The sequence below is a fragment of the Chenopodium album genome, chromosome 18 (assembly GCF_948465745.1).
Source record: "Chenopodium album chromosome 18, dcCheAlbu1.1, whole genome shotgun sequence".
In the NCBI taxonomy this organism is placed as follows: domain Eukaryota; kingdom Viridiplantae; phylum Streptophyta; class Magnoliopsida; order Caryophyllales; family Amaranthaceae; genus Chenopodium; species Chenopodium album.
In genome coordinates, this window is record NC_137851.1 from 7441190 (window position 1) to 7500823 (window position 59634).

A 59634-nucleotide genomic window follows, 5' to 3' on the forward strand; every position below is an offset into this window, starting at 1 on the left:
AACTCAACACAAACTTGACCTGTCTAGATTGTTTGTCACTTTTGATCGATTGAAGTAATTATTCTACACCTTTGAATAGTATGGGCAATTGTTTATTTAGTGTGAAGTGGGGAATTGAAATGTTTTTTATTTCTATAATATAATTAATAAAAATGAGGATCTTAATCATGGGATCAAGATACCCATAATACATGACAATGGCCTACTATATACCCTGGCCTTATTCTTAATTTAGTATGTATTATCAATAAATAGCTATCACTTGCTTAATAATATTATAAAGATATAGTTCTAGAATCCAATTCTTATTGCTTTTTTTTTTTTCATTTATAGGATGGAGAGAAAGAAAAAATGGTAAGTGCTGCACTATAAATGCTTGATAATAACATTCATTAAGGTGGTGATAGAAGCCTTAATCAATTTAACTAGCAAAAAAGACAGCTGATTATTCCACCCAAGATCATTATTAGGGTCATGTGGGCTAATTTTATCATAACCCAATGAAGATAAGGGATGAGAAAAATATAAGTGTAAGTTAATTAATTAATTAATTAATTAATTAATTAATTGCAATGCACCATCCTAGTGGTGTGCCCCAAACTTTATAGTATTAAGATAAATTTTGTAGTTAGTTATATATAGTACTAGTATTACTATAAAAGGTGTAATTTATTCCTATGGATTATTAAAATGTAACTTAGTACATTAATTAAGTATAAATTAAGATTCTATGGGTTAGGAAGAAAAAAAGAATATCATGCGTGCTCATTTTTGCTCAATGTACAAAAGAAAGCACCAACACAACCAAAAGAGCGTGGCAACACGCTCTCCATTGGACTGATTTTTTTTTATTTATCAATGGTTAGAAAACACATAACTAATGAATGTCGGTATAATAATAATAATATTGTAATAGGTTTCAAGATAACATTTCCTTACAAAAAAAAGTTTTCAAGATAACATAATAACTTTAAATAAAAAAAACAACATATGTTAACTTGAAAGTACTCTATATTCAATCTTTTGAGCAGAGCGAAAAGATTTCAACATAGCAAAGTAGGAGTATGTTCTCATTTACTGAACTGAATTGTTTATGAGAGAAGGAAATTAGGAAGTGAGCTGAATTGAACTGAACTTAACTGAAATTAAGATGAAGAGAACAAGACCTAGGTGTTAGTAACGGCAGAATAGATAACAACAAAACAGATCAGAATCATTAGATCACATCAACTCAAAAGAACAAGGTCTTACTCTATTTAGAAAAAATAACAAAGACCATAAATGATGAAATTGAAATATTAATTTGAATAATAAGTATTTTTGTAAATTATACTTTGTAAAAAAATTATTATTAATTAAAGAATATGCTACTCAATTTTCTCATTTATCATTATCATGTAATTCAATTCATTGTTTATCTTTGTGCTTCTTTTATTTTATTTTATTTTATTTATTTTTATATATATATATATATATTTTTTTTAATTGGAATCTATAGGCTATAAGAGCAGGGTGTTCCTGAGAGTATAACCTACAATAACAAATGAGAGGGATCACCCAAGTTTAGGATACATTCAATCACCAATTTAATTGATTAAAATTGATTAGAGCTTATTAAAGTGACTTTTATTTACATGATCACCTATTTATAATTATCTACTCGTATGTCGATAAGTGTAAAAAAAAAATTTAATTATTTATGTTTTTGATAAAAAAGTGATTATTTTTAATTGTTAGATTAGATTTAAGTATTTGAAAAAACACCCAAATTTATTTAGTAATGATTCATTAAAAAATATGTCATAAGTTTTTACATTTAACATCACATATATACGTAGTTGATTACAAATTTACAACAAAAACCTCAATTATCTGTATCATCAGTTTAAAATTACATTTAATCTAATATATATATATATATATATATATATATATATATATATATATATATATATATATATATATATATATATATATATATATATATGTATATATATATGTATATGTATATATATGGGAGCTTTTTTCCCGAGTTTTTAGAGAGCCACGTAAGATTTAATTTTTTTAGCGCGCGGATTATAAATTTAAATTGTAGCCAATTAAATAATAGATTATTAATTTCTTTTACAATTGAATAATTCAAATTCCACGTAAGCAAAATTGACGAATGAGATTTTAAAGTTTAAATTAATTAAATTCAAAATATTATCTTTTGAGATTAGGAATTTCATCTTAAAACTAATATAATAACAATTTTAATCACATAAATATGAAAAATATTTTTTACAAAAATACTTACAAACCGTGCATCGCACGGTCTTCATCTAGTACGTAATATTACATACTTCAACTAAAACAAAATATGGACTTTTATGATAACAATCCCTTTTGCATGCCCCCGATTTACAATAATTTTATTGTACATCGAACATTTTGCGAGAAGTGACCCTTTTTTCGTATAAAAGTGACCCTTTTTCTTCTACAAAAGTGACCCTTTTTCACAAAAGTGACCATTTTGTTTCACAAAAGTGATCCCTTTTATTCACAAAAGTGACCCTTTTTTATTCACAAAAGTGACCCCTTTTTTTACAAAAGTGACATTTTTTTCAACAAAAGTAACCTTTTTTTTCACAAAAGTGACCCTTTTTTTTAACAAAAGTGACCTTTTTTCACAAAAGTAATTAAACTACATATGCAAAACAGAGTATCAAAATCATCAAAAATAAACACAAAATTAACAATAGTCATGAAAAAATAGTAAGATCACTCAAATAAATCAAAAGTCGCCGCCGAAACCACCGCTAGCGACGCTGAAAGTATTGAAACCATTGCCGATTTTACCATTTCCGACTATCTCACCGAGCAAAGCGACGATGATGACTCTTTCTTCGAGTTAGAGCTCACTTCACCTTAAGAGAAGGAATCTGAGCCGAAAATCTAATTAAATCGCAAAAATTAAGGGAAAATATGATGAAAATGAAAGAGAGATAAAGTAAAGTATGAAGAAGAGAGAGAAAGTACCATATGAAGAAGAGAGAGAAAGTAGAGTATGAGGAAGAGAGAAAAAATAATGTGTCTCAAGTTTTGTCAGGAAGCACGTGAAAAAATTTGGTAGAATTTGGTAACAAAATTCTTTCTTATTTGTTACCGCCAATCCCGCCATTCACTATATTAATATACATCGGGTTTTTTTAAAAGTTTGTGTTATGATAATTCTTTTTCAAAAAAAAGGAATTTTTATCAATTAAAAAAAATCATCCAAACCATAACACAAATAATCACATATTCACTCATAGAAGGAAATTAAAAGAGTGGAAAGTGTAGTAGACGCGTAAGAAATTGGCGGTGGAATTAGTTGGCTAAACAAAGAAGCAGCTGTAAAATAAATAAACTTGAAATTGTAATGACCTACTAAAGCCGATGTAGGCTTTTCAAAGGCTACATAAGAGTTTAGCCACATAGGCTTATAGGGTGACAAAAGATAGGTAGTTCCCAAATTAAAGGAACACATTTTTAATTTCTATAACATTACTAGATTTCGTATTTGCCTTTTCATTAAGATTTACAGTAGTCTTATAGTCTACTTACTTTAAGTGTTTACTCGTACATGTTATATCCCTGTCTTCGATTAATTGTACCACTTGTTTGTTTTTTTTCTTCGTTTATTTCTACTTCATTTGCAATATAATGAGTTATGTTACTCCGTATTTCTTCTCAATGAACAAATAAGAAACATTATTGTATAACTCTTAACGAACTCATGGTGAGACAGATATAAGTTGTTACCAAAAAGTTACTAAAAAGAAAATTCACAAAAAATAATAGCGCAGGAGGGTTGAAGAAACCAGTGACGGATCCAGAAATTCTAAATAGGGATAGCATAGAAGAATAAGGGGAAAAAAATTAGAAAAAAGTTCTATATTATATATTAGTATTATCGTTTAATAATTAGCCTTTAAATTTTAAAAATTCATTTTGGTAGATAGATTCTATTACTTTATAATTTTTATAAATGAGAGTCCTTCAAAAACGAAAACTTATGTACAAATATAAGTAAAAGTAATCAATAATAATAAAAAAAAAAATAAGTAAGAAAATAAAATTAAGATAAGAGACCTGTTTTATGTATAACTGGTCTCTTTTCTTTTAACATGGAAAGTATGCTCAATAAAAAGGCAGAATCTAAGAGACCTGTTTATATATAACAGATCTCTTTTGTTTTAGTATGGAATACAAGCGGGTTTGTTGCTACTTTTTATAGCAGCCTCAAAGAGACCAGTTATTTAAGATAACAGGTCTCTTTGAACTCTATTTTTTTTTTTTCCAAAATTTTTAGGGGTAGCATGTGCTACCTCTTGTGCCTTAGTGGATCCGCCACTGGAAGAAACTGTAAAAAGAATTATTGGGGCATGGGATATTGGGAGGTCTGTGGAGACTCTAAGTGGGAGTAGATATTCTCGAGAAAGCTAGAAATAAGGGTTCGTTGTTATTTTAGTATCACAAGTTTTTAGATACAAGCTTTATACATTTACATAAGTTTTTGAAATTTTCATACAAACTATAAGACATACATATATGTATATTCGTTTTTGTGTGGATGGACTCACAGTGAAACTAAACAAACTCACCAATACTTTGTGAACAAGTAAAGATATTCTCAATTTCTCACAAACAACATTAGTTGTACTACGTATATCAAATCCCCACTCTAATCCCTATCTGACTATCTGTACCAACTCTATAACTTTCCGTTGAACATGGTGCATAACTGCATATCATGCTATTTAATTAAATAGAAATGAAGGAAGTATGTGTATAGTAGTCTATCCAATTTCAAATATTTTAAACATTTTGTTTTAGCTTATTTTCATTTATATCAAATAATTTGAGGAAAGAAAAATGATGCTGATGTTCTAGAAATCTATTGGAGCAAAAGAAATGATGTAATGATGTATGTAACCACTAGCACTGTCAAAACAGTTTGACAGTTCGGTTTCGGTTCAGTTTGAAATCGGTTCGGTATTCAATCGGGTCGGTTTGGAATCGGTTTGATTATCTCACGGGTCGGTTTTGGTTCGGTTGAAATAGTTATCGGTTCGATTCGGTTTCGGTTTATTCTTAATCGGTTTTAATTCGGTTCGGGTTGTAAACAGTCCGGGTAGTAAACGGTTCGGTGCAGACGGGTTGCGGTTTGTTAACGGTGCGGTGTAAACGGTTTTTATCCCGGTTCAAACAGTTTCGGGTTGGAAACGGTTTCGGGTTAGAAACAGTTCGGTTCTTTTTTGGTTCAGTTTATAACTGGTTCGGTTCTTTCTTGGTTCAGTTTTTAACTGGTTCAGTTCCTTTTCGGTTCAATTTATAACTGGTTCGGTTCTTTGATGGTTTAACCACTTTAACGTTATTCGTATCGGTTCCATTTCAAGTTTACTAAATTACGGTTCGGGTTGGTTTTCGGTTTCAAAAAATAAATTGTTTATCGAGTTGTTTGGATTTGGGCAGTTAAATGGTTTTGGTTTGAAATTTGATAGTACTTGCTAATCTTTAGCGTTCACAAGTTTTATATAAAGTCGCGAATCATTTCATATTTACTATTTAGGCATCATATTATAAACAAATTCTCATTGATTTTATAAATACATATTATGTTCTGTTTCAAGTTTAGTCATACTGATCTTACTAGTTTATTACGAAGTAGATTATAAGAGTTAGTGTATTAATGTATTATTGTGTTTACAATTAGGTTATTATATGCTTCTTATTTAATCATTTATATACATGACTAGAGGCAGTAGTGTTGCTAATAGTTTGAGGCAGGGCCTGAGCCTGCTTGTTTTGCTCTTGTTTGCGAACACTGATTATCCTTAATGAATGATTTGCCTTGCTATTTTAAAAAAAATATTCTAAGATTTCTAATATTTAATCTATTTAATTATATTCCTGTCAAAAAAAAAAATCCATTTAATTATATAAAAAAGTTTGTAAACGGTTCGATTTAGAAGCGGTTAGGTTCATAAACGGTTCGGTTTATAACCAGTTCGGTTTACAAACAGTTCAGTTTTTAAATGGTTCGGTGCAAACGGGTAGCAGTTTGCTAACGGTTCGGTGTAAGCGGTTTTTTTGCCAGTTTAAACGGTATCGGGTTGGAACCGGTTTCGGGTTAGATACGGTTCAGTTCTTTTTCGGTTCGGTTTTCTTTCAGTTCGGTTTATATTTGGTTTGTTTTGTTAACGGGTTCGGTTCTTATACGGTTTATCATTATTCGGGTCGATTCGGTTTCGGGTTTACTGAAATACGGTTCGGGTCGGTTTTCGGTTTCAAAAAAATCGGTTTTTAATCGGTTCGGTTCTCATTTAGGTCGGTCGGTTTCGGGCAGTTAAACGGTTTCGGTTTGAAATTTGACAGCACTAGTAACCACTAATAAGGGCACTAACTGTAGCAAACAATGTGGATCATTTGTACGCATAGCCAATGAATTGGCGATGCAATTGTACGTACGGACTGCTTACAACATGTAAGTACTGATGTAGGCAAAGATATATCATAAATTAAAGCATTTTAGAGGTCAACACCTGGCATTTCTTACCAATAATTAGGCTGAATTATAAGGATGTCCCTTTATTAAAATTGTATACTACCCTCTTATCATCTTTTGCTAAGGGCCTGTTTTGTTCAGCTTAATTTCAGTTCAATTCAACTTCAATCAGTTTAGTTCAGCTTATTATTTTCTTCTATCATAAACAATTCATTTCAGCTTTATTTAGTTCAATTCAACTTCAATAAATTCAGTTTAGTTTAGTTCAGTCTCAATCAGTTCAGTTCAGTTTAGTTCCAATCAATTCATTTCAAATCAATTCAGTTGTTTTCAATAAATCGGAACATACCTTAAATCTTTTTTCTATTTTGACTATATAAGTTTTTCAATATGTACTTTTAAAGTTTTAATCATAAATACTCATTTATAGTTGCATGTAGATAAAATAAATTAGTTCGTATAATAGTTGAGTTAATAAACTACTCATTGAGATGAAAAAAAAAAAAAGAAGACTCAAAATAACTATGTTATGGTTTGTATATTGATAATATTATAAAAATTTTCTCAAGTTTTGAAAACTGCTAAAATTTCAAATAAAAAGAACAAAACGAATTGGAAGAAGGATAAATTAAATGTAACCTTAATTAATAATCCACTTTTACAAAAACAATTTAATAATGATAATAATAAAGGGGGGAAAAAAAAAATCCTCTTTCAAAATTCTAGTGGCCTTAGAAATTTCAAAGGCACCTTTCTCTTTATAAATGCCAGATTAGGTTATTAGCTAGGACGTTCATAAGTTAACAAACTCTACGACACATTGACACAGACAAGAACTAAATCCTCTTAAATCTTTATATCCACCTATATTTATTAAGTACACATGATAAGAGAATATATGTACTCCAAAGTTAACGTATTGTTCCCTCCATTTCCATATTTGTCTATATATGTACTCTCTATTTTGGCCTATGATATTTTGTCCATATTTGTTTTGATCAATGAAACAAATCGATATTTCTTCAAAAATAAAAATAAAAATGAAACATTCGTCATTCAAAGTCGATTACGAAACTAATCTAGGAATTAATTGAACCGACTGATGAATCTTTGATCACCTCGATATTTTAATCTCCATAGCTAATCATACGTCCAACTTTCTTATTAGGGTTAATGATGAGTATATTTTAAGAGAATTACAATTAATCATTTAGAGAGAATATTGTAAAATTGAAAGTGGTTAGAGTTGTACTAGGAACTAATTTTAAGATTCTAGGGGATAGATTATATTATGATAACTAGAATAGGTAGCCGGCGCCAAGATAATTAAACAAATAACTTCTTTTTCATAGTTCTCTAAAGTTAATTAACACTATAAAAAGGGGAATGTTATAACTTTTTTCAAAGAAAGCATAGATACTATTAAGCAATAATGACTAAATCAAAGGAGCTATCATCTAATGTCACGTTTGGTACCGGCGCACCGCTAATGTGCGAGTATCGTCGTTTAATTGGGAGTTAGTCATCTTTTAAATGTCAAATGATGCTTCTTCTCCTTTTACACTAGCTACATTCATAAGGCCTTAATTTGAAAAGCAAAACTAAACTATTTTTTTCCCCAAAAGTCTCCATTATAGATATGAAAAAGAAATAGTGTCATAAAGGATTAAAAGATACTTTGGAAATAATGTTCGGAGTGTAATAATTATCCTATGACTGAAAGGTTAAGATTCGATTCAGTATTACTTGTATGAAAAGTTTAGATAGCAAAAGTTTAGATAGTAAAAGTTTTGCTAGTAAGTTGTAGGGAAATATTTAGTTGGATCGAATCTATCAGACATGACGAATATGTCAATTCTTATCAATGGTGGCATATTTGGCTTTTTTTCTCTTGCTTCCAAACCTAATTAAGCAATTTAGCCGATGAAATAACATTCCTTCTGATCCTTTAATTTCCAAAAAATATCACATGTTCTATCAATAATATTACAATCGAAAGTTTATTCTTTATTATCAACAAAACTTCAAATATAACATCTCATATCAATACAAAGGGACGAAAAATAAAATCTAAAACAATTTAACTTATTCCCATATGATCAATACATGCTGTTTTCCATATAACAAAAGATCGTTGTAGGTATAATGTACATCGGTATAAAGAATGTATAGAAAACATATCAATCATATAAGCTCGTCAAATCATCTTAAAGTCTAAAAAAAGATAGATATAGCTCACAATTTCTTATACATTAATTATAATGTCCAATGTACTTTCATCCTTTTTTTTTTTTTTTTTTTTTTTTTTTGGTGCGTATGATCATAAATTATTAACCATGTAAAATAAAAGGCAGTAAAGCCTTAACTTTTTGTACGTGCGTCTCTACATTGAAACTTGTCCGATGGAAGTTTTTGGCTTTGTCATGCCTCATGCTAGCTTTTGTTTTAACCAACACTATGGAACTTTTCTTTAAACCCATCATTGATTTCCTTTTTTCTATTTTAATATCTATCTTTTTGGTTATAAAATTATTTATATTGAGTTTTTCCTCATTTTGAAAATTGAAAAACTCGTAATCGAAAATGGTAGGCTATCAAATTCGGGCATTTCCATGGTGAATTGGTAATTGGTATCCAAAAGGTACACTAGTACCAAGCCAATACCATTACATCTTTTTGTATGTTACGTTAAGGCCATGCTCTTTTCATCATTATAAAATGTTTTTTAAACTTCATAAAGCAAACAGCAATGTTTATGAGGTCATAAACATTTCTTTAAAAAAAAATGTCATAAACAAATTTGGAAAACTATGTACTCTCTGTTTTAATCTAGTTTGCCTGCTTAATTTTTCATGCGCGATAGAATAAATAAATCAATGTTGTATTCAACTATCAGTTTAAACTTTTGATTGAGTTAATCTTCTAACATGGTACCAGTGCCAACCTCGTGTTAAAGTGTAATACATTATACGCTAGGAGTGGTGAGACTCATATTGCATACACATTTCTAACTCAATGTGCTCTCATGTAAGAGTGAGCGAATCCTTTTTCAACTATATGCTTAGGTTTTAGCTGAGTTGGTCCTTAATAGTTTAACAAATTTGTTTGTCCTTTTTTTTTGTTTTGTTTTTTGACACAAATTCAGTTACCCACTATTTATTTTTATTCATTAAATTTATTTCTTCCCACTTTTAATAATTATGGCCCCACACAGCCACACTCTTTATCATTCTATTGACACCAAAAAAAAAAAAAAAACCTTACTATATTTCAAATATAATTTTTTTCATTAAATAACAATTATAAACTACACTATTAGACTCTGCCTAAAGATGGCCATGGGCTGTGCCGGCAGGGACCCAACATGATTTCGGCACGGCCCATGGTCCACAAGTGGGCCGTGCCGTGAGCAAAATTCTAGAAATTTGGCACAGACACCGCGGGTGGCACAGTCGTCGACTCGTCGGCCCATGGGTCGGCATGTCGGCACGGTCCGCCAGCCCGGCGTATATTTATTTTTTTTTAAAAATCGGGTTGGCCCGTAGCCCGGTTCGGCACGGCCCGCCAGGTATGTGGGTCGGGGTGTGCCAAAACTTGGCACGGCCCGCTGGGAATCCGGTACGGCCCAACACGAGCCCACCCAGGCACGGCCCGTAACGGCCTGACACGGCACGATGCACATCTTTAACTCTGCCTGAAACTATGTGCCTTAATAACTAATCAAAAGGAGTACATATATTAGTATATAGGCTACATTCGATTGGTGTAGCTTAGGCTAACACCTGACTAAGCCGAGTTGGGCATGAGATTGGCCTGCGATGTTCAAAGGTTGGTTATGGGTTGACACTATCTTGTTTTGTGTGTCGTCGGATTGTGTGCATGGTGTATTGATCACAAATTAGAAAAATCAACTTTGTGAAACGAGTTAATAATCAGCCTCAACGGTGTGTTTGGATAAAGAAAGAGGAAGAAAAGAAGGGGAGGGAGGAGAAGATGGAGGAAGGGAAGAATGGTGAGTTTTCCTTCCAAATCTCTTCATTGTTGGAGAGATTATTTTCCTCCAATTTAATCTATTTAATTTTCTTCCTTCCTTATCTGTCATCCAATTGAAAGATATCATTTCTCTCTATTTCTCTTCCATTCCTTTCCCTCCATTTCCTTCAATCCAAACACGCCATAAAAGTTGTTCGAATAGCATCTTACCCACCTTAAAACTTAACATCAATTAATCGGGTCAGCCTAGGTCATAGGTCATAGTTAAACTAACATCCCGACCCAATACACTTATACACATCCCCAATATGTAGTAGTATAAAATGCTAGCCATTGAATTATTGAATCAATATAAAGCAAAAGATTGGAGCGATAATGTTACTTTAAGAAGAATATGAACTAAATTTAATTTGCACATAAGAAACTTAATCAAGAGGCAAAACGTCAAACATAATTACGCGGCTCATTTTTGCGGCTAATTTTGGATGTCTCCCTTAGAAGAGTTTTAAATTGATTCACACATCTTTAAAGAAGGTTGGGGGACTGGTATGTAACCGAATTCTTAACTGTCATAATTGCTGCCAAAAATCTAAAGGTAATAGGCATGCAATTAAGACTAAACAACCTTTTAATTAGCTACTAATGATTGCTTAATGCTGTATGCATCCACATCCTCACATCTTAATATCTTATCTTACCAAAATGTGTAGTACGTACCACTAAAAGCTGTGTTGTTAGAAGCAACTCTACTTTCCACCCCAATGCCAGGGGTAGTCCAAACCTTACTATAGACATTTGATTTAGGGAGGGTTAACGTAACGGGTCGGGTTAGTTACCTCGTTAATTAGATAATTGCGCCAACTTATCACTTGTACTCGTACTTGCCAAAAAAAAAAAAAAACAACGTTAGACAACTTGAGTTACTAGTTAATCGATTAATTGTCTACTTTATATGCAATTTAGATTGCATTAGTTGATTAATGTTTTTAGTTCGGGATACTCAAAACTTAATATCAAATTTCTTCTTCATTAGTTTATCTTTGTGAGTGTTGTAGACATCACAAAACCGCTAATAGAAGAAGTACATTTTGACACAATAAGAATATTGTCTTGGATGGGGTCTATTATATCATAATTCCTTAGGTGGCACCATCGTAACACCCCAACAAAGGTAATAGATTCTCACCCGTGTTCTTGTGATTTTGTGGGCGTTGTGACTATAAACCAAGCCAGATTTAGTTACAAAGGGGGATTGGGAGTGGTTGTACATCTTGTAATGACTAGTAACTGAGCATCAAATTAACGACTCTATAAGAGGCCAATGATACACAAAATTTTACAGTTACAAACACACAAATTGTAATTTTTTCTGTGGAGGCGGATGCACCATGCTTGGTACATTCAGTGTTCTTTAAAAAAAAGGCGGAATGAACATTTAACTATTCAGCAGTAAAGAACATTTAGCTATTCAGTAAAGAACATATAGTTGTTTTGTAAAGAACATATAGCTATTTTTATAAAGAACATCCAGTTTTATATGTTTTTTTGTAAATCTAAAGAACATTTGTAATATTAGTAAAGAACATGATAATATTAAAGAACATTATTCATTTAGTAAATGTACATTTAGTATAAAGGATCATGTATGTATATGAAAATGTACATTTTACTGTATTATAATGTACATTGTATTATATTCTAATGAACATATATGTTATAATATTGGTTACATGTTTTATGTACATTGTATTATTTGCATCATATAAGTATATGAAAAAAGAACATTTTACTGTATTTTAATGTACTTTGTATTATTTGGATCTACAACTTTTTCTAAATTTGTCTATTTGCTTGCTTTGTTCTTCCAAAATATATTAATCGGTTGATCTTCTTCAAGAATTTCATTTTATTTCTCATTGAAACAACAAAATTATATCAAAATCGCAATTAATTTTCAATAAAATCAAATATTACAATTTTCAATCAAATTTATAAAAAACAAACACTCAAACTCAAAATAAACAAGTATGAATGTTAAATAAACAAGTATAAATGTCGAATTTGGTCTTACCTTTCGTTTTTATTTGTCATCTTGAACAATTTTGGGCTCAAAATTTCGAATTTCTTGAAATTTTGTTTGAGGTTTGAGGAATTTAAATGGGTTTGAAGTTTTGTTTGGAGAGAGAAAGTGAACTTTTGGTAAAAAAAATTTGAAATGATTTGTAATTAATGTATGGTAAAAAAAAATAATTATAGTACTATTTATCTATTTCATTATACAAAATTTCTTTTAAAAAAAATATATATATACAAAATTGTTGCATAAAAAATGATGTACATTATAAATGAACACTATGTTCTTTTATGTATATGTCCATGTACATTATAAATAACTACTATATTCTTTTATATGACCATGTTCATTAGTATATATCTGAATGTTCATTCCGCCTTTTTGTATTTTGGAGCGGATGTACCATGTGGATCGTGCATCCGCCTCCACGAACCAACTATTAAACACAAATTACTACTCCATAATACTACATATATTGCAACTTTATTACAAATTGACATTCCTATTGGATTTCAATTGGATGATCAAGGAAATACGATTTATGTAACTGTGAAATAAAGTTCGAGGAATTGAGTCTGGAGGAACTCACGGCTGATATAATTTGACCGGTAAAATTTGTCTCAATCTTGATCCCAAGAAAAAATTAACACAAAATTGACTTGAATCAATCGGGTTTTGAACTTAATAGTAGAACCAAACCTCAAATATAACCAAAATTTAATAATAGGAAAATTTCACATTTGCTACCAGCCAAAGCAGTGTATTTCATATTTGCTACCCCTTAAAAATTTTATTTTATGTTACTACCACTGAAACTGACTAACTTCGAAAATAACTACCACCTGTCTTAGGCCGTTACTGTTTCTGTCAATTGGGGTCCACTCCAACGGATACTTGTTAATTGCCCCCAATTCAAATACGATTGCTCAAGCTTTGGCTTCATCAATTCTTTGTGATATCAATTGGAGGAAATTAAATCAGCAATTGAAACAATTGAAACCAAAAATCAACCAAACACAGAAGGGCGAATTCATTGGCTTTGCACAATTGGTGTATCTGGGTGGCATTTTCTGGGAATTGCGCAGCACGAAAAGGTTAGTTGTTGGTTTAATCGAGCAATTTAGGTGACTTTTGTTCAATGATTTGATTAATTAGTAGATTTAGTAGTAAATAGTAATGTTTAATTTGGTGTAATTGATTTGAGGAGGCTGTAATTTGAAGTAATTTATGTGGAAAAAAAAATTAGGGTTCTTGAGTGTAATAATTTGGGGGTTTTTTCCGTTTGGTTTGAAAACCATGAAATTGAAATTGTTGCTGGGCAATTAAAGTGTGTAATGTGGTAATGATTCATTAATTATGTGTTATTGCAGTGAATCATGTCTTTGGTTAGGTGTTCACCCTCAAAATACAAGAAATGTGATTGTGGTGTACCCATGGCAAAGCTAACCTCATGGACTAGAGAGAATCCAGGCAGGAAGTTTCTGAGTTGCAAATTCTATGATCCCAATACTGAAACAAGGGGCTGCAAGAGTTTTTGTTGGTTGGATGAAGAGGATGGGACTGATTGGCAAAGGGATGTGATCAACCAATTGATCCTTGACAAAAAACTGATGAAGGGTGAGATTAGCTCACTGAAAGCAGAAGTGGATGATCTTACTGGACAGAGGAGGTGCCTCCTAAGTGAGATTGACAACCTCAAGGTGAAGTGCAGAGCTCTGAAGGGTGACAGGAAGAGGTACTCTGAAGAAGGGCAGCAGAACAGGAACTGCTCTGGATTTGTAGCTGTAGGTGTTGTATTTTGCATTGTTTTCTTCATGCTAGGGTTGTTAGTTGTGGTGAAGAAAGCTTAGGTTAGTGTAGGGTCTATGTTAGTATGGGAAAAGTGTGTCCTTGTTGTTTTTTTATCAAGTAATCAAGTGTAATTGTAGTAGTGTTGTCTGCTGTAAAATAGTGGACATTTTGAATGTGTAAACTCTCCACTTCTAAAATAGTGGACATTATCAATGGAAAAGAAAAAAGTTGAAATTTTAAAGTTTATGAATAAACAAGTTTTTAACCATTGCAAAGTTAACTGCTGAAATAACAGTTCCAAAAGGATTACATGCTTAAATTTGTAGCATAACCATAAGTCACAAACATTGTTCATTCATAATTCAAGATCTAAAAAAAAAAATCCCAGAGTTTACAGAAGCCACATAAATTGTAAATTCAAAGGGCTATGTTCTTTCCCTTAGCCTTTGACCTTGTTGTGGTAGTTGAAGCTTGAGTGTTTTGGCTGCAACTGAATGGCTGTGAGGTTTGATCTTGCTGTGATTGCAGAACCTCCTTCTGCTGCTTGTTCTGCTTCTGCTGCATCTGCTGCTTCTTCTGCTTCTGCTGCATCTGCTGCTTCTGCTTCTGCTGCATCTGCTGCTGTTTCTGTTGCTCTTGTGGAAATGTCTTGTTTCCAATACTGTTTGGCCCAGCAGTAGCTCCACTCTGAAAAAAGTGACAGCACACCACAAACTGAGTCAGTTGAAAGAATTTAACTCCAACATTGGTATTTGTTAAAAAAAAAAAATTACAAAAATAATAAAAGGTGACACTGTTATTACATTTGAAGCTGCTCTCTCAGCTTTCTTTCTCCTTTGTTCATTCAGCCAAGGTGTGTTGAGGACAAGGCAGGCTGAGATGACAAGACAGAGTCAGTGACTGTTGGGGCTTAAGTTTTAGGTGCAGATTTACAACTCTTGGCATAATGACCAAGTGTTCCACAGTTTCTGCACCTTTTTTGGAATTTAGGGCCCTTCTGTTGTGGCTTGTTGCTACCTGATGTCCCTTCTCCCTTCTCTAGCTTTCTCTTGTTGGATTTAGGCCTCCCAGGCATCACTCTCACAGCTGGTGGAAGTGGTTGTCTCAAGTCAATCTTCTCCCAGTGCTTGGGGCCTGGCATAGGCTGGATGGCATCTTGATATGCAAGAATGTAGGTTTCCCTACTGTAGTAAGCATCCACATAGTCATCTGGGTCCACCCTTTTGTCAAGTATGCAAGCATAAGCATGCACACAAGGTATGCCAGTCAACTGCCAGTAATAACAGGAGCATGCCTTCATCTTTAAGTCCACAACCACCTTATCACCATTCAATTCAACTTCATAGCTGTCCCCTCTGGATAACTGCACATTGCAATACCTAGCAGCCCTTTCTATTCTCCCAAACACCTTGCTCACATATGGCATGTTTTTCCCTTCCAATTTTTGAACTGCCTCCCACTTTTCACAGTTTCTCTTCATCATATAACATCTCAACCACTCCATTTGAGTGAGGATGGGCTTGTCTCTTGCATCCTTGATGACAGCATTGAAAGTTTCACATAAATTGTTGAGCAGCATGTTAGACTTGCACCAATCAGAAAAGGCATGTCTTGACCAGTGTGATGGAGAGATGCTTGCTAAATACTCATATGCTTCTTCAGATAAGAACTTGATTGACTCCATTGCAACCTCAAAGTCAAACTAAATCCAAAAAAAAAAAAGGGAAATATGAGTAGACACCTATGCATACACTTGGATTTTGAAGAGAAAGGAATTTCAACACATTGACTTACCAAATACAACTATATCATAGTCAAACAATACAATACACCACATGCACTATTTTTTTGGACACTCACAGAACATACACATTAAAAAGAAGCAAAAACATATTGACTTACCAAAGTGGTTGCCCTTGCTGCATTCCAAAATAACTCCTTGAAAGTGGAGCCAGTGAATTGGAGCTTGAAATTAGCCCAAATATGCCTGACACAGAATCTTTTTTCAGCATTTGGGACTAATTGTTCAAAGGCTTCCAGAAGACCCTAAAAAAAATTTTTTTTTTAGTAATACTAGTTAACTACTACACAGCTATGCAAAGTTAAAAAAAAAAAGTGCAGTTATAGGAGGGTATACCTTTTGTCTGTCACTCATAAAGGTGAACCCCAATCCTTCATTGCAATCACCTATGTCAGTTTGCAGGCACTGAATGAACCAGCACCAGGTGTCCTTGTTCTCCACCTCAACTGTAGCCCATGCAAATGGGAAAATCTGGTTGTTCCCATCTTTCCCAACAGCCACTAGTATTTGACCAGGGTAGGCACCTTTCAAGTGACACCCATCTAACCCAATGAGAGGCCTACATCCCTTGTTGAAACCTTTTTTCAATGCAGCCAAATAGACATACATCCTCATGAAAAGAGGAGGTTCTGGTCTGTCTACTCTCTCAACCACAACATATACAGCACTCTCAGGATTATACTTGAGCACAGCTTTCCCATAATCCCAAACCCTTGCATATTGCTCTGCTGCAGAGCCATATATCATGAACTTTGCTTTGGCTCTTGCTAGCCAAGCCAGTGAATACCCAATATGTATTCCTAAATCACTAAGAACCCTAGCTCTGAATGTCTTGATTTTCCAACTTGGATTGCTCCTCCACTCCTCAACATACTTCTCTGCTAAGTATTCAGCAGAAATACATGCATTCATCCTTGATCTCATGCACCTATGGTTTAACCTCAGCTCCTTGATTTGCCAAGCACTACTCTTGTACATTCTCCTTGAAGACACCTTAAAATCACACTTTTTCACTCCCTCACCACATGTACATTGAGGCAAGTTGCTCCTCTTAGAGTTCCACACACAGTTACATCTCTTTCTGCAGAAAATAGTGATTCTCTGACCACCATTGTGCAAGTAATAGAATTCATACCTATTCTCTATAGCATGAGTTCTCAGTGCTCTCCTTAACACCCCACTATTGCTAAACTTCTGCCTATCTAACAGCACAACTGGCTTCTTGAAGTCAGTGTCTTCTCTGAACCATGGACTTGTGTCCTCTTCTTCATCTGACCCATGAAGACTCCTAAGTTCATCTGAGTCACTTCCCTCAGCCTGTACCTGAAGATCAGAACACCCAATGTCCTTTCCCAGTTGATGTACCTGCTTTTCTGTGTACTCAGCAAGCTTGCTGTGAGTATGGCTGCCTGTGACAAGCTGTAGACTATTCTCCACCTCACCTAATAAACCCCTTTTTGTTTTAACATGCCACCGCTCCTCCTCTTCATCAGTCACTTCCAAATCTTCCTCACCAGCTTTCCAGTCAACATCCAAATCACTCAGATCTGTTGAAGATGATCCAGATTCTGATCCAGAATCATCATCTTTGAACAACCTCTTGGTACACTTTCTCACAGACTTCCTCTTCCCTTTCGCTTCACCCTGTTCATTCACCTCACAAAGTACTCCCTTGCCCTTATCTTGCACACCACTAACTTTCTCTTCCAATACCCTGGTAGAACTCTCACCCTCCCCCTTTCCAGAATCTTTGTGAAACCTGGGGCTTCTCCTACAGACAGATTCAATGGCTTTCCTAGGCTGTAACTTTGTTCTAGGTTGTGAAGCAGGAAGTTGCTTTATGTAATCTGTACTTGGACTAATGACAGCTGTGGGGGGCTCACTCTCAATAGGTTTTGCTTTCCTTGGGCTTCTCCTAGTAACAAGGGGTTTTTTTTGTATTTGGGGCCTTAGTTACAGCAGGGTTAGATTCAACATTAGACAGCTGGTATGTTTGGGATGGTATGGACTGAGAAGGGTTTGAATTGGGTTGCTGTGATCCAGATCCATTACCATTTACACTTGGGTCAGTTGGATTAGAATGGGATGGGTGTGAATTGGGTCCAGATGGGTTGGATGTGGATGGGTTGTCAAGAATTACAGCAGGTGGGTGATACTTGTCCCACTCTTCCACCCCCACACATTGAAACAGCTCCACATGCCCCTCATTATGTTTGGACTCTAAGAAGCCCCTAACATCATCATCATTCTCAATCCTCCTCTTCCCATTTACCCAAGTCTTCCCTGCCTCCTTATACCACAAACTGTAGATCTGAGGAACCTCCCAACCTATGTCTCTAAAGCCCTCACTACACAGGTACCTCAAGTAGCTCACACTCCTTACAAAACTAACTGGCACACTATTCTTCCAGTAAACAAACCCACCTTCATATACCAAATATGGCCTCCCCCTTCTGTGCTTTTCAACAAACCCTCCAAATAACCTAAGCTTAATGTCAACTGTCTCCTCACCATCCATATTTATCTACAGACACAACAAGTAAACAATGCATATATATTCAATTAATAAATCAACCATGACAGAGCACAAACTGAGCAATTATAAACAATGACAGCATAAAACACACATGCAAAGCAAAATATGTTTAATTAATTGCACAATTAGTGAATAATTTAAGTGAAGCGCAAGTATTTAGGGTTTACTAATCCAGCAATGTTGTCAAAATTGCCCACATTAACAGTAAGTAATTGCAAATTAACCACCATTGCAGCTGAGTTGGACCACTACATACAAGTATGAAAAGAAGCTCTTACCTGTCAATTGCTGTCAGAAGATTCTTCGACCTTCCACTTCAGCAAAGAAGATGGCGCTTTTCCAGGTTGGAACTCCTCCTTCAATCAGATTCTTCCACGCACACAAGCCCTAGATCTGAGGATAACTTAGAGAGAGAATGAAATTGACCAAGTGAAAGAGAGAGAAAGAAAGAATCGAAAAAAAAAATCAACCAAAAAAATTTAATTTTGGTCAATTATGGAGGTTGGGAAAAAATTAATGGAGGAAGAGAGAGAGAGAAAGAACAGAGTGACGGGGAGAGGGAGGGAGTAAGAGGGAGGTAGTTAGAGGGGTGGGACCCACTAACGGTTCTTTCACAGAATCCGTTAAGTGGTAGTTATTTTCGAAGTTAGTCAGTTTCAGTGGTAGTAACATAAAATAAAATTTTTAAGGGGTAGCAAATATGAAATACACTGCTTTGACTGGTAGCAAATGTGAAATTTTCCTTAATAATATAACAATAAATTGTTTAAATCCGACCCAACTAGATATAACCAATTGGCTTGTGAAATAGATATAATAACACGATTTTGAAAATACGTAAAATTTTTATAATAATAAATAAAGATAATTCTTGGATTGTTGGTACAATTGTTTACTTGTAATTTGATATGATGGTAATTTGAATAATTTAGTAGTTATGAGTGTTTTTTTTTTTTTTTGAGTTCAATTTACAAAAGTTTACTCAAATAATTATTTGACTTAATTTACTACTATGTAGTATCGTAAACGCATTTTTATTATGTCATACTTTTTATTTAAATTAACCAATGTAGAAAATGAGGGATAACTCAAGTGGTTAGAGCTTCTCTCCCAATTTAAGGAGATCAGATTTTCACCCCTACATACCCTTGTAGCTCTCTAAAATGACAAAAGAAAAAAATGTAAAGAACAAAATTTTGTCGAGAATGATTTGGCCCACATTTGAAAATTTTGGGTCATGGTTAATTGGTCAACGGGTTGACCCAAAACCAAAAATGATCCAATCATAAGTTGATACAAACACGAAATAACCTGACTCGAAATTGAACCAATTGATTAAGTGTCTACAAATTTTTTAAGAATAAATCGATTTGATTGAAAATATGATAAAAATTAAGACTATAGAAATTATCAAAAAAGTAAAAGTATCTACAGAATATGATTTCACTTGTTTGATTTGTTATACAACATAGAGCCACAAGGGCGGATGATGAGAATCGATCCCAAAATCTCTTGGAATTGGGAGGAGACAGAATATGATTTCACTTGTTTGATTTGTTATACAACATAGAGCCACAAGGGCGGATGATGAGAATCGATCCCAAGATCTCTTGCTTGGAATCGGGAGGGAGTTCTAACCGCTTGAACTATCCCTCACTTTGTAATAAATAAAAATGTTAAATAAGATGATGTAGTATATATTTCAACTTATATATTGATAATTACTCGTATTAAATCAGCAAAATTATTCTCTTCAATTTTAAATTGAGGATCAAGGAAAACTAAAGACTAATTTAAGTACTTATCTATATTTGTCCATTTCATAACCAAACATTGTTAAAATTAATAATTTTAAGAGTGTCAACCAGAATAATATGTTTTTAAGAAACTATCATATATAGAAAGTTTGAATGCATAAATCAATCAATCAATCAATTACATACTATTAAAAGTGAATCTTAAGACACACTTGTCAATGTATTATTAAAAAATTTCCCGCCATAATTTTTTTTATATAAAATAATATAAATCTTTTCCTAAAAGATTAAACTATCCATTATAAGTTTATAATATTACATGTTTTTAAAATATTTTCTCTTGCATGCTTTTATTTTTAATATACTCTATATTTTTTAATACTCAAGTCATTATATTAAAAAAATTATAATAAAATTGTCAAAAATATTTAACAACGGTGCATTGCATGGGATTTAACCTATTTACCCAATTAAACACATTTTTATGGCAAAGAGGGCCATTCGGTGAGTATAATTTTTTCTTCTCCATATATCGGCTTTAATACCCCATATATTGCGCAAATCATTTTCTCCCCCCTTTTTTTTCCTAGGATATTTACTTAATTAACTTTTCTCTTTACCATTGTTTTCTACCAAGTATAATTTAATATGATCCTTAATTATGAACTATATATGCATTGTTTCTTTTAAAAATAAATAAAATTTACTCCGTATTAATTCAAACTTGAAAATGTTAAAATAAAGTAAAAGGTATTAACTTAAGGAAAAGTTAGGAAAAATCCCTCAAATGTTGCGCCTCAGATCCCTAATCAAAGGGATCTAAGGTGAAGAATGATTGGAGAGCATTATCACTACTCTACCACCTCAACGCACGTTAGATCAAATTAAAATAGTTTCCTACAAAATTGGAATGGTCGTTATAGATGATATGCGACACAACATATCGACATACCCTTTTTCATATACTTGTATATTGTTGTTTTATTGTATTTTGCATCTTGGATTTCCATTCTAGGAGAGGGCATTCTTTTGTAGTTTGATGTTGATTTTGATCAAATTCTACTCATTGTAAACAAAAACTTGACATACCATACATGCTACAAAAGCGCTTTAGTTATACTAATTAACGAATAACAAATTACCACAGATATGCAAGAGCAACCAACTATTTATCTATAAACATACTTAATTTTTTTTTTTTAAAAAAAAAATTATTGAAGGAATGAAGGGAAAATCAATAATGAAAGTACAATGAATGTAGTAATTTTATAGATCTCAAAATTTTGTTGTAGCCAATAAGCCTTAGTCATTAGTCCAAGAATCCAACACTATCCAACAAGTTAAAGTATATATATCCCTCTAAATTAAACCAACATGGATCATACATATATATATATTTTTTGAATATATATCTCAAAGATTGATCTTTAACCTTGAGTAACCGACTAACAGTCCTTTTCTATCCCTTTGTTTTACCATTATTTTTATTCCATCACTTATCCTAAATCAAATTTCATAAGTATCTATATATATCTCGAGTAACTTTTATATACATTCGATGTACAGTAATTTACTATATATGGGGTCATATTTATCAAACTTAGGATCACTTTTACAACTTTTTGATTAATTTTTATCAATAAAGCATAATACTTCGTAACTTTTATTTATGTCAAGGTAACTTTTATTCATATTAGGATATATTTTACTCATTTTAGAGTAATTTTATAACTGATGTACAATATTTTATTAACATCCGATTTATTTAAAGTTTGTCATATGTATCTTAACAAAACTCTTAAAAACCCTTTCAATAAGAATTTTGCTTCCATATTAAATTGACATTCAATGATAATTAAGTGACGTTTCATAAGCTAGACATGTAGAAAAGTTTCCCAAAAAAAAAAAAAAAAGTTTTATTTTTTATTGTTTATTTTTTATTTTTGGGAACTTAATTACTTTGTTATGGGGAAAAAGTCCCACTCAAAGTCGAATAGAGCTCAATACCTTTTTACCACACTTCCTCACACACCATATGTTTTGAATAACAAAAAAATTTTAATTTAATTTTAATAATAAAAAAAAAGAAGCAAAAAAATATATATATATATATATTCACAAATCACAATCTCTCCCTCTCACTCTCTCTTTCATACTCTCTTTCTCTCTCTTTCTTGGTGTTCAATGCTGATTTATCACCCCCGTACCCTTCGCCGCTCTCCTCTCCTCTCTTCTTCTCTTCTCCATTCAACTACAACACCATTCTAAGATATATTCTACCCTCTATTTTATCTTCTTTTTTTTAATTAATTAATTAATTATCTTTTTCTAACAAGAAAATTCAATTCCCATCTTTTATTCAAGAATAATTTATCTAGGATTATTGTTATCATCATTAATTAATATTCTCCCCCTTCATTTTTGTTAGTTACAAACATGTGCTTCTACTTAATGTTTGTTATTAACCATTTCTCCTCTAATCTTGTTCTATTAGTTTGTTACTATTATTAGTAGTAGTTAACAAGCCATATAAACACACACAACTACAAAATCCTTATATTAAAAAAATATAAATTATATTTTCTTTGTTAAATTACTAGTAGTATAACAACAATATGGAGTACTTTTACAACAATTTGAGAGAGATGGAAGGGAAACTAGCGAATGATCCACAACGTAACACGAAAGCGACTACGAATACGCGTTGCATACTAGTTTCGGGTCCGGTGATTGTAGGGGCAGGGCCATCAGGGTTAGCCGTGGCGGCATGTTTGAAGGAGAAAGGCGTACCAAGTATGATTCTAGAGAGATCTAATTGTATTGCGTCTTTATGGCAACTTAAGACGTATGATCGTTTAAGGCTACACCTTCCTAAGAAATTTTGTGAATTACCCTTAATGCCCTTCCCACAAGACTTCCCTATGTACCCTACAAAGAGGCAGTTTATCGAGTACTTGGAGGACTACGCTAGGAAATTCGACATCAAGCCTTTGTTTAATCAGACGGTCGAGAAAGCCGAATTTGATCAAACGCTAGGGTTTTGGAGGGTAAGGACGTCCACTACGTGCTCTACTAGTGGTAGAGGGACAAACGAAAAAGGCGGTATTGGTGGTGAGGAGGAGGTTGTTTTCACTACGGAATACGTGTGCCGGTGGTTGGTGGTGGCGACGGGTGAGAATGCGGAGGTTGTTATGCCGGAGTTAGAAGGGTTAAAGGAGTTTGGTAAGCAAGTAGTACATACAAGTTCGTACAAAAGTGGTGAAACGTTTAGAGGTAAAAGGGTGTTAGTTGTTGGAAGTGGAAATTCAGGGATGGAAGTGTGTTTGGACCTTTGTCATCATAATGCTATGCCTTCAATTGTGGTCCGAGATACAGTAAGTACCACCTTACTATTGTACTATCCTTAATTATTCTTATTAATTAATTTGATTTTATCTTTTGTTCAACATCTTTTTATCTTTTTTATTAAAAAACCCTTTTGGATTTAAGTTACACATAAGTAAAATTTGACCGCGTTTAACTGAAATAGGTTAATTAATTAGACTATTGACAAAATCATCGCCACACGTTCAGATCCAGGTTTAATTTACAGATTTAAAGACAGTTAATTTTGCGGCTGAATGGAGATTCATTAGCATATCTTAATTATGTAAGATATTGCCGCATGTTTTGTTTCTTTCTATGTGTTTGGCATGATATCTATGAAAAGGGAGTAAACTTAAAAGATAAGAAGTAAAGGGGGCGGTGGTATTTTTAAGTTTAGTTATAGTGTCCTCCTATATTTAGGATCACCTATTGAATGATCAAAAAGCCTAATATTGGTTTAGCCTTTTAACAAAGCTAGACCCAACTTTTAGTAGTTCTCCACCATGACAAAGAAAGGACTAATTGAAATTTAAGTGATTTAGTTATAAATTAATTTCTTAAAATAATGACAAAATAACATTACGAAATCATTTGTTTTGATGCCTACTTTCTTTTTAATTTTTCTTTTAATTTGATTATCTTTCGGTAATGGATTTTTAATCATAACTTGAGCACTTCACCTCCTCCCCAATATATTATGATATAATTGTGGAATTTTGTGTGAGCGTGTGTGTGCTCTTTTGTTCATAGTATAGTGAAAAGTGAAGCTTTATGAAAACTTTATAATAAAATAAAAAAGCACTTATATATAGTAGTCATGGGCATGCAATAAAGCTTTAAGCTAAGTTTTAAAAAATTGTTATAAAATCTTTTTTATGGGGTTGTTATAATTAGTTTTGGTCTAATTAGTTAGTGAGTTCAAGTTCCAAGCACTGTTCATAATTTTGTAAATTGGAAGGATGTATTAGTAGTATTCTCCTATTTTTTTCACTTTCTTGGGATGCTCAAGCATGCGCAACATTGGCTCAAAACATATTAGCTAAATAAAAAGATTATTAATTACTAAGTAATTTTATTTATAATATAATCATATATATATGGCCCAATCTTTTTTAACCCTTCCTAAAAAAAGGTTTTTCATCTGTAAAGAAGCATTTGTTGCCTGTAAAACACCTTGCACTAGGATGTACTACACTCACGAATTTGGCCTTACTTCCCACCTTCCTTTAACAGTCAACTCTACCTTTACATATGGTTTGTTCCAATCGATTTTTTCTTAGTGATTTATTATTAGTTTAGAGGCAGACACAAAAGTCAGATAAGAATCGAACCTGACAGTCATGACAGACCTTTTGAATATCTCTTAATTCAATCCGTTCATTTAATTAATTTACAAGTCCTGATTAATAATTGAGTTGCGTTACTTTTTTTTTTTGAAGGTTCATCTCTTACCAAGAGAAATGTTTGGAAGATCAACTTTCGGGTTATCCATGTGGTTGCTCAAGTGGTTGCCAATAACCCTAGTGGACCGGCTCCTATTAATAATCGCGTGGTTAATATTTGGCGACACTTCAAAACTAGGTTTAGCTCGTCCCAAAATGGGTCCCCTCGAGCTTAAAAATTTGACAGGGAAGACGCCGGTGTTAGATGTTGGGACGTTTGACAAGATCAAAAGAGGAGACATCAAGGTATAGTTGTAGTACTTCATGTCTCTATAATTATTACTATCATTTCACATCTTACTTTTTTTTCCTCATGTGTTTTTTTTTCTCCCTCTTGCTTTCGCTCTTGATTCTCATGAGCTCCAAAGTTGAGAGATCCTAGTAAGATTTTTGCCCATAAAAGGCATAACTTCTCCTATTACTTGATAGAATTTTTGTGGGACATGATACTCACTTCCATTACTAGCTAATAAATCATTAGCAAATCCTTTGGTGTGATTTAGGCCTCTTTCAATCTCATTTCACCTTTTGTTTATTTTTTGCTCCTTTTTCAGAATTAGATTAAACATTATTAATAATTTCTATATCAACTTGACACTAATTATTAGCATTTTATTTTAGTGGTAGGAGGGATTGGAAGGATATTTATCTGCCTATAAATGTCTATTATATGATATTAAAAACAATTATATTAGACTCTTTATACCTAAACTAACTTGATTACATACACAATGGACCGTGACATGTTATGATTTAAACTATAGTTCTGGTGCAATCTACAAATAATAGGCTGCTAGCTATCTTATTTCGTAATATTTTTGTAAAGGTAGGAAAATTAGTACCCCACATAGCGATTGAAAATCATGATGCGAGTATATTTTTTGAAAGACGAGTTGTTCAATTGATTTTGTCACATCTCTTTATTTTCATAGATATGACATAAGAATGCTAAAATAAAGTGACTAAAAGGTTGTATATTTGTTATCGTACATATAGGTATGTCCGGGCATAAGGCGATTAATGCACCATGCAGTTGAATTTGTTGATGGAAGTGTAGAGAATTTTGATGCAATCATCTTAGCAACTGGATACAAAAGCAATGTGCCACATTGGCTAAAGGTATCATCTTTTTCTTTATATTTATATTTCTTTCATAAATAAATTTCCTTATCTTTGTTACATTTTCCCTACCATTTTATGTTTTAGTTGCTTGGCTCTTAAGAATATTAAATTAATTGTACGTATTATATATCTATTACCAAAAATAAAAGTTCAAAATGAATGAAAAAGTAAAGTATGGTGTTCCATTTTCTTTCTCATTAGGAAAGGGAGATGTTCTCAGAGCAAGATGGACTTCCGCGAAGGCCATTCCCTAACGGATGGAAAGGCGAATCGGGATTATACGCGGTAGGGTTTACCAAACGAGGATTGTTAGGTGCATCAATGGATGCTAAGAAAATTGCAGCTGATATTGGACAATTTTGGAATTCTGAATCAAGACATCTTACAACATTTGATCGATCACATTAATCGTCTTCTTTACAACTTTTTATTGGTTTTTTTTTTAGGTATTTATTAGTCGATATGATAGTGATGATGATGATGATGATAAGTAGAGGATTTTTGGTAGTACCAAGTTTTGGTACTAGTAAAGTTTCTACCTCCAAAGGAAGAAAAAGATACATGAAGGAAAGTTCATGCCCATCTTTTTCAAAAAAAAAAAAAAAAAAAAAAAAGCATAATTTACTTGGAGTGGCCAAGTAAAAAAAAAGAAAAAAGAAAGTGAGTTAACAAGAATGTTCAATTTTGTGGGGGACCTGTACATCTTGTACATTTGCAATTTTTCAGTACTTAGATTTTAGGCAAGACTTGTTAGGAGGACAGGTTTATAGCGTGTTTCGAATTGTTTTCTTTTTTTTTTGGCTAATTGTTATGATTTTTTTTCTTCTTCACTTATTTCTTTGAGATTTATGATGATATAATGATTCCAAAAGGCTTGGATGAGAAATTTTGACATTATGATTGTACTAAAGTTGATTGTTCCTTTTAAGTTGGTGGTGATACAAGGAAAAAGCTTACTTAAGATTGCAAATTTTTTTTTTTATGATCTATGACTATATTATCTCTTGTAAAGTTCGATAAGGCTATACTACCTTTTAATATGTTTATTAGAAACCTTTTTTTTTTTTTAACGCGTATGCTGTTCTATTTTGACTTTTTCAAACAAAGTAATTTATAATAAGTCAACAAAAGTAAAAGGATCATCTCGAACATTTTAGTTGACTTTGCTCCTTTTAAATTTCTATCAACACCAAAATTACCAAAGGGGGCTTAGAATCAAATTAACTAAACATTGTATTTGATTAAGTATAACATTTAATGTGAACATTCTAGTATATGGGGTATCATTTCATAACGATAACTCTATTTTACTGGGATTAAGATTGAATCAGATGTGACCTATTATATCGGGACAAAAGACGAATATACTCCGTATCTCGATAGAGAAGTTGGTGGAACAAAATTCAGTTAGAAGTTGGACCTCTATATATATGTGGGCTATTGGTTGAGTTCCCTTTCTAGAGGCCTAGACTTGGTGTACAGCTAGAGTCATAGATAGCATCAATCAAAGTCGGATAATAGCCAGTTGTGTGCCACTGCAAAAATAAAATCGCCGTTATCATCGTAACAGACAGAATTACACTAGTTTGTCATCATATCTAATCTTTATATTCTTCTTATATACTCCATACATGCATTATATGACCATATCTAGTGTAGTAGTGTACGTATGTCCCCCTTAACGTTCTCACATGAAATTTTAGGGTTATGTCACAATACTAGGGGACATCCAACGAGAGCATTTCGAATTAAAGGTTAATCCACTATAAATTAATGTGATTTGTTGATGAGATTTAATGGACATGAAGTGGGAATATTTACAAAATTTTACTTACACTAAGGTGTAGGGTCAAATCTGAGATATGATTTTTCAGGTGACTGCAGATGGCCCATTAATATAGAATTCAAAATTTCTTTTTTTTTTTTTAAAAAAAAAAAAAAAAAGATCTTAGGATGCGCTTATCTTGAAAAATATACCTTAAGGTGCACATGATTATTCAATCGCGTGTCAACCTAAGGCAAAAACCAGCGTTAAATAGGTCAATTTATTTGAGTTAAGGTTAGATAATTTCAGGTGTAGAAAACATACAAATATTCCTTAGTGTATAAATGAAGAACAATAACTATTGTATAAATGATCGCAACATACACTTTCCTTTAGTGATGTGTGTAATGTTTCACAAAAAAAATTGAATCTATTTAAAAAAAAAAAATGGAACTTCTAATGTGACAAATAATATTATTTTTTGAGACAACTACCAGTACAGCTTAAGTAGAAAGTGAGTTTTTTGTTTGTTTTTTTTTTTTTTTTTTTCCTTTTTTTTACAACTATCTCAAAATTATTTACACCAAAATTTTTTATACAACTACCTCAAAATATTATACATATAACATTTCTAATGTGACAAATAATAACTATAGTACATTAGTACGTACTATATGTCATTTGATAGGAATAAGTCATGGCAATTTCAGTCCACATAGTTTGTTCGCAAAATCTATAAAAATAATGATAATCTCCTACATCAAATTTCATGGTCCACCACGCACGGTGTCTAATGTTTCCAAGAAATTGAATGCGGTTCATACATACATGGAGAAGGAGGGAAATAGTTCCATCATAATAATCGTATGTTATACTTTGTCCGTTTTTTTTTACTGATTCGTTTTGACTTTTACACTATTCACCACCTCTCCTTATATTTATGTGAAATCTTTTTGAATTTGTCTTAATAAATACTATCATAATATAAAACTTTTATAAGTTTTACTTATGGAAAATTAAAGTTATTGATCGTTAAAGTTTTGCATTGCCAAACATGATAAAATAAACACGTCAAGTAAAAAATAACAGAGGAAGTATATATTTGAATATTGGCATATTGCTATGTATATTCATAATTAATTAGGTGAAACTGTGAAAGTAGATTACAAATGGTTATAGGTTATTCAAATAGATATCAGTGGGCGGAATTGCCTACGAAATATATACATAGTATTATTGAAGATGTAATTTCCAATGATTTAAGTTTAGCTATTAATGAAAATTGACGAATTTGGTCATTAAAAAAATGGTTATAGGGATAGGTTAGATTACGATTGTGACCAATTGAGTATTACATGACGATCACAAATCTTCTAGATGTATTGATGTAAGTATTTACCTTTCTTATTATAATATGTTGAAAATAATTTTTCCAGATAAATGTCTCAAAAGAAAACCAATTAGCTTAAGCGAATGCGACATCCCTGTTCACGAGTAGATAAACCGTCAATCTCGGGGGAAAGATCCAATTCTACAGGGGATCCCTGTTCACGAGTTACATCCGGGTTCGGGGTCGAAATCCAACATTCTGCAATTGTTCCCAACTTCTCCGATGATCAAAACTCTGTTAGTCAAGAAGAGGTCGGGTTCTCCGACCGAGTTGACGGGGGCTGTCCGGCTTCTGGATGCATTGAAGAGAAAGCAGGAAGCACTGTCAATTCTCGGAAAAGGATCGTACCTATCCCTTCCAAATTCCAAGAAGAATTCCAGTTTTTCACTTGCGATTAGAAACTCGAGGTCAAAACATGGAAAAACACCATACCGCAATGTTCATCTCACAGGAGGCAGTGCTGGGGATGCAAGTACAAATTCGATATTACAGGTTTCTTCAAGGCCCGAGGGAAATTGTGGCTCAATTGACACCTCTGTCATTGGAGGATGTACTTCCGATAGGGATGGACGAGTATTGGAGGGATTGGGAGGAATTCTACCTACCTCCAAATCCAACTCCAACTGATCGCCCTTCAGTTAATTTGCAGCGTCGTTTGCCGAATTTAAGAATGAAGTTTATTCTGTGGAATGTTCGTGGGGCTACTAGGGATGAATTTATTCCTCATGCAAGGCATTTGATTAACATTCATAAGCCTACTGTTTTTGTTTTTTTGGAAACAAAGACAGATGAATTCCGAGCAAGACAAGTAATGCTTCAATTGGGCTTTCATGACTTTAAGGCGGTCGAGGATAATGATAAGAGAGGTGGTATATGGGTTTTATGGAAGAATTTGGTTGATCTAGCTGATTATAAGGATTCTGATAATTTCTTTCATGCGCTTTTTCATTTCAAAAACACCAACTCTGAGGCAATTGTTACTGGTGTGTATGCTCCTTCAACTAAGAAAGAGCGTCATACAATGTGGCGAGACATGCAAGATAATCTTCCACCTCCTAATGCTCCATGGTTATTGTTTGGCGATCTTAATGAAGTAACTTCTCAGAATGATAAGTTTGGTGGTCGTATTTTTCGACATGCTCAATGCAGGGATTTCAACAATTTTACTAATGCTGCTGGTTTCATGGATATGGGTTATAATGGTAACCCCTTTACTTGGAGCAATGCAAGGCAAGGTGCTACTTTGATTAAGCAAAGATTGGATCGGGCTTTAGGCAATGATGCTTGGTTGGAACAGTTTCCACACACAAAGGTACATCATCTTCCTTTTACTTACTCGGATCATGCTCCTATTTTAATTGATTGTACAAATCCTAGAATAAGTGGTCAATTTCCGTTAAGGTGTAAAGAGGTTTGGTTGGATCATCCTGATTTTGCCAATTTTTTTGTTACTCAATGGAAAGAGCCGTGTGATGATTATATTTTAGGCTTGAATAATTTTCATGATAATATCAAATTTTGGAATCACAACGTTTTTGGTAATCTAAAATATAAAAAAGATAGGTTGTTAGCTAGAATAGGGGGTATACAGAGATTTTTATCTAATAAGCATTCGAATTATCTTATTAATTTGGAAAAAGATTTATTATTGGAATTAAAGGATATTTATAAGAAGGAGAGAATTATATGGGCTCAAAAAGCTGGATTGAATTGGAGAAAATATGGGGATATGAATACTAAATATTTCCATATAATCGCCAAAATTAAAAAGACTAGAGGTAGGATTCTTAGTCTTCAAGATTCGGATTTGAATTGGGTTAGTGAAGATAGTGTTTTAAAGAATATGGCAATGAATTTTTTTAGGGATGTTTTTCAATCAAAACTTATTAATAGAGGTGGATCAGGATCTTTTAATCCTCATAATAAGCTTTCTGATATTCAATGTTCTGCTTTGGCTAATTATTCACCTTCTTTTGAAGAGGTTAAAGCTAGTTTATTTAGTATGGAACCTTTAAAATGCCCTGGTCCGGATGGTATACAACCTAGATTTTTTCAAGCCTTTTGGGATTACTTAGGTCCAATTTTGCATAAATTTTGTAAAGATAGTTTCATTAATAGTGCTTTCAGTTCGGAGATTAATAGATCATACATATCTTTGATTCCAAAATTTGAAAATCCTGTTAATCTATCTCAGTTTAGACCAATAGGGTTATGTAATACCATGTATAAATTAATCACTAAGATTATTTCTTCACAACTTAAATCCTTCCTTAATATTTTAATTAGCCCTTTGCAATCGAGTTTCATACAGGGAAGAGGTATAGAGGATAATGTTATTATTATTAAGGAGATGGCTCATGTTTTTAATAAAGCAAAAAAAGGAAAAAATATTATGGCTTTGAAGTTGGATCTAACTAAGGCATATGATAGTTTGGAGTGGAATTTCATAGAGGAAACTCTAATTGGTTTTAACTTCCCTCCTAATTTTGTCAAGCTCATCATGTTTTGTATTACTACTCCATAAATTTCTGTTTTATGGAATGGTGAAATAACTCCTGAATTCACACCATCTAGAGGAATACGACAAGGTGATCCTATGTCTTCATACATTTTTGTTCTTTGTCTTGAGCGTTTATCTTTGATGATTGAAGAGAAAGTGCAACAAAAACATTGGAAACCAATCAAGGTAACAAGTTCTATTCATCTTTCACATATTTTTTATGCTGATGATGTTTTTATGTTTGGACAATCATCTAAGTCCAATATAAAAACAATCATGGAGGTCTTAGATGATTTTGGTAGCATTTATGGTCTTAGAGTGAATCAGGGCAAATCTTCTGTCATTTTTCCAAAAAAAAATGTGTCATAATATTAGGAAAGATCTAACACAGGAATTCAATTTTACAGTTTCTACTTCTTTTGGAAAATATCTTGGAGTTCAGATTAATCCTAATAAACTTAAAAAAAGTGATTATTTTGGCCTTCTTGATAAAACTTTTGACAGGATTAAGGGATGGTAGTCTAAGTTGCTTAATTTAGCAGGGAGGTGCACACTTGTTAAGTCAGTTTTATCTTCTTTCCCTATTTATCTTATGCAAACAAGTCTTTTACCTGCCTCAATTTGTGATGATTTAGAAAGGCATTGCAGGAAATTTTTGTGGAACAAAGTTGATAGAACTAAGTACTCTACTAGCTTAGGGTGGAATCAAGTCACTAAGCCTATGGAAATTGGGGGTTTGGGGATTCGAAAACTTAAATTGTGGAATATTGCTTTTATGGCAAAACTTGGGTGGACTATGTTAACTAATCCTTCAAAACTTTGGGTTAGGATTTTCAACGAAAAATATTTAAAACATAGTGCCCTTTTTTTACTGTCATGCTAACCCTTCACAATCTCAAATTTGGAAAGACATTTTAAAGGGGAGAGAGTTGTTAGCATCAGGTTTAAGAGTTGGAATTGGGAATGGGAAAACCACTTCCTTATGGTTTCATCATTGGGTAGGTAATGCCCCTTTGTATACCATAATGGATGTGGAGTTCCTAATTCTAAGGGACATTGGAGTGTTGCTCATATAATTAAGAATGGGTCTTGGTATTTAAATGATATTGAACATCTTTTGCCACCTGATATTATTCCTAAAATAAAAGCTACTCCTTTTTCTAAAATTCATGATCTAGATGATTTTATTACTTGGGATCTTAGCAAGAGTGGAATTTTTACTATCAAATCTGCTTATCATTTTTTGCTAAGGGATTCTTGCACAGTTTCACAACATATCCACTCATGGAAATCAATGTGGAAAATACATGCTCCTTTTAAATATAGAATGTTAGCTTGGAATTGTGCTCATTCTATTTTGCCAGTAGCTGACACTATTTCTTCTTATATGCCTTTAATATCTCCCCTTTGCTCTAGATGTAATCTTTACAATGAAACTCACATTCATCTCTTTAGGGATTGTTTTACTTCCTCTATTCTTTGGAATGATATATTTGCAAGAGTATATAAGCCAAAGAATTTTGATTTCAATATTTTCAAGAATGGGAGTTGGAAAGTTTGGTTAAATTATAATTTGAGCTTGGATATGAAATGGAAGATTGTTTTTGTCACTGCTTTATGGCATATTTGGTTGCAAAGAAATGATATGGTCTTTGAAAATAAGACTATTAGTTCATTTTCTTTGTTTACTAAATTTTTGTTAGATTTTCAATTCACTTTTCACATTGCTCAGGTAGATGACAGCAAGACCAAAGGTAAGGCAAAGATTGGAAGTTCTTCAAGTATGAGGTGGGAAGCTCCTAAGGAGGGATACATCAAGATCAATACTGATGGAGCGTGGATGAATTCAGCTATATCTTCGGGTGGTGGTGTTCTAAGGAGATATGATGGTACTTGGTATGTGGGTTTTTCCTGTAAGTACTCTGCTGTCTCTCCTCTAGCAGCGGAATTATATGCTCTTAATGATGGCCTCTCAATTGCTGATGATTTAATGATCAAGAAAGTTGAGGTAGAAACAGATGCTCAGTCTTTAAAGACTATGTTGCTGACAACAGGACCAAATCCCCACCATGAACTTGCGGCTGCTGTTTGTGATGTGGCTGCAGTTATGGGGAAGTTTGAGTCAGTCATCATTACTCATGTTCCCAGGGAACAAAATGAATTAGCTCATAAGCTAGCTGTTTTTGGCAAGGAAATGGCAGTGGGTTACAAAACTCATTATCTTGTTCCAGAGTGTGTGCGTTCAATCTATGAAGCTGACCTTCTCTATGTTACTAGTGCTCTACAGAATGTTGCTGCTGCTGCATCAGAGACTTCAGCAGCCATGTCAGTGTAGTTCTTCAGATGTAGGGATTTGTATGACTTTTGGGTAAGATGGTGATTTCTTTTGGGTTACTAAAATGTATAGTTAAGTACTCCTGGTGGGTTATGTACTCTTGGTGGGTTATGTACAACAATTATATCGATTTAGCCTATAGTTTAGGCAGTATTTTGGCAAGCATCCAATTTTTTTTGTTAAAAGGATGTGATGCTTGATGTAATTAACTTAAGGCATTAGCCTCTTAATATAATTTCTTCTGTTTGTGTTAAAAAAAAGAATGCGAAGCAAGTAGATTGGAGAATCAAACATGTATTAATTTATAACTAGTGTGTGGCTTGGGCGATGCCTCGGGTTACTAGTTTGTACTTGTTTAATTTGCTAATCGAATTCGACTGTTTAGATAGTAAGATTTATTGGTTTTGAGTTTAAGTCTTGTTATAAACATTTTTTAGCTTTCAAACTTAATAATTACATAATGGAAACAAATAGTATAATAAGACAGAAATTAACTTATCTAAGTTGGTTTTGAGTTCCAGTTTTGTTATAAGCATTTTTTAGATGCAAACCTAATACATGCATGTGAAAGTGTATAATGACATGTGGCGCAAATTGTTGACATGTCGAACTTGAAAAAGGTGACACGTGGAACATATTCTGTTTTAATAACGCTTTTTAATATATAAGTATAGATATAGATATAGATATACATTCAAAATGTTTAAATTCCAGAAGCTCAAATATCTTTAGTAGTTACTACCTATATTTATTTATTTATTTTATTTATTTGAGCTGATATAGTGATATGAATCAGCACTATAGTTTGATTTGCAACTTGCTGACAGTACAAGTGGAATACTATATATGCTTTTCGCTCGCTTACGTGGCATAAATGACAACCTTTAAAATAATCTAACGACTTATTTAATTGATGATAATAAATGCTGAAAGTGGGAACAATTTTATACGTAGTATATGATCGAATCTGTAAGAAATAACGATGCTTAATTACTTTCATTGTAATGTTAGTTCACACTAAATTCTCATTTTTTCTTTCCAAATTTTAATACCATCCATTACCTACCATTTGAGGTACGGTGGTATTGTATGGCAATGAACATTTATACAAAAAGCAAAAGTTTGGAGGGATGAGATTGAATTACTATGTTGTCTATGTACATTAGGATGTTACTTGCTTGTTAAACTACATTTAATTTATTACTATAATTGTTATTTATGATAGGCTACCAAAGGAAATGTAAGGAGAATCTTAAGGAATTCAACTATCAAATTTATTTCAGTGCAAGTAACTCGATCCTATGCCAGTTGTGTACTATCATGACAAGCAATAAAATTGGAAGAGCTAGTGACCTAAGGTGACCGTCGTCCTGGCCCAAGTGGGACCAATTCATTTTATAGGTGGACCAACTTTTAAGATAAAACTTATACAGTCAAACGTAGATTGATTAAATAATTTACTTGGTCAAATTTCATACATTACAAATTGGACTCTCTACTTTGTCTGCAATAGTTATATATATTAAAAATCAAGATCAAATTGATCATGTCAAGTCTTAAATTTTCATTTATACATGTAGGGCCTAACTCCAAAGGCATAGCCAATAACAAATTAATTAGATCGCGTCGCCTAGTCTAAGCTAATCATGGTCCAAACGTTAACCGTGGATTAACCCCTTCCACTAACTAATCACCACTACGATCCAAGTGCAAGATGTTTTCTTCCATAGAACAGTTAAATATTATTTATGTACGTAGTACCTTTAGCTCGAGATTGACAAGTCCTAATAACTAACAAAATATTGACAATTGTAGCTTCTTCAATGACAACCAAGAAAGAGTATGACACAAAACGTTAGCTAGCTAGGAAGAGTATGAAAGTAAGGTTTGGTTTGAGATATTTAAGATATGTGAATGAAAAGGTGGGGATAATTCCGACCATAAGTATGTGTGAATAGAACAACACAAAGAACATATATTCCCAAAGAATCTAAACTTAAAATAAAGCCTTGACTAAACTCAATAAAAAGTCAAGGGAGAGAGAAAATCAATGTGAGAGGGGTTAACATTAAAGGCTCCTTCTTGGCCTTCTGAGTTCTGAGAGATCCCATTTAAGGCAAGGCTGCAAGAGTAGTACAATATATTATTAGGTGGGTCCATCATATCGTGGTTGGCCATTTTTATTTTAGTTGGACCAATTAACTTTCTTATTTTTTTTTCCCACTTGTATTTTTCATCATAGATTTTGAGGTAAAGAATATCACATGAGACATGACAAATGAATTTATTTGATAGTAAATCTTTTAATTAGAGTTGTGCCAAAATTTGTGTTAATAGTGCCATATTACTACTTGTAATACAATGATGAGGATGAATTAAAGGGGACTTCTTGTAATCTAAAGGTAGGGTCCCTTTTAACCAACATAAAACTAATTTAACTTTTACCTAATAATTCTGTACAGTGTAAGAGTTTAGTTGGCGTAACCATATGTGTTTTCGTGATCAAGTGTTCAAAATATATATATATAAAAGTGTGTTTATATAAAAATAATTTCAATAATAAATATATAAACATGATAAATAGTACATACAATTTGTAGGTTATTGAATCACTTTACGAATAAATCTTTATGACATGAAATATATATTTGTATCTTTGATAGATAGATAGTTATATTACTCATACCCAATTATTGCAATAAAATTTTAACGTATCTCATACTTTGGAATGTATGTACCAGGTACACGATATATAAAGTTTGTAATATGTGATCTTGAATATTTGTACTTCTTGTCCTATGCATGTTTCAAAATGCATGATAGAGATATTGGAGCTTATACTCCACACCATTATATTACAAATTAAATGAACATTGTCCTTAAACACGAAATGATGTATTATGTTTCAAGACAAATTTGATTGTGAGCAAAAGATGTCAAAATCAATACTTGATGTCATATGAGTGGAAGTTGGCACCACCACAATCTAATCACCCTAATAATTGATTTTGTCTAGTAAAGGCTTCCCCTTAATTAGGTAATTAGATTAGATTAAGCACATGAGTAGCAATAATAACGATTTACTAATCTAATACTTAATAATGATATGACGAATAATTTGTAAAATCATGAATCTCTCATATTCTTTGTATCATTGTATCATGTACCTGAACTTTTTAAGTCACATGGAATAGTATGGTAAATAGGACTAGGCTCCCTTAGGCCCATAATCATATGAAGCTACCTTTAAAGTTGAACCCCACTTTAGGGACTCATGTCTTTGCCTTTTTCTTGTCCTTCATTCGTATCTAGTGCTTTTGAGAGCTTAAACTATGAGAGGTAGAATTACATAAGCCCTGTTTGATAGTAAGCTTATTGGGGCTAATTGGCTTATTTGACTAATTTTAGCTGATTGACTGGACAAACAAGCTAATACAAGTGTTTGGTAGTAAGCTTATTGAAAGAGCTTATTCCACTAAATAAGCTCTTTTTGAAAAAGCTCATTTTAGAATTTTTTTCAATTAGCTTATTTATTAATTATTGTGAAATGACACTTATTACCTCATTTAATTTAAAATCCTATCTAAACTACCTATCCCACAATTAGCTTATTGGTCATTTCACATACTCAATCACTTTTAAGCTATCAGATATTTACCAAACACTTTTATATAATCAGTTAATACAATAAGTTAGTCAAATCAGTTAATAAAATCAGCTAGTCAAAATCAGCTAACTCAATCAGGTTCAGCTTTCAGCTTTCTCCCAAACAGGGCCATATCCATTCGCCATATATGGATAGAAACACTAATAACCATTACGGAGTAATTGTGTGTCCATTTAGATTTAATTATCACGTTGTTAGTTTATAATGTATGTGTATAATGTCTTATAATAACTTTATAAGACCAATAATAAGGATTGTAGTTGGTGGTAATGCATATTGTATCTATGATAGTAATTGTTGGTTGTCAAATTGTATCCATGCACAAGTTATAAGGTAGTCTTAATTAATCTTTAAATTAGTTTGAAGTTAATATAATTTTCAACTCAACATGAACATGACCTAATATACACTTATTTACAGTATATTTATGAGCCGTGATAGAGTATTAAACATATTCTCAGGTCTCAAACTTTTGGTTGAGTTAGTTCTTTAACAAGTAGTAAAGAACTAACTTTTGTTTTTATGATATAAGGAGGAAAGGGGAGATAACTTGTAGAAAACGACAACTTCGATAACTCCTAACCAAGAATGAGGGTGAGATTGATAAGAAACGATCAACCTACCACATATTTAACACGTAGAAGACTCTCGTGGTGTCGTAACACCCCTGATCATCGCGAAGTTACGAGGTCATTTTGCCAAGTTCATTGGACACATTAGTTCTCTCAATGCCATTTAATTCTCTTAGTTATCACGTCGCATCAGCAATTAAAAAGCCATTCTGATACCGTGTTTTTATATTAACCTCTTTTTTCAAATGAACTCATGGACATATAAATTGCTCGAGTACATGTCCTCTTCACTAAATTAGAGGCATGAATAAATAAAGAAAATGACTATGTAAAAAAAATTTAACCATCTTCACATAATTTATTTTGAAGTTGTAAAAAGCTTCAAAATTTCCTTTCTCATAAAGTTTTAAATTGTAGAATATAGCTCAAAATAAAATGAATGATCCCCTACAACGTCGCATCAACAATTAAAATGCCGTAATTGGAAGGATGTTTGAAGCCAATGCAATAAAACTTTACATAATAATTACAAGTATATGCTAATAATTGATACATTCAATTTAATCTATTATTTATTTTTTAAAAGGAAAAAATTTATATAAGTTGGAGTGACTTAATTAATTTATATGGAAATTGAAGCAAGAAATACCAAGTAGGCGAAGAGTGGTCCTAAGAAAGAAAGGGTATATGATCCACAAGCTAATGATAGGCATTCCCAAATCCACCCTTCTCCCTCTAATGTAGGTATACATGGTGCATATGTCCACATACAATACAATTTAATTTAGGACCATTTCAATTTGATTTGCCATATATTATTTTTATTTTTGGAAATTCTATTATAAATAAAAAAAAATAATAATAAAAAAAAATAATCGTGGTCCCTTTGGTTATTGATTATCCTTAACGGTTTAATTGTTCCATATATTATGGGACCATTCATCTTCCTACCCTCAAAAAAAAATAAAAAAAAAATGATAAAAAAAAAATTAGAAAAACAGATTATGATAATTTTCTTTGCATATATAGAAATGGGTTATCCAAAACTCATTCCATTGAAAAGTAATCCGAATTTCCCTAATAAAATTTTAAAAATAATTTTTTTGAAAACAATTTTAAAAATAATTTAAAACTCATTTATGTTAACATCTCTTAAAAAAATAAAAATTATTTATGGTATAACATCAATTTTCTTGTAATAATAATAATAAAAAAAAAAAAATTAATTCAATCTATTTTACCAAAGAATATTTAGAAAAACATATGACAATTACATACTCTCTCTTCAAATAATTCTTCTATTATAAATTTTGTTTGTAAGACAATCATTGTTTAAACATAATTTTTTTTTTGAAAAGTGGAAATAACAGCAACAAATAATACTCTGTAACTTTTATTCTAGAATTAAATAATACGAAGTATACTTTAATAACAACCCCCAATGACTTGGAAATTAAGATCCCAGCATTTTGTTCAACATCTTTGTTTTTCTCACTTAATTCTGTTCAATGAAGATATTGATAATTCCATAGAATAAAAACAAACCATATATTAATAAAATATTTTAATTTATTTTTCATGTTATGAAGTCCAATTCTAATAATGAAATTTGGTAATTATTTTTGATTAAGTATAGATTATTATTGAATAATCATTTTCAATCAATAATATCATTATATATATACTGTATGTTAGTTGCAACATATTTTAGAAATAAAAAATTAATCATTTATTTTACTATAATAACAATTTAATTAAATGACTAGTAATTTTGATTGGAAATGGAATAAAATACTACCTTCGCTTGAAACTCAAAAGTTGACTGGTAGAAGTCAACATCAAATTGAGATGATTATTATGTCCAAAGAAATAATTACCTAATCAACAATGTCCAAATTAATGATTGAGCCTTGTTATTATTATTATTATTATTTTGTACTCGTACTTTGTTCCTTGGTTTTCTTTTAAATGTAACACATCTTTTTCACAGATTTTTTATATAAAAGTTGATTAGAATAAATAAATGAGCGACTATTCAAAATAATTTGAACAATAATAATAGAGATTTAAGGTTTAGGTATTGTGTGTACAAATAATTTTGATTAATTTGTAGTTTATTTATATTGCTTAATATTTTCCTTAAAATACATGCCAAAAAAATGTATTGCATTTAAAAGAAAAAGGGAATGTATATTCTAAAATGTTGACCTATGATCTAGAGAGGACAAGAAAGTGCCAGAACTTGGCCATTATCTTTAACTAGGATAAGCAAGCAACCTATACAATGACCAAACAAACATGAATACACGAGCAAGCTATACATAATTACATACCTATCATTATTTATTTCTACTATTAGCTAAATTTTTGAGTTTATTTGTAATTTCATTACATTCTGAAATTAGAAAATTAGGGGCTCTCTGTGTTGTGATTTTTTAAAAAAATTTTTATTATTAATTCTATCTATCTTTGATCCCAACAAATAAATAAAATTCACCCTTTTTCATTCCAAATTTTGTTGGAAAACAATAATTATCCTTTTCAATTACCAAAGTTTTAAGAAAATATAAATAAAAAGAAATTAAAAGAGGGGGGTGGGGTGGGGGGGGGGGGGGAATTCACTAAGTCCACAATTAGGGTTATTAAGATATTTCTAGCCTAATTCTAACGTCTCTCTTAGGGTTATGCCGAAGAGGCTTGAGTAGGGCGTGGTTGAGGAAATTTCTATATAATACTCCTTTTGACACCAAATTTTTTATAAAAAAATTAACTCAATACATATGGAATTGTTAGTTCTACTATTTGCTTAAGTTTCAATTACATGTGAAATAATGATCAAATTACTATTCATGTGTTTTGGATTTTGCTTTCTTATACACCAAATCAAACCACGAATTTAAAACGTTTTGTTGTCTCTAAGCTCACCACTAATATAACAAACATGCAACATCGCACAAAAGTACAAATAACTTTTTTCTAAACTTCTTGATAGACTAGATCCCCTCTCTACTTTGCTTTATGTCCTCAAACACATGGGGGATAACTCTCAATTGCACTTGTAAGGACATACACCAAACTTAAATCATTCCAAAATATCTTTCATGCAAACATAGAAAATTTGTTGCATTTACTAACGCTTCTTGTCTTGTTGATCCTCTTCCCACCCTAAATTCCCCAATATACACTATATTCCTCCCTACTTTCATTGTCAAAAAATAATAGTCATATTGTCTCAACATCTTATAATCAAATTGCACATGACAATATAAACGCAATACGTATCAAAAGTTGTACTCTTGCAAAGTCAACCAATCCTTGCAAAATCTTTTAACCTCACGGTACAAGGGTAGGAAGAAGTTTGAAGAAGTTTAATTCCACACCTGGTTTAAACTTTTTCCAGAGCTCAAGGGTCTAGACTCCTCGAATTGGGGCAAAATGCTTTATTGTTTACGCATGTTTATGCATGAAAATGACAATTCAATAATCATCATTGTTCATATTTACTTAATCAACTCAATCTACTCTTTTGGGACCGCCATTGTTAGTCCCTTTTCTTCAATCATAAATAACCTACCACAAAATAAAGCTTATGCAATATGCATGTAATTACACGGTCAAAGATACCCTTTCACTACTTCTTCCCTCTCTTATTGGTTCCTTTTCTCTTATTGCCATGATATATTTCCTTTCAATCAAATAATATTTTGATCGTTTGAACTACATACCTGTCATATTGTCTCAACCTTCAATAATTACATATTTGTAATATAAAAACTTTATTTATTTATTGTAATGATGATCAATTACATATATATATATATATATATATATATATATATATATCTTCCCTAGGGTATTACATACCTAGAAGTTAAACACATTAAGAAATTAAATTACAAACCATGATAATAGATTTCTTTTATATACATCCAAAAGTGGTACATGCGTACTCCTTAATAATATAACCCATCACACAAACACGTTTTGAATTTTTAAAGCGAAATTCTAAAACATTTTCTTAGTGTTTTCACGACTATTAATTTCAGACGGAAGTAATTCTGCTACGAAAAAAGTAAGCATAAAAGACCAATGATTACACATGTGCGTCAACCACTAACATAGATATTATCACTGGATACAATTGATGACTTCAATAATTTATATAAGCAAGATAATGAATTTTAAGATTGATTGATTAATATGAAAAAAAAAAAAAAAAAAAATTGGTAAAGCCTCTTTTTGATGCTTCTTTCCAAATGAATTTTGATCATATGAGTCATTGTCTACAAGATTATCTTGGCTTGTTGTTATGTGGGCTGTTATTGAGGGTGACAAATGATCCAAAGAAGGTTAGGCCTTTTTCTTTTCTTGCTATTGTTGCTTTGGTACAGTTGTAGGGCAAAATAATTCTCCATATTTATGGTTTTTACAAAAACAAATTGTAGTAAAAGAACATGTAAAAAGTGCGGGCTTAAAGTTGTCCACATGGACTAACCACATAGACCCTTCAATTCTCTAAAATTAAAGATATTACCACTTGTCAAAATAAGATGCTCTTTGGCCCATTATGACTCGTCAAATTTTGTGATATTTTGCGGTATAAAATTAATAGTCATGTATATTATCTAATACATAGTAATATTTAACAATAACAGACTTTTTATTTTGTTATAATTAGATATTTTTCAACATTTCAGGAACGAAGTTAGAATGTTACCTAAACAACCGAAGAAGAACAATACTATCTCTAAATATCACAAAGTCGATATAGATGATTTTACAAATTTTGCAATTTTGGAGTTTGTCAATTTATCTTATATCAATATCATTAAAGTATGATTACTTGTCGTCTTTCTTGTGAAAATAAAAAAAGGAAGCATGAAGAATTTGGAAGTGTTACTTCAGAACAATGTTGAGATTAAAAACAATGCAGGCCTAATATCGTTGATGTGGTTGATATGTTGGATTTTATGTAGCCCAATGGCGAACTGGATCAGTTGCCAAGTCAAGCTTTTACTGTCTTGTACTACTACATCCAACATCTTACAAAAGTTTACACTACATCAATCGTTCTCATTATTCACAATTCTAACACCATATAGGAATGTCTCACTTGTTAGCCCGTTTTCGTACTCTATCTAGAGCTGGGCATGGGCCTGATTTGGTAAAAGCCTACCACTAGTCCCGAATGGCACATGAGAGGCACGCCGGTGGTCATAGGTCATGCATGGACAATATTTTTAGTAGCACGGGCTTGAAATGAGGACGACAAGTCAATCTGCATATTGACTAGCTTAATCAAAGGGCTTGTGGGCACAAACCAACACAGCATGGCATACGGGTCATGACTTAACTAGGCTTCGCTTTTGAAATATTGGCTTGAGTGTGATAGGATATCGCAAATTTTAATGTGCACCACGCCTATATTCTTGAACATTTAGAAAAAAAAAAAAAAATCTAAACAATTGTAAAACTTGAACATTTAGTAAAAAGTTATGAGTATCGCAAATTTTGAACATTTAGTAAGAAAATCTGAATTATCGCAATGTAATATGTCTATACTTTTGAAAATTTAGTAAAAAAATCTGTACAATCCAAAATTTGAATTGTAGTATATCAAATAAAACACTATAACATAAACATCAATTTATGAAAGAAGTTTATTTGACTCGTAATAATTCAATAGTTTTGTAATATAAACTGAACATTTACCCCATAAAAATGAATATCACTCTATAAAATATGAACATACAAAATTGCATGTTCATGTTAAGTTTTTTGTGACGTGTTCATATATTTTATTGTATGTTTATTTTCTGTAAAGTGTTTAAATTTTTTTACTAAATTATCAAAAATATAGACGCCAAGCACCTATTCCTAGGTGTATCATGATGCACATAATAACTATTGATAGGACATGACTTTATCTGGCTCTAGGCATGACCCCCTTGATGAGCATGAGGCTTGCTTACAAGACTCGTGCCAACTCTAACTCTCTCTAATGAGAAAAAATTATCGAAATGTTACTTACTTTCTGATGGTTACCTAAAAAACCTTGTGCCGGGGAGGAGGGGGGGGGGGGGGGGGATAGGAACAACCAAGTATATATTAAGACAGCTACAAAAATTTGGTCTAAATTTATAAGCGTAGCAAATTTTCATCCATAAAAAAATTTACTAAAGCATTTGAGATAGTAAGATACCAAAAGGGAGTTCTAACTTTCAAACTATACTCCATTTGTTAAGAGACAAAAGCTCTCAAAACCCATATATTCATGATTCTCCAACTTTTCAATCATATGAGTAATTCCAATTCCTCCTACAATATTGGATGGGAGAAAATTAGCCCTTCATTAAAACAAAATACAAAAAAGCTTCATAATAATACATAAACTTTTTTTTGTCATGTTTTTCTGTTACTTGTGGAAAAAAAACATATTGTACATTTGTACATAATAATAATAATAATAATAATAATAATAATAATAATAATAATAATAATAATAATAATAATAATAATAATAATAATAATAATAATAATAATAATAATAATAATAATAATAATAATAATAATAATAATAATAATAATAATAATATTGTTTAAATTTTCCTACCCACCAACATGTAGAAGGGTGGATCCAAAATATTTTGTTGATAAGCTTAAAATCTTCAAAATTTGTATGCAGGATTATTAGTCGTTTATATTTATAGTACAATATATTAAATTTTTGCAACAAAAATAAAATTGAATGAGTTTTCTATGATTAATTAGACCAAATCATCCAATAATTTAAGTGTATGGATGGAAACCCGTAGTAATTTTTAATCCTTACCAAAGTTATGTGTTCGATCCGAGTATCATATAACTACTTTTTTTTTTTGAAGTATCATATAAATATTTGTAGTTTAGTGAATTAATAAATTCTAGTACTTATACTTTATTAATTAAAGTAAAAAATAAAAAAATCATTTTTAAGTTAACACCTACACTAGTACTACTCATGATCAAAGAAGAAGAAATCAAAGTTATACCTAAGCAGAATGCACTAAGTAAAATAGTTGCAGCCAAAATAAAGATGATGATTGATGCTCTCCCCATTAATGTTATTAGCTTGCTGACCACATGCTGTCCTGTTAGCGCAGCAGCAATGGCGACCAAAGCTAGATAAGCAGCTGCGAAAGTGTAAAAGAAAAGGCGGTACATAATGCTTCAAACACTCATGTACTAAAGTACATAAAGAGAGTACATACCTTATAGTCCTATATTCCTAGACTTAGCAAATAATTTTTACTTGAACGTTTGGATGAATTCAGGCGAATACATAGTGTATGTTACGAAGTATACTTTAAGATCAACTTACCATATGGAACAGGGAAACGCTTAAGAAGGTAGTATTGTACAACTGACATAGATGATGAAAAAGCCATTGAAAAAGTTGAAGTTGCACTAGCCACCTGCAATTACAAATAGAGAAAATTGTGAAAAATGACCTTTTAAGTGGTCGACCTTTTGAAAAAGGATCTTTTAAGTGAAAACTTGTGAAAAAAGACCTTTTAAGTTGCACTTATTTTTTTTTTAAAAAAACCCCAAATTTCCCTCTTTCCCCGACCTAACAAATGAAAGAGTTAGGCCGGGAAAGGAGCGAAATTTTGGGATTTTTGTGTTTTTTTAAAAAAATAAGTCACGTGACTAACACGTGATAGTCAACGCCATTTGACCACTTAAATCCTGTATTTAAGCATTGACCACCACGGCAGGTCACCCAAGTATCCTATACAAAAAAAATGCAACTTAAAAAGTCATTTTTCACAAGTTTTCACTCAAAAGGTTATTTTTCAAAAAGTCGACCACTTAAAAGGTTTTTAATTTTCACAATTTTCTCTTACAAATAACCAAATTATTAGTGAAATTACACACTTTTTTTACACATAAAATTGCATATAGTTTACATATTTGTTGACTGAATACCTGAGGAGGGATTCCGATTTCAAGAAACAAGGGTGTTAATATGAATCCTCCTCCTAATCCAAGCGTGCCAACTATCGTACCAGCTGCTATCCCACAACAACAATATAGGGATAACTGAGACACCCTCCAATTTGTGACATCTTTTCCCTTGGATGCAATCGTTTTCTTTCCTCTGTATAAGCCTATTGCTTGATACAGAGTAGCTGACAACGCGATTGGTACCTGAATATATTGAAAGATCAAGTCACATAGTATAGAAGTATGAAAGACTTTTCAATGGCTATAGTAAAATGTAGCTACCATATACTCCGTCTGTTCCTTATTTTTTGCCCCATATGGCTCTCACAAACAATTGGGTCATGGAGCAGACAAAAAGGGATTGAGGGAGTACGTACTTTACATAATGATGAGTTTACACTAAGACTAGAATTTAAAACCGTTGATACGAAGTTTGAGAGGTTTTATATACCTGCAAGAAGTTAAGTATCCAGTACTCCATAGAGCATTTCCTGACATATGTCTTCATAAAAATTGTTAAGATTTCAGCAGTTAGCAACTTACCATATTGAACTTAGAAAATGGTTAAATAAACAGATTAAATTTTTGTAGTCTGATTAGTTCTAATACTCTTTAGTTGGACACATTCAATACTTTATACATGAGTACTACCTTCGTTTCTTAATGTTCTTTATACAGTCTGTGCAAATAACAACTTCATAGAGCTTAGATTACTCTGTATATCTGTATAGAAAAAGAACTCACCTTTGTTATTTGAAGGACAAAGAAAGCAATCCAAACAACAGCAAGCAAACATAATTCTGCCCACTGTATATTTGTTGACAATGAAACCTGGAAGAAAATCAATGTCCCTATGAATCTACTAACGAAGTATAATCAAGAGTCTTATTCTCTTCGGCCTATAACCTATCCCCAAGCTAGGTAGCCCATTCCTAACCAGTTGGGTTCGGAATAACTATCTACTTCAGGCCATTAACCGTCTTAGTCCCAACAGCGAATATATACACTCCCTCCGTCCCCTTTTGTTTGCACCATGTGACTCATAAAACTCTCACATGAAGCGGACCCAGGGTGCAAGAAAAGGGGGACAAGGGGAGTATATTTTAATCATAAACGTACCTCATACTGTTGTGAAACTGCATTACCATCAGAGAGTCCTTTAGAATCACTTGCAGAAGCTGCAGAACCATCTACAGAGTTCCACATTATGCAAGTATAAATCATTATATGAATAAGATGAATATGTTTAACGGCCTACAAAAATGAAGCATACTTTGGAGCAACTGAGTGGTTTCAACAGCTGCTGCATCTCCATCTTTCAATGAGATCTGCAAGGATAACTGTATCGACTGTTCGAGTTTATTTTCCAGCAGCTTGTTAGCTTCCTGAAAGTCAAAAAATATGTTTGGTTAATCTGTATGCAATGATTGCCAACCCTCATCATATGTGTTTCTAGCTCTAACACGAATTATATGTAATGCTTGAGAATCAATAATTATTACTCGTACCTTCTTAATCAATGTCTCTTTCTTCCATGTAGCTATGCCTCTTAATATAGCTTTGGTTGATGTAACTGCCATCAAAATCCAATAACTTTTGCTTAGGAATAGCATAAAGTAGAAACATCGTTGTTTTTCCTATAATTTGAACTAGTATTCATTTGCCAACACTACTATATCCGGCCAATTTGGGGCAGAACGAAGTTGTACATTTCAGGTACATATAGTTGTCACATTACTAATTCAAAATATTTTATATGCGTACTAATAAATTATTGTTAAAATGCTTGTAGAAAGATGTGGTAAATTACCTAAAAACAAAATGATAAACAGAAAAGTGATCATCCAATCAGCAAAGACGATATTGAAGGCAACTCCAATGCTGATTCCTAACAAAAGCATGGGCTGAAAGAGCAGAGCAAGGTCATAATCAATCAGGGGCATATCCAATGTTGGATGCCTCTGCTTTATGTTGTAATATACTGTTGATCCCGCTGCACCCATTATCATACCTGCAACCTTAGATGTTAAGTGTAACCCAACAGGATACGACTTTTAAGGTGGGTTATGTTAGGTGCAAGTAGAGCTGTCAATTCGGGTAAATGGGTCGGGTTTGTGTGGGTCGGGTCATCTCGGGTCGGGTCAATACGGGTTAATGTCAGGACCTATGTGGGTCGGGTTTCGGGTTGGGTCATGCTTGAGTCGGGTCACGTCGGGTCATACATCTTTTCGGGTTCGGGTCGGGTTTAGGTCGGGTCAATAAAAGGTCGGGTTACATTCGGGTCGGGTGAAAAACAAGTCGGGTTAAATTCGGGTTTTTACGGGTTTAAATGAGTTAGGGTCGTGTTCGGGTTCGAGTCGGGTTCGGTTCAAGTCAATTATTTTCGGGTTATAATCAGGTCGGGTCATTATCGGGTTTGAGTCGGGTTCGGTTCAAGTCAATAATTTGCGGGTCATAATCAAGTCGGGTCATTATCGGGTTTGAGTCGGGTTCTATTCAAGTCAATAATTTGTGGGTTATAATTAAGTCGGGTCATTCTCGGGTTCGGGTCGGGTTCGGTTCAAGTCAAAAACTTGCGGGATATAATCTGGTCATTTCCAAGTCGGGTCATTCTTGGGTTCAAGTCGAGTTTAGTTAATAATTTGCGGGTTACAATCAAGTTGGGTCATTTAAACTTGTCTGGTCATTCTCGAGTTCAAATTGGTAAGTCAATAATTTGCGGGTTATAATCATGTCGGGTCATTTTCAAGTCGGTCTCGGGTGTGGTTCAAGTCAAAAATTTTCGAGTTATAATTAGATTGGTCCTTTTCAAGTCTTTTTATTCTCGTGTTATAATAATCAAGTCGGGTCAAGTTCGTATTCGGGTATCAAATATTGGATTAATAGGGTTTAAGTTTGATATCAGGTCGGGTCATATTGGGTCCAGTTACATTTTTTTAATTTTTTTTAATTTATTTAAAACTCCAAATTAAATTACGTAATTTAAAAAATTTCCAAAAAAAAAAAAATATTAAATAGACATGTGAATAATAAAATTTGAATTCCCTTTAAAAAAATAATAATAATAAAAAAGGCCACTTTTGTTTTTTTTTTATTTTTTATTTTTTTGTTTAATTTTTTTTTTTTTGGCTGCTGTCCAGTTCAGTTTTTCTTTAACGAGGATTATGTAAGAGATAAGTCAAGTAAGATGAGAAAGGCCACTTTTGTTTAATAATTGGAATCCATGTTAATAAATTGAAAAAAAGCCTGAAACTCAATAGTCAATATGGAGTACTCTTTTTATCCTAAAAATTCCTAAATCCTAAAATTCGGGTTAGTAATAGGTCGAGTTTAAATTCGGGTCGGGTCAATAACAAGTCAGGTTGAATTTGGGTCGGGTCAATAACAAGTCGAGTTGATTTCGGGTCGGGTTTGTAACAGGTCGGGTTTAAATTCGAGTCGGGTAAGGAACGGGTCGGGTTGAACTCGGGTCGGGTTAGTTTCAGGTCGGGTTGAATTCGGGTTTTGACGGGTTAAATCGGGTTTGGGTCATTCTCGGGTTCGAGTCGGGATCGGTTCAGGTCAATAATTTACGGGTCACATTCGGGTCGGGTCCTCTTTAGGTCGGTTCATGGTCGGGTTCGGGTCTCAAATACTCGGGTCAACTCGGGTCTAGGGTTGGTTTCAGGTCGGGTTAGGTCGGGTTCGGGTCACCATTTTTTTCGGGTTCAAACGGGTTAGGGTTAGGGTCGGGTTAGGGTCGGTATTTCGGGTCGGGTCAACTTTTGACAGCTCTAGGTGCAACTGTAAGTATTATGCGTCTCAGAATCTCACATTAATAGGTAAAACGAAAAGTTTTCAATATATAACCAAAAATCCAAAATGATTCCTCTTTTTATACTTTTTAGCATATATGCCACTTATATATATTGCTCATTTTTGTTGAAGTCTAATGTTTGACACAATTTCCTTTCAAATTATGAATATATGTACCAACAAACAATGTGCACCACGCGTTATGCTACACAATAACATGATGTAACAATGTAACATATTAACATTAAAAAAGGTTGAAAAAGAAACTTACATTTAGACACAGCAGCTGCAGACTTGGAATCAAAACCAAGAACTAGAGTGAGCATTGGGACATAGATACCGCCACCACCAACACCACCAGCGCTCCCCATTGCGGCTCCAACGAATCCGATTACGGAACCTACAACTACCCTCCATCCTAGTTCAAACTCCTGCTTAACCCATGTCCAAAAACATAATGTTAGAAAATAATGAACAACATACAATAAAATTATTTTAACATGATTACAAGAAAGGTATGTGTAAGAATGTAACACTCACAGGCCAAACATGGTGGTATGAAGCCATTATCCTTAATGCTAGAAGACTGCATGTATGGAGAAAATTAAAAATGAAATCTTAAAGGTTTTTTCTATGTAATTATAAAATCATTAATTCGTTATTAAGAATATTTTTTTTCTACTTACAAAGATATAACTAAGTGAGCTTAGTCATTGAGATTTGCGTATTACTACATCGGTGATTGCATGTTATGCTAAAAGTGGACAGCACAAAAATTAGCATTGACTAATCAATTGTTAATAATAAAAGTCAAAACTAATTTTCGCATAAAATATACTTAAATGAAGTTAAATTTGCAGCCAATTAGAGGATTTAGTGGCTATTATTTATTATGTTAAGTATAAACTTATATTATAACCCAATAATGTTACACAGTACAGTATTCAATTTTGATTGAAAATCCTTAACCTATTTACTCGTAGTAGTTTTGACTTGGATTTCACTAGCTATCAGTAATATTAATTGGTCCTATATGAGTAATTTTTTGCTGATCTGGTTGATTAATTAATTTCGCCAATGTTTACTTGCACAATGCTAGTTCAATTTAAATATTTTTAGGATAAGTTTAACCCGTCTTATAATAATATAAATCCACCTTAATTTGTATTTAATGAATTTATATGAAGATGACGCAAACATGAGAATGGAAATAAAATTATATTGTAAATTCATTTTTATTACCGCCATGTATAGACGACTTCTATAAACCGGGGAACAATCACTAACTAATTAGCTGCTCATCCATCTGCCATAATAAAATTCGTACATGCAGGCATTTTCATAGTTGAAGAGCTCCATTACTTCTTTCTATTTCTTTCTTTTAAAGTAATGAATTAAATGAGTTCCAAGTTAAATTGAATGGGACAGTGAATAAATTCTGTAAATTAATTAGTTAACAATTGATCAAATTGCGTTATATAGTGGCCTAGTGGCATTTAATTCGAGAAACACTCTATAGATTGTTTTTCAGTTCTTAAGACGTTGTGGACATGCATGTTTCAAGTATGTACTAAGAGGGGACTTAGTTTATGAAAAGTCACACGTGAATTAACAAAGGGTTAGACTAACATATACCCACCAACTACATAAGTTTTGAGTTGGTGAACTTGTATGTCGTCAGATTCTTATTTGATATAGGCTTGTATTTTGTTCAAATCAAAACACTACTTAGGACATGTTCCGCAATATCCTTGAAGTATTTAAGTGTATTGACTTTATAGATCACTATACAATCTTAAAATTATGAGTAAGGTTTAGCAAAATAATGGTGGATAGTAGGTCCATTTCATAAATAACAAAACACCATGTGTTTGATCTCATTCATAACATATAAACGATGACTAACATCTAAGATCCAACATTTATGTTGGACCATATACTATGTATAGCTAGTGGGCCGGTGTTGGCCATATACTCATAGGTTGTATATATTCTTGTGAATACGCTAATACGAACAACACACTCTATTCTCTCTAAAATATTCTCTCTAAATTGACATGGTATCAGAGCCAAACAACACTAAACCCTATATTCTCTCTAAAATATTCTCTCTAAATTGACAATTTATCTACCTCGACCATTTACAATTGGTTTTAGGTTAGAATCCTCCAAGGCATAATGATGTATGAAGGTTTATTTATTTATTTATTATATTTATTTTTATTTTATTTTTTTATTTATTTAATGGCCCATTCTTATAAGCCATTTTAATGAGAAAGTATTTGAAGGTTGAACTTGAAGCTTAAGATAGTAGGACTTTTTCATATACTTAGTTTTAATGTGAACATGTTTTGAATCTTTAGATAATTGCCAAGAAAATCAAATAAAAGTCAACTAATAATTATAATTAGGACAATCACCCCAATTCAATTTACAATTGGCCAATCAATTTCTTCAAGAATCAATAAGTTTTCAAAAGTTTAATTAAGAAAATTTAAGTTCAAGTTGATATTGACAAGTATATATTATTACTGAAACAAACAAAACCTAAATCAAATCTTGTTGCTATCGCTATATATTCCGAAGTATTATTATTATTTTGAGTCAAATAACAGAATGGTACTCCGTACAACATCTTCACAAATTATTGCCAAGACAAGCTTCCAAAGCAAATATTCCTTACAATTATTGCCATCTCAAATTAATAATAATTATAATAATACTTATAGGGATATTTATGGGGATCATGCAGTGTCTTGCGCTGGGATGGTGGGTATTAAACATCGGCACAACGTGGTTCGTGACACCCTTGTTGATATTTGTTTTCGGTCTGGGATTTCTGCTTGAAAGGAGGTTAACGTTGGGTTGATTGAAGGGAACGATGGGGCTCTTTGACCAGCAGGTGTTGCTTTATTCCTGGGTAGAGGCCTTGATGTATGTGTTGACTTAACGGGGTCTTCACCTTTGACACAATCGGGGTTGTCTGACTTCGTTCCTGGTCGTGTTGTGTCTGGGGCGGCTCAGCGAAAGCGGGACAAGTATAGGACGCGTTACAGGGCTATTGGCTATGGTTTTCTTCCGTTCTCCTTTTCTTCGTTGGGTGAATTAGACAAGGATGCCGTTGTTGAAGCGGGTTCAGGGGTTCGCTATGACTCAGAATATTAGTGCTCGTGCAGCTGCTTACATCTTCAGCAGAATCGGGTTCGCTATAACTAGAGGGGTGGGGGCCATACTGTATCTCGGCTCCCCACCTATTTCTTGTAAATTGATTGAATTTGTAAGTTTTTTGATATTTTATAATAATAATAGTAATAATAATAATAATTACGCGTCATAGACTTCGAAATTCATATGACATATTCTAATCATTGGTCTTATACGTTAGGGGGTACCAACGTTGCTGCTGGACTACACGGTGCTAACATCTATCATTGGCTTTATTTTCAACATGAATTTATTTTCTTAGGAAGTTTAAAACCCATGGACAATAATAACGCGATCATAAGCATAAAAAAAATTTCCGAGGCACTATAGGTATAGTTTTCGAATCTTTATCAACAAAGCTAGTTAGTATTTATACTCATGTTGTAGACTTAGAGGATTGATTATCAACTCATCATTATATGAAGTCATTAATTTCAAGTGGAAATAAAACATTCATAAATCTTAATAGTCTACTAGGAGACTTTAAATGGTTGGTTGACAATTGACTGCATTATAAAAAGTACAAGTAGAACTTTTACACACTACAATATATTTATAATGCAACTATGCAAGTATCTAAATTTCTCTATAACTATAAAGTTCTTTTTCGGCCGCATTGTTTGTTTAAAATGCAAGTGTCTAATATTGTACTATACTGATAATTGAAGGTTTGTAACATGTATGTTCCATATTACATCATGAAAGTGACTGTGAGTATAGAGTAGGAGGGCAACTAACATTAGTTTTGTGTAAAGTCTTCGTATTGTAATGCGAGGAAAAAAAAAAGGTAATAAATTTTTTGAGGGCAAGAGGGGAAGAAGATGCGTGCTAAGTTGCTTGCATGTCGGATTACAAATATTAAAAAGTTGATAACGGTTAGATATCTAATAACTAGTTGATAGGTCTGAACTTACAATTAATACTTGAAATGAGTATTGTAAGGGTTGTTGAAAGAGTTGCGGTATCACAATTGTTGTGGGCCTTGTGGCCTTGGTGTTCAAAAGAATATTTCCATGCCCATTTTTTGTTGCGTGCCATAAGACTTACCATCTTTGAATTATATATATAAATACTCTTATTGTATCTAAATAAGTTCGTCAATCAAACTTACTATTCAAATATTAACTTTAATTTATTAGTATATAAAAATCAAATATTGTTATGTAAATTTTTGTTAGATTATTAATTACAATGTATATTTTCATAATCTCAATACTTATGGCCAAAGTTGGGCCATCCAAAGTGATAAATATATTTAGATACCGAGAGAGTAATATACTGGGATAAATCTAATCACAATAATAAGATAGTAAGCGGTGTACATTTGTTATTTAATCCAAGGGAATAACGCATTAATTGTTGAGCTTGTCATATTCGGTAGAAGCGTAAGATATAAGCACAAGTGGTTTACAGCTTACTAAGCTTTTCAACTTTAACACCTCTCTCTTAATCATGAACTTTAATTTCACTAATAAGGATTTTTTTTTTTCTATTAATAGGGAATAAATTAGCAGGATCTTAATAAAGAACATCAACCCAATCATCCTTACTTTCAGATGAATTACATAGCACTCGTTAAATAAATAACCAAAAGTGAAGTTTGGTGTCAAAATTCGTACTAACTTGAAAAGATATTGTTAGTTTAGATGAACTACTACGAGAGGGGGGGTGAATAGTAGTAGGTTCCAACCGCGGAACTTAAGCGGAAATAAACAATAAAAACATAAAGAAAACTTAAGCACACAGCAAGTTTACGAGGAAACCATCCAGCGCCTAACTGGAAGTAAAACCTCGGCCCTATTGGGACTTATAAACAAATTCCACTATAATAGGCAACTCTCCTAGTACAACCTATTACACAGACCTTTGCTTCGCAAGTTCCTCTTAAGACACTTGCTGATTGACAGGAACCTATCCTATCAGACCTAAGACAAACTCAGGCACCTTTTTCGACCCAAGACACACTCAGGTTCCTTTCTCGACCTAAGACACACTCAGGTTCCTTTTTCCCACTTGCAACCCAAGACACACTCGGGGTGACTAACTACCACTCGAATTTTACGAGATTTCAAACTCATACACTTGTGTGAATTTAAGAGAATCCACAATCTCACCCCAAAACCAATTACAACTCAAAGACACACTCTAACACATAAATGGAAAGCTACACATGAAACCCGAAATCAAAATGATAAAGCTTAAACCTTTGGCAAACTTACTCTTAAGCACTAAGTGGTTTTCACGCTTAAAACTCTCACTTTGCTAAGCTGAAATACTTCTATATTTATAGGAGTTCCTCAGCTTCTCAAACTAGGGTTTTCGCAAACAAGATAGATCAAACACAAATCTGATCTTATCTTCTTTAAAACCGAATCCAAACAGATGTAAATTCGTTTTTATAAAAACCAAATTTTATCAAATTCGTTTTTGTTAAAGATAAGATTTTATAAAAAAGATAAAACCAAGTTAAACCAGATTTTATAAGATAAAATCCATTAAGTACTTTTTTATAAAATTCATAATTATCTTTTACGAATTAATTAGTTTGCCAAGCTTTATCTGATTTCTAATAAGTTCCAGGCATATCTATCATTTATATGTTTACATCATCCTACGAAAACAAACTTATCTTTTACACAACTATAGGTTATGAAGTCCATCTTCTTCGGTTGATATCTTGATCTTTGTGTTGATCCTTGATTGTTGAGGCTTGCCCCAGCATTACACCAGAACCAGGTCGTTACACCCGTTTTGAAGTTCCTGTTGAGAAACTTCGGGAAGTTCCATTGCTGGAACTCTTCTTCTGTTCTTTACTTGTCCTCATGGATCTTCCAAAGTTCCTTTGTTCCAGTTCCTACTTCAGCTCTCTACGCTTACTGAACCTGCCAACATCACAACACTAGAAAATCCTTATTAAAAGGAAGTTTGCTCAATTCTTAGTATCATCATCAAAACCTCATAAGGGTCAACAATTTCCCCCTTTTTGATGATGACAAACTGAGCAAACTTCTGAGGATGATAAGTAAAGAAACAGAAGGTTAATTTTTCATTTTCCAATTTTTTCCTTTTTTTCATATAAGCAAAACAAAGAAACAAAACAGAACATAAGTAACAGAAAGAAAACAAACAGAAAGCAAAGAAAATTTTTAGAGAAGAGAAACCTTTGTTACTTACTCAACTGGAACTAGAACAACTTCAGCTTTCAAGTTTGCTCCTGCTTTTCCCCCTTTTGGCATCATCAAAAACTTGACTTTTCAAAGTTTTATTCATCTACTCACAGCCCCACAGGCAATTCATCGAATGTGGGAAGCTGGAAGCAGCGCTGGCTAGCTCTCTTAAGCTAGTACTTTCACACAAATTTTCCTGTTTATTCTCAACAATGCAAGCAAGTATAGACAAAGTTCCATAATATTTAACAAAACCAACCATCCAGAGTACTTTAAAATATTACAGACCAAGTTCCAAAATATTCAAAAGCAAATAAGTTCAAAAACATCCAAATAAAAACAGATCATTGTTCCAAAAACCATTAGAAAATATGAAGCTAGGGGATGGCTAGGGTAGGCTGCATAGGTGATCAAGCATCAAGCGCTTGTAAAATTTTCTCAAGATCAGCTTTGTTGTCCTCTTGAGCTTTCTTCATTTTTGCTTCAAGGCTTGAGATGGCTTTGTGGAACTCCTTGGCCTGAGCAGCGTCAGTCCTCTCCATAGCCTTTATCTTCCCTGACAAGTCAAGGAGCTGTCCTTCAACCTGCATAAGCCTATTAGATAAATCAGCTACTAGCTCATCAACTCCTCCATCTCCTTCACTCAACTCCAAGGGATCAGCAGCACTGGTCCTACCCTGAGTTCCACCAGAGAGCCTTCTGCTCTTCCTGACAGGAACTCTCACCTGTGAGTCCTCGTTCTTTTCTTTCTTTTTCTGAGCAGCTTCATACCTCACACACTTCCCCCTCACTACAGCAATACTCAAACCTCTCAGAGTGGTTTCATTGATCACATTTTCTCCTTTCTCCCTCATATGCCCATAGAAATCCCTCAATTGCACGCCTAAATCTTCAAACACAGAAGCAAGAATCGCAGCATATCCAACCTTTATTTCCTTTTCTATGCAGTGCTCTAAGTGTTGGATCATAATTGCTGGGAAATTAATTTTAATCTTTTTAGACATGCAAAAGATTAGGGCCATATCTAAGTAGCACAATTCATTTTTCTTTTGAGTCCTTGGAACCAAGGACTTCTTTACCAAATTAAACAGCAATTTGTGCAACGGAGAGAGATCATTGTGATTCATCACGCTAACACCCTTTTTACCCCCTAAGTAATTTATGATTTCAGTTTTAGTATGCCCTGCTACCTTAACAGTCACAGCCCCTTTCATGTAAGTATCAAACCCCTCACATGGAACTTGCAGAATAGACCCTAGTCTAGCAGCATCAAACTCAACATCAACACCATTAATTTTGCTATAACACACACCATCCTCAAATTCACATTCCTTACAGAATTCATCCATAGCCAGTGGATACAAATAATTTTTAGCTTTAACAGTAAACATGAAATCCCAACCCTGGAACTTAAGCAGATCTAGAAGTTCAAAATTCACCTTATTACACCATGCATCATCAATTCTATAGCCTACAACATACCTGTCAGCAAATTTTCCCAGTGCCTTCTCATCTTCTTCCCCCTCAGAATGTTCTTTCTCTTCCTCGGGTTCCTCGTCCCTCGCCATCATATCAATTTCAAGAATTTGATCTTCGAGTGACTTTTCCGTTTTTTCGGCTTTCCTCTTCTTCCATAACCCGATTCGATCAAGAACATTGGGTAAACTTCCAGTAGAGGAAGTTGCAGTGTCCTCAACGGCTTTTGGCTTGGTAATTTTTGGTTCTGAGGTGGTTTGAAGTAGCACAACAGGAATTTCTTGGCTGAGTGGTTGTGGGCTAGGTGATCTGGGAGATGATAGCTCTTCTTGGTTCTTAGGGTTTTCTTCGGCCATGGTTAGTTGAGGTTTAGCTGTAGAAATTTTTTTGTGGTTTAGCTGTAGAAATTTTATGGTCAGGGTAGTTCTAGAGTTTAATTGATGTGATGGTAAGTTAATGGGGTTGGTTGGGTAGTATTTATAAGAGAGTAAATTTTTGAAGCGGTGTATTGAAGAGGAAGGGTTTAGTTTAGGAACAATGAATTTTATCTTGTTTTTGAAAACTAATCCGGATGGAATTTTTACAAATCAAGAATTTATCTTTTCACACTATATTTAATAAAAGATAATTCCAGAAGATAAATCTTCTCGAAAAGAAAAATTGATTTTTCAAAAATATAATTTATGGAACAAGTCACATACAAGTCTACATTGCTTTGAATAGTATGTACAGTTTTAAATAAGTGTTACTTGCACTGACCTCCAAGAGTTTACCAACGGTGACATTCCCGTTATGTTTATCACACCAAATTTGTGGTAGATGTTTTATTCTTCTAATTGATCTTGTTAATTGACAATGCCTTATCTAGGAACTTCAGTTGCAATCAATTCAGCTTGATCATCCCAAGTTCCAGTCTCATGTTCTCAAAGCGCTCTCTGCTCAAAGGCTTAGTTAGAATGTCAGCAATTTGATTATTAGTAGGACAAAATTCCAACTTAATATAGCCTTTTTCCACATTATCTTTTAAGAAGTGGTGTTTAATGTGGATGTGCTTAACCTTAGAGTGTTGTACTGGATCTTTAGAAATACAGATAGCACTAGTATTATCACAATAAATTGGAACACATTCAAATTTTAAACCAAAATCACATATTTGTTGTTTTATCCACAACATTTGTGAACAACAAGCTGCAGCAGCTACATATTCAGCTTCTGCTGTGGACAAGGCAACTGTATTCTGTTTCTTGGAACCCCAAGAAACTAAGCATGATCCAAGAAATTGAGTCATACCTGATGTGCTCTTCCTATTCACTAAATCACCTGCATAGTCAGCATCCGTGTATCCAACTAAATCAATTGATTC

The 59634-nt window shown here is 32.9% G+C and overlaps 4 protein-coding genes across 4 annotated transcripts; 3 read left to right on the plus strand and 1 right to left on the minus strand.

The window, feature by feature from the left end:
- Positions 1-13975: 13975 nt before the first annotated feature.
- Positions 13976-14449, plus strand: LOC145591698 (uncharacterized). Its single transcript, XM_081648203.1, has one exon. It carries the CDS (start codon positions 13976-13978, stop codon positions 14447-14449), a length of 474 nt encoding a protein of 157 aa, XP_081504329.1.
- An 8194-nt stretch (positions 14450-22643) lies between these two features.
- Positions 22644-27668, plus strand: LOC145592938 (indole-3-pyruvate monooxygenase YUCCA6-like). Its single transcript, XM_081649458.1, has 4 exons — positions 22644-23858; positions 25290-25538; positions 26289-26411; positions 26616-27668. The coding sequence occupies exons 1-4, from the start codon at positions 23100-23102 to the stop codon at positions 26820-26822; spliced, it is 1338 nt and encodes a 445-aa protein (XP_081505584.1). The 5' UTR covers positions 22644-23099; the 3' UTR covers positions 26823-27668.
- A 2316-nt stretch (positions 27669-29984) lies between these two features.
- Positions 29985-34404, plus strand: LOC145591699 (uncharacterized). Its single transcript, XM_081648204.1, has 5 exons — positions 29985-31792; positions 32144-32387; positions 32512-32585; positions 32673-32892; positions 33121-34404. The coding sequence occupies exons 1-5, from the start codon at positions 29985-29987 to the stop codon at positions 34402-34404; spliced, it is 3630 nt and encodes a 1209-aa protein (XP_081504330.1).
- Positions 34405-44869: 10465 nt separating this feature from the next.
- LOC145591700 (sulfite exporter TauE/SafE family protein 3-like) lies at positions 44870-50991 on the minus strand. The gene is made up of 12 exons (XM_081648205.1): positions 50965-50991; positions 50696-50855; positions 48440-48640; positions 48138-48202; positions 47903-48014; positions 47749-47819; positions 47374-47460; positions 47081-47131; positions 46612-46833; positions 46004-46097; positions 45675-45815; positions 44870-44961 (listed from the first exon to the last, which is right to left on the minus strand). The coding sequence occupies exons 1-12, from the start codon at positions 50989-50991 to the stop codon at positions 44870-44872; spliced, it is 1323 nt and encodes a 440-aa protein (XP_081504331.1).
- Positions 50992-59634: the final 8643 nt, after the last annotated feature.

Coding starts and splice junctions, on each gene's coding strand:
- LOC145591698 (XM_081648203.1), top strand. CDS start 13,976: ATGTCTTTGGTTAGGTGTTCACCCTCAAAATACAAGAAATGTGATTGT.
- LOC145592938 (XM_081649458.1), top strand. CDS start 23,100: ATGGAGTACTTTTACAACAATTTGAGAGAGATGGAAGGGAAACTAGCG. Junction 23,859..25,289: donor CAATTGTGGTCCGAGATACA/GTAAGTACCACC, acceptor TTTTTTTTGAAG/GTTCATCTCTTACCAAGAGA. Junction 25,539..26,288: donor TCAAAAGAGGAGACATCAAG/GTATAGTTGTAG, acceptor TCGTACATATAG/GTATGTCCGGGCATAAGGCG.
- LOC145591700 (XM_081648205.1), bottom strand. CDS start 50,991: ATGGCTTCATACCACCATGTTTGGCCT. Junction 46,834..47,080: donor GGATACTTAACTTCTTGCAG/GTATATAAAACC, acceptor CAATATATTCAG/GTACCAATCGCGTTGTCAGC. Junction 45,816..46,003: donor GCGTTTCCCTGTTCCATATG/GTAAGTTGATCT, acceptor ACACTTTCGCAG/CTGCTTATCTAGCTTTGGTC.
- LOC145591699 (XM_081648204.1), top strand. CDS start 29,985: ATGGAAAAACACCATACCGCAATGTTCATCTCACAGGAGGCAGTGCTG. Junction 32,388..32,511: donor GTAGCATTTATGGTCTTAGA/GTGAATCAGGGC, acceptor CTTGGAGTTCAG/ATTAATCCTAATAAACTTAA. Junction 32,893..33,120: donor CTAATCCTTCAAAACTTTGG/GTTAGGATTTTC, acceptor CCTAATTCTAAG/GGACATTGGAGTGTTGCTCA.